Source organism: Bombina bombina, chromosome 2 (assembly GCF_027579735.1).
Source record: "Bombina bombina isolate aBomBom1 chromosome 2, aBomBom1.pri, whole genome shotgun sequence".
In the NCBI taxonomy this organism is placed as follows: Eukaryota; Metazoa; Chordata; class Amphibia; order Anura; family Bombinatoridae; genus Bombina; species Bombina bombina.
In genome coordinates, this window is record NC_069500.1 from 1,408,222,643 (window position 1) to 1,408,294,731 (window position 72,089).

Sequence of the window (72,089 nt, forward strand, 5' to 3'; positions counted from 1 at the left end):
AATTTTAATATAGGTGGCGGCAGTGTAGGGGGATCATATTAGGGGTTAATCATTTTAATATAGGTGGTGGCGGTGTAGGGGGATCATATTAGGGGTTAATCATTTTAATGTAGGTGGCAGCGGTGTAGCGTTATCATATTAGGGGTTAATCATTTTAATATAGGTGGTGGCGGTGTAGGGGGATCATATTAGGGGTTAATCATTTTAATGTAGGTGGCGGCGGTGTAGAGGGATCACATTAGGGGGTTAGACATTTAATGTAGCTGGCGGCGGGGTCCGGGAGTGGCGGTTTAGGGGTTCAACACTTTATTAGGGATGGTGGCGGGGGATTGCGGTTGACAGGTTGATAGACATTGCGCATGCGTTAGGTGTTAGGTTTTATTTTGCCAGTTTATGGAGTTACGGGGCTCCATTACTCAGCGTAAGGCTTACTACGCCTGCAATTTGTGGTGAGGTGAAAATGGAGTAAGATTTCTCCATTTTCGCCACGTAAGTCCTTACGCTGTATATTGGATACCAAACTGCGTGGGTTTGGTATACCTGTCTATGGGCCAAAAAACTACGGCCGAAGGCAGAAATATACGAGCGTAACTTCTATGTTAGTGGAAAGTGGGACTTGTATTACATGAACATGATTAAACATGATGCAAATAGATTTATCCAAAAAAAGGAAGTTGGCTATTTTATGTAATGTATTTATTTAATTTTTATCCCTATATCTACTAGTGCACCAAATTTGGAGCAATAAGATTGTCCCCTAGCTTTGTAATGAGAGAAAAAGATGTAACATAATCCATAAGTAGGGTAACATCTCCCTAATTTACTTTTATTAGCTAACATAACCTTTCTGTGTTTTCAGGCTCCCATTGATTTCTATGGCATTTGTGGCCTCAAGGGTGGCGTTTTGAACAATAGGTACGCTGCGTCGAAATAGACGCGATCGTACCTGTTGAATGTTTGATAAATTGACAAGAGGGTCAAATAGAGTCGAATGTGATGGCGGATGATCAGTATTCTGCTCGAATAACACAAGCATCGATCTGCATCGGATTGATTTGCGGAAGCGTATATTACGTCACATATTTCAACATTTGACGATCTTGACGCTTTGTTAACTACGGTGGCTCAACTTTGCCTCTTATTTGACGCAAGATTCCAGCGTATTATCAGCTGAAGCATTGATAAATAGGCCCCTATGTATATGTTTATATATGTGTATATATTGTATGTCTTTATATGTGTATATACTGTATTTATATACTGTATGTATGTTTGTATGTATATGTGTATATACTGTATGTGTTTATATGTGTATATACTGAATGCATGTATGTATTTGTGTACTGTATGTGTTTATGTATGTATACCTTTATATACAGTATGTGTATATACAGTATCTGATTATATGTGTATAAACTGTATGCATGTATGTATTTATGTATGTGTGTATGTATGTATGTATTTGTTTATATATATGTACACAGCAAATGGTGTGTGTGCACTCACTGACCCACAGATATCTATAGCAGCAAAAGCATTTATTGTGTGACGTTTCGGGACCTAAACCAGTCCCTTACTCTTTATATATATGTATATACTGCATGTCTTTATAGGTGTATATACTGTATTTATATATGTATGTTTGTATGTATACATTTATATATGTGTATATACTGTATGTGTTTATATGTGTATATACTGTTTGCATGTATGTATTTATGTACTGTATGTGTGTATGTATTGTATGTATATACTGTATGTGTTTATATGTGTATATACTGTATGCAAGTATGTATATGTTTATATATATATATATATATATATATATATATATAAATCAGTGTAAATATTTGCATAGGAAATTAGTGCATCTAGGCAAGTATCCCCGCTTGCTTTTCCCCAGAAATTCTTAATATACAATGTTTCCAATGCACAAGAGAATTGTGGGTAAGATATGCAAAATAGATATGCAAATTCTCAGTTTTTTTGCTTCTAAAATACTGTTTTGACACAGCGATCCTTTTAAACAGGATTATGACAGCTAACCAGAAATCACTCACTAGACAAGCCTGTTTCGTTCTTTTTGGAACTCATCAGTAGGAGATAGATTTCTGGTTGCTGCATTGGAAAAGCTATTTTCATGGTTAAACCAAAATTCATTAAAATTATGGGGGGAGATAAAAAACTGAAATTAAAATCCTCCATGTCTCAAAATTAAATCAATGTAAATATTTGCATAGGAAATTAGTACATCTAGGCAAGTTTCCCGCTTGCTTTTCCCCAGAAATTCTTAATATACAATGTTTCCAATGCACAAGAGAATTGTGGGTAAGATATGCAAAATAGATATGAAAATTCTCAGTTTTTTTGCTTCAAAAATACTGTTTTGACACACCGATCCTTTTAAACAGGATTATGACAGCAAACCAGAAATCACTCACTAGACAAGCCTGTTTCGTTCTTTTTAGAACTCATCAGTAGGAGATAGATTTCTGGTTGCTGCATTGGAAAAGCTATTTTCATGGTTAAACCAAAATTCATTAAAATTATGGGGTGAGATAAAAAACTGAAATTAAAATCCTCCATGTCTCAAAATTAAATCAATGTAAATATTTGCATAGGAAATTAGTACATCTAGGCAAGTATCCCCACTTTTTTATCTCCCCCCATAATTTTAATGAATTTTGGTTTAACCTTGAAAATAGCTTTTCCAATGCAGCAACCAGAAATCTATCTCCTACTGATGAGTTCCAAAAAGAACGAAACAGGCTTGTCTAGTGAGTGATTTCTGGTTTGCTGTCATAATCCTGTTTAAAAGGATCGCTGTGTCAAAACAGTATTTTCGAAGCAAAAAACTGAGAATTTGCATATATATTTTGCATATCTTACCCACAATTCTCTTGTGCATTGGAAACATTGTATATTAAGAATTTCTGGGGAAAAGCAAGCGGGGATACTTGCCTAGATGTACTAATTTCCTATGCAAATATTTACATTGATTTAATTTTGAGACATGGAGGATTTTAATTTCAGTTTTTTATCTCCCCCCATAATTTTAATGAATTTTGGTTTAACCATGAAAATAGCTTTTCCAATGCAGCAACCAGAAATCTATCTCCTACTGATGAGTTCAAAAAAGAACGAAACAGGCTTGTCTAGTGAGTGATTTCGGGTTTGCTGTCATAATCCTGTTTAAAAGGATTGCTGTGTCAAAACAGTATTTTTGAAGCAAAAAAACTGAGAATTTGCATATCTATTTTGCATATCTTACCCACAATTCTCTTGTGCATTGGAAACATTGTATATTAAGAATTTCTGGGGAAAAGCAAGCGGGGATACTTGCCTAGATGTACTAATTTCCTATGCAAATATTTACATTGATTTAATTTTGAGACATGGAGGATTTTAATTTCAGTTTTTTATCTCCCCCCATAATTTTAATGAATTTTGGTTTAACCATGAAAATAGCTTTTCCAATGCAGCAACCAGAAATCTATCTCCTACTGATGAGTTCCAAAAAGAACGAAACAGACATGTCTTGTGAGTGATTTCTGGTTTGCTGTCATAATCCTGTTTAAAAGGATTGCTGTGTCAAAACAGTATTTTTGAAGCAAAAAAACTGAGAATTTGCATATCTATTTTGCATATCTTACCAACAATTCTCTTGTGCATTGGAAACATTGTATATTAAGAATTTCTGGGGAAAAGCAAGCAGGGATACTTGCCTAGATGTACTAATTTCCTATGCAAATATTTACATTGATTTAATTTTGAGACATGGAGGATTTTAATTTCAGTTATTTATCTCCCCCCATAATTTTAATATATATATATATATATATATATATATATATATATATATATATATATATATATATGTATATACTGCGTCTTTATATATGTATATACTGTATGTGTTTATATGTGTATATACTGTTTGCATGTATGTATTTATGTACTGTATGTGTGTATGTATTGCATGTATATACTGTATGTCTCTATATATGTATATACTGTATTTATATATGTATGTTTGTATGTATACATTTATATATGTGTATATACAGTATGGGGCCCATTTATCAAGCTCCGTACGGAGCTTGTGGGGCCGTGTTTCTGGCGAGTCTTCAGACTCGCCAGAAACACGTTATGAAGCAGCGGTCTAAAGACCGCTGCTCCATAACTCTGTCCGCCTGCTCTGAGCAGGCGGGCAGGAATCGCCGGAAATCAACCCGATCGAGTACGATCGGTTTGATTGACAGCTCCCTGCTGGCGGCCCATTGGCCGTGAGTCAGCAAGGGGCGGTGTTGCACCAGCAGCTCTTGTGAGCTGCTGGTGCAATGTTAAATGCGGAGAGCGTATTGCTCTCCGCATTCAGCAAGGTCTTGCGGACCTGATCCGTACTGTCGGGTCAGGCTCGCAAGACCTTTAAAGGGACAGTGTACACTCATTTTTATATAACTGCATGTAATAGACACTACTATAAAGAGTAAGATGCACAGATACTGATATAAAAATCCAGTATTAAATGGTTTAAAAACTTACTTAGAAGCTGTCAGTTTGGCTCTGTTGAAAAGGTAGTTGGAAAGCCCACTGCAAGTGGGAAATAAGACACTCCCCCCTCCCCCTTCTTTTGCATATGAAAAGACCCTTTACACAAACAGGAGCAAGCTGGAGAAGGTAGCTGATGGTATTCACATAAAACTTTGGGGCTTGGTTAGGAGTCTGAAAAAGAGCAATGTTATTTAAAAATAAGCAAAACTATACATTTATTTTTTTTAAAAAACTTTATGGGCTATATAAATAGATCATCTACAAAACATTTATGCAAAGAAAAAATGAGTGTATAATGTCCCTTTAATAAATAGGCCCCTATGTGTTTATATGTGTATATACTGTTTGCATGTATGTATTTATGTACTGTATGTGTGTATGTATGTATACCTTTATATATGTGTATATACTGTATGTGTTTATATGTGTATATACTGTTTGCATGTATGTATTTATGTACTGTATGTGTGTATGTATTCTATGTATACCTTTATATATTTGTATATACTGTATGTGTTTATATGTGTATATACTGTATGCATGTATGTATTTATGCATGTGTGTATGTATACATGTATGTACAGTATGTATGAATCTACTCCAAAGGATTTAATCATTTTATGGTTTACAAATGGAAGAAAGATTATAATTAACAATATGCTTAAATCCATATTTAAAATGATGACAACATAGATAAAGAACTTAGTACTTTTTAATTTTATACAAACTTTTATATGGAAAACTAATGATGCATGACTGTGAAACATTATGCTTTATGTTCTCCACAGCTACCAGCAATTACCAAACAATATATCTGTTTAAATATATTCTCATGATATTTCTATACACTTTACGCTTTATAAAAGAAAATCATGTGTCCTAAGATATTGGAAGTTTTTTTTTTAAATATGATAGCTCAATTAGGAAGGTATTGGCAGCTGTAAGACAGGGAACTTAACTGATTTCTGTAAACCAAACGCCTCTTAATATTGTCTTTGCAACTGGAGAAACTAGAAGGTATGAAAACAATGACTTGGAACAGCACTTTACTTTATTTTAAGAAAAAAAAAACATAGGATGTGAATACTAGAGAGAAAAGGAAGATGGAAATTAATATCCCAGTGTGAAACAAGAGGTTTATATTTCATAAGAATTTGCAAATCCAGATGGCAAAGCCAAGATAACCAAGATCCTGAGAGCTTCCCTTGTCTCCACGTTCAACCATTGGGGAAGAGTTTAGGACATTGGTGTCTGTCATTGGCCCATGAAAGTACGTAAAGTGACATTAAACTCACAATTCAATTCCACATAAAACATATCATGATAATTAGAAAATTGTACCTTACCAGTTTCTTTTCATTATCTATTTTTACCTTTTTTTTATTTTACTGTGCAGTTCAATTAATGAATGGTCCGTGCAGAAGCTCCTTTCCATCTGCCCCTAACTGGACACACCAAAGGAGATAAGAATGCTCAACAGACTTTTCAAGGAATATGCTCCTGGGCTGCTAAATGGTTTAAAAACATTTATTTTGTGCATAATACATCTTCTCTCTCCTCCTAAATGCAGCCACCAATCAGCAAGCACTACCCAGGTGCTGAACCAAAAATGAGGAGGCTCTTAAACTTACATTCCTGCTTTTTCAAATAAAGATACCAAGAGAATGAAGAAAAATTGATAATAGGGGGCTGATTTATTAACGGCCAAATGTGCCCTAATGTTTCTGTTTCCGCACGAGCCTTCAGGCTCACCGGAAATAGACCACTGCTTCTTAACTCGTCTCCCAGCTCTGAGGAAGCAGAAAGCAATCCGCCCGATCGTATACGATCAGGTTGATTGACACCCCCTGCTAGCGGCCGATTGACCGCAAATCTACAGGGGGCGGCATTGCACAAATAGTGCACCAGAACTGATTGTCCAATGTTAAATGCCGACAGCGTATGCTGCCAGCATTTAGCAATGCAGGGCGGACGTGATTTGCTATAGCAAATCATGTCTGCACGGGGTATGATAAATCTACCCCTAGGAGTAAATTAGAAAGTTTCTTAAAAGGTAATGCTCTATCTAAATCACGAAAGTTAAATTTTTACTATACTATCCCTTTAAGCAGATAAAAACACGTAAAATCATATTTATCATATTCATATTTAATAAAGTGGTTATGTATTTACTGTAAATATTTCATATTCCAATGTTTTGATGTTTTGCACATAGCAGAAAATGTATTTCTAAACAGATATTCCTATATATATATATATATATATATATATATATATATATATATATATATATATATATATATATATATATATCTGTATATATCTATACCTATATATAATTATCTATATCTATATATATACTGTATATATATATATATATATATATATATATATATATATATATATATATAGGTATAGATATACTGTATTTTGTACCAAAAAACCTACAGATATATATATATTGAGAAATATGTATTTATGAATACGTAGAACATATTCTTCTATGTGAACACTGGAATGTGAAATATTATTTTTATATAGGGTTAGCGCACATAAGAATATTCGTTCGTGTTTGTGCGTGAGAAGGGTATTATTTATTTTTTTACACTTTTTTGTTCCATTGACTTCTATTGGTGAATAGGTTATCGTGCGTGCAATATTCTTAGTTCGTCTTTTTACACGCATCGGGTTAGCAGGCAAGCGTTAAATTTTTACTTTCAACTTGTAATACGAGTGCAACATGACGCTCGCAAAAAGCTTACTTCTAGCGTAGTCAACACTCGAGCGAGACTGTTAAATATCGCTCCACTGTTAATCTGGCCCTTTATGTCCTTGACCACTCAGGACTGCAGTTTGCAATGCCTGCCATAATCTTACTTTATGTGGTGTTGAATGTACAATAGTTTATCTGCAAATATTCCCCTGATGCTTTTCAGGATGCAAGAGGTTAACAAAGTGTGACTGGAATTCTGTGGGTGTGGTCATGTCAGTAGGGGCGGAGTCCTGGGCAGACCATGGAAGGGTAATGGAAAAATAATGGTCATAAGCCAACCATGGGTGTGGTTTGGCTCATACAGTCCCTTAAAAACTGGACAATGAACAAACCGGAACCTGTGACCACCCTGCAGGATGTGGGACAGATGGGAGGTATGAATATGAGCATGTCATACCCTTTAGTCTAAGGACAAATCTAAATAACTATAATCTGAAAGAAATTCAAAGTTTAGTGTTTTAACCTATTTGCTGTCAGAAAGGGATTCAGTGAATTGTAGCAAATGGTTAAAGGGATATGTAATTTTATACAACTGTCCAATTAACTTCTATTATCTACTTTGCTTTGTTCTCTTGGTCTCTTTTGGTTCTCTTGAAAGCATACTTAGGTAGGCTCAAGAGCTGGAAGCTAGCTGCTGATTGGTGGCTGCACATACTGTATATGCCCCCTGTCATTGTCTTACCAATGTGTTCAGCTAGCTCCCAGTATTGCATTGCTACCCCTTTAATAAAGGATATCATGAGAATTAAGCAAAATTGAAAATAGAATTAAATTGAAAAGTTGATTAAAATGACAAGCTCTGTCTGAATCATGAAAGAAAACAATGTGTGTTTCATATCCCTTGAAAGGGACATACAAATCTAAATTAAACTTTCATGGATCAGACAGAGCGTGCAATTTGATTATGCTTTTTAATTTATTTCTGTTATCAAATTTACTTTGTTCTACACGAATCCTTGAAAAGCATATCTAGGTAGAATCTAGAGCAGCAATCCTCTACTAGAAGCAAGCTGCTGATTGGTGGGTACAAACATATGCCTCGTGTCATTTGCTCTGCGGATATTTTCAGCTAGCTACTAGTAGTTGATTGCTGATCAGGAGCTGACTTTGGAGCTGACTTTAACTATGTGTTTAACCCCATTTTAGTTAGGGGTTAACTACAGTAAGAAAATCTGCAATAATAAAACACTTTCAAACTGAGCATTTTCTTTTGCACTTCCTTTAATTTTCTAAATATGATAATGATGTTGGGACAACCAGCTATTGGAACGTGCCAAAATATTCTACTGACCTGTAATTTACCCCTTGTTCACAGCTGCCTAAAATTGTCTCTCCAACAGCAGAGAATAAGCTCTCTATTATTGTGATGTTTGTATAGTTGTCCTGTTATTCTGCCAAACTTCTGTTTGTGTGTAATTATGACCAGAATTCAAACTTCCAGCTCACAATAGGAGCTCTGACATTTTTCTCTGTTCTTTCAATTGTTTTAATATATCATGACATTAGAGATGGAGTTTGGACCTCTAAGGTTCCAGCTCTGTAACATCTGCATGATCTGAGGCAGGTTCAAGTCATGAACATTTTGTGTTAGCCTCACCAATTAATTACTGGGTCAGGACCAGTGACATCTGAGGCTATATAGAGTGGGATTACTACATCTGGCTCAAGTTTGGTTATTAACCCTTCGGCTGCTAGAGATAGTTGCTACATATTGCTTTACCCCATGGTTTTGTATTTGTCTCAGTTCTACCATTGCTTTTTTTGGTTCCATATGAATTTTAAATAGTATATTTCAATAAGCAAAAATTAATTTGCTAGAGCATATTGGTCCAAATAGTAGATGGTAATGTTATTGCCATAACCCAAAATACGTACTGCCTAACATTTGGCCAATGTGCTATCCAGGAATTGGAGCCTCAAGGCGGAGTTTAGGTGATCAGAGGGTGTAACTTATAAGTTTGATGCTAATGCGGGCTGGGTGGCAGTGGTTGAGCATGGAGCTATGCATGCCAGCAGTGAGATCTGGCATGATTGGGCAGGGTGTGGGCTTTCTTGAGAATAATTTGTCTGGTTCCTGGTTTCCTATAGAAGGAGCTGAACCTCAACTTATATAATATAACCAACCTCTACAATTTAAATGTCCTGCACTGGAACACACTGTAGGAAGCAATGGTTATGGGGACGTGACTATTGGAGATTTAGGAACTATTTTACTCACACTGAGCAAAAACCTCTACTGATTTGTTTGATATATTACTGCCAAGTGCTCATTGTCTGAATATGGTGCTGGGCAGACAACTTTGATATCTGTGCATGTTCCTGACTCAAAATGGTCACTGGATACCTTAAAATGCTAAAAACAAATATTGCGCAAACCACATGACATTGGACGCAAATCAGAAGAGTGCTTCAGTTTGTGGGTCATTTGGTGGGTATAGATGGACTAACTGGTGGCACATTAAAACAAAGAAATAAATAAAGTGAGTTAAATAACAGATGCTTTAGTTTATAGGGTAACGCAAGTGGGTGAAGACGGGACCCAAGACAAAAGGATTAGTGACCTAGATTGGAAGAGAATATAAACCCCTAATTCCCACGGGATCTTAAAATGAGAATTATAACAATACTAGTCCTAAAGCCCGTTCACACGGTCCATTTTTTGCAGGGTACAGCAGTCCCAACCCTTGCGTTCTCTCCCTGCCCCTCTCTTTTGCTCTCTCTCCCCCCTCTCTTTTGCGCTTTCTCTCCCCCTCTCTTTTGAGATCTCTCTACCCCCCCTCTCTTTTGCGCTCTCTCTTCCCCCTCTTTTGCGCTCACTCTCCCCCCCTCTTTTGCACTCTCTCTCTCCCCTCTCTTTTCAGCTCTCTCTCTCCCCCCTCTCTTTTGCACTCTCTCTCGCCCTCTCTTTTGCGCGCTCTCTATCCCCCCTCTTTTGCGCTCTCTCTATCCCAACCTCTTTTGCGCACTCTCTCTCCCCCTCTCTTTTGCGCTCTCTCTCTCTCCCCCCCTCTTTTGCGCTCTCTCCCCTCTATCTCTCTCTCTCCCCTCTCTCTCTCTCTCTCTCTCCCCCTCTCTCTCTCTCCCCCCCTCTTTTGCGCTCTCTCTATCCCCCCCTCTTTTGCGCTTTCTCTATCCCACCCTCTTTTGCGCACTCTCTCTCCCCCTCTCTTTTGCGCTCTCTCTCCCCCTCTTTTGTGCTCTCTCCCCTCTATCTCTCTCCCCTCTCTCTCTCTCTCTCTCTCTCTCTCTCTCTCTCTCTCTCTCTCTCCCTCTCTCTCTCTCCCCCCCTCTCTCTCTCCCCCCCTCTCTCTCTCCCCCTCTCTCTCTTTCTCCCCTCTCTCTCTCTTCCCCCTCTCTCTCCCCCCTCCCCTCACTCTCTCCCCCTCCCCTCTCTCTCTCCCTCCCCTCTCTCTCTCACTCTCACTCCCCCTCCCCTCTCTCTCTTACTCCCCCTCCCCTCTCTCTCTCCCTCCCCCTCTCTCTCTCCCTCCCCTCTCTCTCTCCCTCCCCTCTCTCTCTCCCTCCCCCCTCTCTCTCCCCTCTCTCTCTCCTCCCCCCCCTCTCTCTCTCTCCTCCCCTTTCTCTCTCCCCTCTCTCTCTCCCTCTCTATCCCCCCCTCTCTCTCTCACTCCCCCTCCCCTCTCTCTCTCCCTCCCCTCTCTCTCTCTCCCCCTCTCTCTCTCCCCCCCCCTCTCTCTCTCCCCCTCTCTCTCTTTCTCCCTTCTCTCTCTCCCCCTCTCTCTCTCGTCCCCCTCTTTCTCCCCCCTCTCTCTCTCTCTCCCCCTCCCCTCTCTCTCTCCCCCTCCCCTCTCTCTCTCCCTCCCCTCTCTCTCTCACTCTCACTCCCCCTCCCCTTTCTCTCTCACTCCCCCTCCCCTCTCTCTCTCTCTCCCTCCCCCCTCTCTCTCCCCTCTCTCTCTCCTCCTCCCCCCCCTCTCTCTCTCTCCTCCCCTTTCTATCTCCCCTCTCTCTCTCTCACTCCCCCTCCCCTCTCTCTCTCCCTCCCCTCTCTCTCTCTCCCTCCCCTCTCTCTCTCCCTCCCCTCTCTCTCTCACTCTCACTCCCCCTCCCCTCTCTCTCTCACTCCCCCTCCCCTCTCTCTCTCACTCCCCCTCCCCTCTCTCTCTCCCTCCCCCTCTCTCTCTCCCTCCCCTCTCTCTCTCCCTCCCCCCTCTCTCTCCCCTCTCTCTCTCCTCCTCCCCCCCTCTCTCTCTCTCTCTCTCTCTCTCTCTCCTCCCCTCTCTCTCTCCCCCTCCCCCTCTCTTTCTCCCCCCCCCCCCTCTCTTTTGATCTCTCTGTCCCCTTTCTTTTGCTCTCCCTCCCCCTCTCTTTTGCTGTCTCTCCCCCTCTCTTTTGCTCCCTCTCTTGTGCTCCCTTTATCTCCCCTCTTGATCTCTCTCTCCCCTCTTGATCTCTCTCACATTTCTTATCTTTTCCCTACCCCCTCTATCCCTTCTTTTGAGCTGTTTTGAGCTCTCACTACACAGCCTTTCACGGACCGCCTGGCCCCGCCCCTTCACGCTCGGCCACGCCCCCGGCCACGCTCGGTCACGCACACTTCTGCTCGCACTGCAGAGCAGAGACTTAGGGACTCTCAAAGGCCAGGTGTGTTTGTCCTTGTGCTGTGCTGTCTACTGTGCATGACAGCTTCGGACAAACACACTTGGCCTTTTATTATATAGGATGAAGGTTTCTCATGAAGGGGAATGCACTTATATTTGTCTATATGGAGATCGTGTAGTTTAGCTGTTTCTCAAATGGTCTTGGATCTTGAAATCAAATAATTCCAATTTGTTTTTTTTAATTGTGATTTGTCTGGTCTGACATTATGAGGTCGATTTATCAGGCTGCGGTAGACAGGGATGCAAATATGCACCCCTGTCTGCCGCAGCTCGCCTCTGGCAGGCTGAATTCCCCTGGCGGAATTCAGCATTGCACACAAGCGCTATTTTGCACTTGCGTGCAATACCGCCCCCTGCCCACACACAGCCAATCACATGCGGGCAGGAGCTGTCAATCTCCCCGGTCATATGAGACCAGGGAAATTGAAATTCACCACCTAAGAGGTGGCGAAAGGGTAGAGAAGCAGCATTCTGATGATCACTGATTGTTAAATACGGCGTGGGAACCTGCAGTCGTAGGCAGAAGAAAGCCTGCAGAAGAGGTTTATAAATCGACCCCTATGTTGCATCTCACTGCACCTATGGAATATCTATGGCAATGGTTTAATTCTATTTAAAGGACAAGTAAATAAAGTAGATTTACATGATAAAAAGACAATGCACTAACACTTAGGGGCCTATTTAGTAATGTGCGAGCGAACATGATACGATGTAGCCGCACATCGATAAATGCAGACAGCATATGCTGTCTGCATGTATCATTACACAAACAGTTCTTGTGAACTGCTTGTGCAATGCCGCCCCCTGCAGGGGGTGTCAATCAGCTGATCTTATAGGATCAGGCTGGTTGACGTCCGCAGCCTCAGAGCAGGCGGACAAGTTATGGAGCAGCGGTCTTTTGACCGCTGCTACATAACTACTGTTTCCGGCGAGCCTAAAGGCTCGTGCGGAAAAAGGGGCATCAAGCTCCTTTCGGCCCTTTAGTCTGAACTTCACATGAGTAGTAAATTATTTACTGACAAATTTCAAAGTTCTGTCTACTTCCACTCCCCCTGTGCCATGTGACAGCCATCAGCCAATCACTAATGCACATACGTATATTTTCTGAATTCTTGCACATGCTCAGTAGGAGCTGGCGACTCAAAAAGTGTAATTATAAAAAGACTGTGCACATTTTGTTACTAGAAGTAAATTAGAAAGTTGTTGCTCTATCTGAATCATGATAATTTTGACTTGATTGTCCCTTTAAATTAAATAAATAACTGTTTAAATGGATGATATTTAGTAGCTAATATGATTGCATTTGCATATACAGTATGGGACTTTCTCCTAACAACCAGAACATCAATGAACAAAATTTGCTGCCGGTTCAGGAATTTAAAATACCATTCGATACGTAATGCAGAAGATATGAAACTAAAGCTGTTTTTCCACCTGTTTAAGAGTTTTGCCACAAATGACACAACGGCATCTACTTATCAAGCCGTCAACCGCAAATACGCTGGAATTCCTCAGCGTATTTGTAGCGAGCCTGATTCCCCTTAGTTATCAAACCCTACAGACTGGCAAAAGTAGAATTTTGTGATGTAACATACGATCCACCGGGCTAAGTCCGACACAGATCGATGCTTACGTCATTACAGATGTTCCGAATGCAAATTCGCCCCCTACACCGCTGCCACCTATATTATACTTATTAACCCCTAATCTGCCGCCCCTACACCGCCGCCACCTACATTATACTTATTAACCTCGGATCTGCCGCCCCCTACACCGCCGCTACCTACATTATACTTATTAACCCTAATCTGCCACCCCTACACAGCCGCCACCTACATTATATTTATTAACCCCTAATCTGCCCCCCTACACCGCCGCCACTTTATTTAAATTTATTAACCCCTAAACCTAAGTCTAACCCTAACACCCCCTAACTTAAATATAATTTAAATAAATCTAAATAAATATTCCTATCATTAAATAAATTATTCCTATTTAAAACTAAATACTTACCTATAAAATAAACCCTAAGCTAGCTACAATATAACTAATAGTTTCATTGTAGCTAGCTTAGGGTTTATTTTTATTTTACAGGCAAGTTTGTATTTATTTTAACTAGATAGAATAGTTATTAAATAGTTATTAACTATTTAATAACTACCTAGTTAAAATAAATACAAATTTACCAGTAAAATAAAACCTAACCTGAGTTATACTAACACCTAACACTACACTATAATTAAATTAATTCTAATTCTAATTTGCATTGGTATTTACACAATTTGGAGGAATGGGCTTGTAAATGGCAAATGAGATTTAATATTAGTAAATGTAAGGTTCTATATTTTGGAAGTTAAAAAAACAGGCTATATATTAATTAAATAGGAGACGTACCTAAAGATTACAAGCTAACGGCTAGATTACGAGTTTTGCGGTATGAGGGGTGCGGTAATAACTTGCACGTTATTGTCACCGCTCACTTTCCTACAGCACTGGTATTACAGATTTTCATAAGCCCGGCGTTAACAGGCAAGAAGTGAGCGTAGAGCAAAATTGAGCTCCATGCCGCACTCCAATACCAGCACTGTTGAAAGCCGCGGTGAGCTGGTTTTACGTGCTCGTGCACATTTTCCCCATAGACATCAATGAGGAGAGCCGGCTGAAAAAAAGTCTAGCACCTGCAAAAAAGCAGCGTACAGCTCCGTAACGCAGCCCCATTGATTCCTATGGGGAAACAAATTTTATGTTTACACCTAACACCCTAATATGAAACCCCGAGTCTAAACACAGCTAATCTTACACTTATTAACCCCTAATCTGCCACCCCCGACATCGCCGACACCTACATTATACTTATTAACCCCTAATCTGCCGCTCTAGACATCGCTGCCACTATAATAAACATGTTAACCCCTAAACCACTGCACTCCCGCCTCGCAAACACTAGTTAAATATTATTAAACCCTAATCTGCCACCCCTAACATCGCCACCACCTATCTTCATTTATTAACCCCTAATCTGCCGCTCCCAACGTCGCCGCCACTATACTAAATTTATTAACCCCTAAACCTAAGTCTAACCCTAACCTTAACACCCCCTAACTTTAATATAATTATTTTTTATAGATATAATTATATTTTAACTAGGTAGAATAGTTACTAAATAGTTATTAACTATTTACTAACTACTTAGTTAAAATAAATACAAATTTACCTGTAAAATAAAACCTAACCTGAGTTACACTAACACCTAACACTACACTACAATTAAATAAATTAAATTAATTAAATACAATTACCTAAATTACAACCCCCCCACTAAATTACACAAAATAAAAAAGACATTATCAGATATTTAAATGAATTTCACCTAATCTAATAGCCCTATCAAAATAACCCCCCCCACACAATTAAAAAAACCCTAGCCTAAACTAAAATACCAATAGCCCTCAAAAGGGCCTTTTGTGGGGCATTGCCCCAAAGAAATCAGCTCTTTTACCTGTAAAAAAAAATAAAAACCACACCCCAACAGTAAAACCCACGACCCACACAACCAACCCCCCAAATAAAATCCTAACTAAAAAAACCTAAGCACCCCATTGAAAAAGTCCTGAAAAAAGCATTTGGATGGGCATTACCCTTAAAAGGGCATTTAGCTCTTTTTCAACCCTAAAGCCCTAATCTAAAAATAAAACCCACCCAAAAAACCCTTAAAAAAACCTAACACTAACCCCCGAAGATCCACTTACAGTTTTGAAGACCGGACATCCATCCTCAAGGAAGCCGGGAGAAGTCTTCATCCAAGTGGCAAGAAGTCCTCAAAGAAGCCGGGAGAAGTCTTCATCCAAGCTGGCAGAAGTGGTCCTCCAGACGGGCAGAAGTCTTCATCCAGACGGCATCTTCTATCTTCATCCATCCGGCGCGGAACGGCTCCATCTTCAAGACATCCGGCACGGAGCATCCTCTTCTTCCAACGACTAACAACGAATGAAGGTTCCTTTAAATAACGTCATCCAAGATGGCGTCCCTTTAATTCTGATTCAAAAACGTGCTCGTGCACGATTCCCCCATAGGAAACAATGGGGCAGTTTGGGCTGAAAAAAAACCTAACACCTGAAAAAAAGCAGCTTTCAGCTCCTAATGCAGCCCCATTGTTTCCTATGGGGAAACACTTCCTAAGTCTGCACCTAACACCCTAACATGAACCCCGAGTCTAAACACCCCTAATCTTACACTTATTAACCCCTAATCTAAGGCCCCCGCTATCGCTGACACCTGCATTATATTATTAACTCCTAATCTGCCGCTCCGTACACCGCCGCAACCTACATTATCCCTATGTACCCCTAATCTGCTGCCCCTAACATCGCCGACCCCTATATTATATTTATTAACCCCTAATCTGCCCCCCCAAAGTCGCCGCTACCTTACCTACACTTATTGACCCCTAATCTGCCGACTGGACCTCGCCGCCACTATAATAAATGTATTAACCCCTAAACCGCCTCACTCCCGCCTCAAAAACCCTATAATAAATAGTATTAACCCCTAATCTGCCCTCCCTTACATCGCTGACACCTAACTTCAAGTATTAACCCCTAATCTGCTGACCGGACCTCGCCGCTACTATAATAAATGTATTAACCCCTAAAGCTAACCCTAACCCTAACACCCCCCTAAATTAAATATAATTTTAATCTAACGAAATAAAATAAATCTTATTAAATAAATTATTCCTATTTAAAGCTAAATACTTACCTGTAAAATAAACCCTAATATAGCTACAATATAAATAATAATTACATTGTAGCTATTTTAGGATTAATATTTATTTTACAGGCAACTTTGTATTTATTTTAACCAAGTACAATAGCTATTAAATAGTTAATAACTATTTAATAGCTACCTAGTTAAAATAATTACAAAATTACCAGTAAAATAAATCCTAACCTAAGTTACAATTAAACCTAACACTACACTATCAATAAATTAATTAAATAAACTACCTACAATTATCTACAATTAAATCAACTAAACTAAATTACAAAAAACAAACACTAAATTACAAAAAAACAAACACTAAATTACAAAAAATAAAAAAAGATTACAAGTTTTTTAAACTAATTACACCTACTCTAAGCCCCCTAAAAAAATAACAAAGTTCCCCAAAATAAAAAAATGCCCTACCCTATTCTAAAATAAAAAGTTTACAGCCCTTTTACCTTACCAGCCCTTAAAAGGGCCTTTTGCGGGGCATGCCCCAAAGAAAACAGCTCTTTTGCCTGTAAAAAAACATACAATACCCCCCCAACATTACAACCCACCACCCACATACCCCTAATCTAACCCAAACCCCCCTTAAAAAACCTAACACCAGGCCCTACCTTATCTTCACCACGCCGGGTATCCCCGATCCGTCCAGAAGAGGGTCCGAAGTCTTCATCCTATCCGGCAAAAAGAGGTCCAGAAGAGTCTCCGAAGTCTTCATTCTATTCGGCAAGAAGAGGACATCCAGACCGGCAAACATCTTCATCCAAGCGGCATTTTCTATCTTTATCCATCCGACGAGGAGCGGCTCCATCTTCAAGACCTCCGGCGTGGAACATCCTCTTCTCCTGACGACTAGACGACGAATGAAGGTCCCTTTAAGGGACATCATCCAATATGTTGTCCCTCGAATTCCGATTGGCTGATAGGATTCTTATCCAATCAGCCAATCAGATTGAGCTTGCATTCTATTGGCTGTTCCGATCAGCCAATAGAATGCAAGCTCAATCTGATTGGCTGATCCAATCAGCCAATCAGATTGAACTTGAATCTGATTGGCTGATTGAATCAGCCAATCAGATTTTTCCTACCTTAATTCCGATTGGCTGATAGAATCCTATCAGCCAATCGGAATTCGAGGGACGCCATCTTGGATGACGTCCCTTAAAGGAACCTTCATTCGTCTAGTCATTGGGAGAAGAGGATGTTCCGCGTCGGAGGTCTTGAAGATGGAGCCGCTCCTCGTCGGATGGATGAAGATAGAAGATGCCGCTTGGATGAAGATGTTTGCCGGTCCAGATGTCCTATTCTTGCCGAATAGGATGAAGACTTCGGAGCCTCTTCTGGACCTCTTCTTGCCGGATAGGATGAAGACTTCGGAGCCTCTTCTGGACGCATCGGTGATACCTGGCGTGGTGAAGATAAGGTAGGGAGATCTTCAGGGGCTTAGTGTTAGGTTTTTTAATAGGGGTTTGGGTTAGATTAGGGGTATGTGGGTGGTGGGTTGTAATGTTGGGGGGGTATTGTATGTCTTTTAACAGGCAAAAGAGCTGTTTTCTTTGGGGCATGCCCCGCAAAAGGCCCTTTTAAGGGCTGGTAAGGTAAAAGAGCTGTAAACTTTTTATTTTAGAATAGGGTAGGGCATTTTTAATTTTGGGGGGCTTTGTTATTTTTTAGGGGGCTTAGAGTAGGTATATTTAGTTTAAAATTATTGTAATCTTTATTTATTTTTTGTAATTTAGTGGGGGGGGGTTTGTAATTTAGTGTTTGTTTTTTTGTAATTTAGTTTAGTTGATTTAATTGTAGATCATTGTAGGTAGTTTATTTAATTAATTTATTGATAGTGTAGTGTTAGGTTTAATTGTAACTTAGGTTAGGATTTATTTTACTGGTAATTTTGTAATTATTTTAACTAGGTAGCTATTAAATAGTTATTAACTATTTAATAGCTATTATACCTGGTTAAAATAAATACAAAGTTGCCTGTAAAATAAATATTAATCCTAAAATAGCTACAATGTAATTATTATTTATATTGTAGCTATATTAGGGTTTATTTTACAGGTAAGTATTTAGATTTAAATAGGAATAATTTATTTAATAAGATTTATTTTATTTCGTTAGATTAAAATTATATTTAACTTAGGGGGGTGTTAGGGTTAGACTTAGCTTTAGGGGTTAATACATTTATTATAGTAGCGGCGAGGTCCGGTCGGCAGATTAGGGGTTAATACTTGAAGATAGGTGTCAGCGATGTTAGGGAGGGCAAATTAGGGGTTAATACTATTTATTATAGGTTTTTTGAGGCAGGAGTGAGGCGGTTTAGGGGTTAATACATTTATTATAGTGGCGGCGAGGTCCGGTCGGCAGATTAGGGGTTAATAAGTGTAGGTAAGGTAGCGGCGACTTTGGGGGGGCAGATTAGGGGTTAATAAATATAATATAGGGGTCGGTGGTGTTAGGGGCAGCAGATTAGGTGTACATAGGGATAATGTAGGTTGCGGCGGTGTCCGGTCGGCAGATTAGGGGTTAAAAAATGTAATTATAGTGGCGGCGATGTGGGGGACCTCGGTTTAGGGGTACATAGGTAGTTTATGGGTGTTAGTATACTTTAGAGCACAGTAGTTAAGAGCTTTATGAACCGGCATTAGCCCAGAAAGCTCTTAACTCCTGACTTTTTTCTGCGGCTGGAGTCTTGTCATTAGAGGGTGTACTTCTCACTTCAGCCAAGACTCTAAATACCAGCGTTAGAAAGATCCCACTGAAAAGATAGGATACGCAATTGACTTAAGGGAATCTGTGGTATGGAAAAGTCGCGGCTGGAAAGTGAGCGTTAGACCCTTACCTACAAGACTCTAAATACCAGCGGGCGGCCAAAACCAGCGTTTAGCGCAAAACTCGTAATCAAGGTGTATGTTAGCATTGAACATAACTGTGATATACCTTTAAGGTATATCCCGCCTTGTATAGGTACCACCCTATTTATAGCAGCTCTAGGACAATCATACCTTGCCTGGAAATTGAACTTGCTAGATGGTTATTCCTTTTAACTTTTATCTACTCAGTCTTGCATATCTTATTTACCTTGAGATATCTCTCCTCCAATTTGTTTGTTTCTTATTCTCAACAACATCCGTTTTACCTATGACAAAGATTATCTGGATCATTTACCTGTTTCTTCGCTGCCATTTCTAACAGTCACAGAAGACTTCTATTTGATCAAGGAGCCGCTGGATCTACATCTCAGTGTTCCGGAAGCCGCACTCACACTACCGACAACGACCGGAGCGATCTATCAGGTACAGCTCTCCTCAAACTTTTGTCTCAGCTCTTGTCATGTCAGCCTGATATATTGAGCTTATAACTTTCACGGACCCAGTGACAAATCTGTTTTGAGTTTCTTATTGTAACCTACATTCTATATAATCCGTAATGATTACTTTTGTGAGAGATTTTGGATAAGTGGAGATGTACATATTTTATGAATGAGTGTGTGAGTGCGTGAAGAGGATTCAAATAATCTATTCTGTGATTCAGAACTCTTTATGAAATTGCGGCTTCAGGATTAATCTTATTATAAGAGTTAACTTTATCTCAATCTGGACTTGAGTTTCATATCATAAATTTGTTAAGTTTCTATCAAGATTCTACGCTGCTACTAATCTAAACATACATTTTAGATTAAGTTTTTGGTTATTATTTCTATGACAGTAAATTCTCACTACTGATTATTCAGGAGATACAAAGTCAATATTTCCTGTGTTTTTAGTCAAGAGATACAAAACCTTAATTATAACACTGCAAAGTTTATCTGCTGAGGCATAACATCACATAATTTCCAGGCCTGGTGATTTAAGGTTTTTGTGTTACTGTTATAGAGATTAATAACTATGGATCCAATTGAAATAAAAAATGAGTTCAGTAATATCCATCAAAAACTGGACTATCTTGCACGTGGGTTAACAGAGGTTCAAGCTGAGAATTCAGCACTGAAAGCTATAGTAAAAGATTACTTCTGCAAAAAGTTCTGAAATTCCAGAACCTCACATACAATATCCACAACCATTTACAGGCAAGAGACATGAATTCAGAGATTTTAAAAATGCTTGCCATCTCCTCTTTTCATTACGTCCACTACTTATCATAATGACAGTATTAAGGCTTGTACCACTATTTCATTCCTTCAAGGGGAACCTAGAACGTGGGCAAACAGATATTATGAAAACAATGATCCTATAATGGATTCTTTATGGGATTTTTTCCAAGCTATGTCAAACCTTTATGTAGACGCAGACACACAAATAATTGCAGAATCTAAATTACGCTCACTTAAACAAGGGAAGCATATAGTAGAGGAGTACACTACTGATTTTCAAATGTGGGCAGTGGACTCACAATGGAACCAGGTTAGCCTTAAAAATCAGTATAGACTGGGGCTATCAGAAACACTAAAAGATGAGCTCTCACGCCAAGAGTTACCCGACAGTCTACCAGCTTTAATAAAATTAAGCACTTCAATCGATAGAAGGCTCAGAGAAAGGCGTGCAGAAAAGGTTACATATGATGCTGCATCAAGGAGATCATTCAATTATACCTCTGCTTCAGAAAGACCACATACAAGCTCCACACCAATGTAAATTGGAGTAATTAAGGGACCTCTCACACCTGAAGAGAAGACAAGAAGGAGACTTGAAAACTTATGTTTGTACTGTGCAAACAAAGAGCACTGTGTGTCAGGTTGCCCTTTGCTTCAAAAACAAAAGAAGGGTAAGCAAAATAACCATAACTACATTTTTCATATCCCAGATGATAAACAATTGACTTTGCTTCTCTCTTTGCAGTGGGATCAGGAAAATATCCAAACCAGGGCATTGATTGATTCCGGCGCATCAGGAAATTACATAGATTCTGTATATGTTGATAAAAATAAAATACCCCTAGTGTGCAAGCAAACCCCTGTGTATGTCAAGTCTATAGATGGTACTCTGATAAAAAAAGGACCTATTACACATCACACCATACCTCTATTAATCACAACTAACAAAGGTCACACAGAATATATCATCTTTGATGTAATTCCAATTTCTTTACATAACTTAATTTTAGGGTATACATGGCTACAACAACACAACCCAATAATAGATTGGCAACACTCTGAACTCACACTTAACTCTCCATATTGTGTTAAAACTTGTTACCCTCTTAGTGTTATAGCGTCACTTGAGACAGGGATACCAGGGTTATATCGGGATTTGGCAGAGGTTTTTAATCTGAAAGAAGCAGAAAATCTCCCACCCCATAGGAAATTCGATTGTCCCATTGATCTAATTCCAGGGTCACAGATACCACATGGAAAGATTTATCCTTTATCACAAGAGGAATTAAAATTCTTAAGGACATATTTGGACGATAACTTGAGAAAGGGACTCATATCCCACTCAACTTCCCCAGCAGCAGCAGGCATGTTTCTAGTCAAAAATAAAGATAAAACTTTAAGGCCAATAATTGACTACAGGGCTCTTAACGCCATAACAATAAAAAATAGATATCCACTACCATTAATATCAGAATTAATAGAACGTTTAAAAGGAGCAAACATTTACACAAAGTTAGATTTGAAAGGTGCTTATAACTTATCAGGATAAAAAAAGGAGATGAGTGGAAGACCGCATTTAGGACCAGATATGGTTTATACCAGTATAACGTCATGCCTTTTGGTTTAAGTAACGCCCCAGCTACCTTCCAGCATTTCATAAACGAAATATTCTATGATTTACTGGATATCTGTGTCATTATATATCTCGACGATATTCTCATTTATTCAAAGACACCACAAGAACATGAAAAACATGTGCGATGGGTTTTAACAAGATTGAAGGAGCATAAACTATATGCCAAACAAGAAAAATGTATTTTTCATGTGAACAGAATAAAGTTTCTCGGATACATTATACCACCTAATAGGATCCAAATGGACCCTGAAAAAGTTTCAGCTGTAGTACAATGGCCAATACCGAGATCAATACGTGCTTTACAAAGATTTATAGGATTCGCGAACTATTATAGAAAATGTATTAATAATTTTTCCAATATTATGAAGCCATTGACTGAACTAACCAGCAGGAAACAAAGGTATAAGTGGACTGATCAGGCACAAACTGCTTTTGATTATCTAAAAGAACAGTTCTCTAAAGCTCCACTGCTACATATACCAGACAACAATCTACAATATGTGCTAGAAGTAGACGCTTCCAGTTCAGGGATTGGAGCCATTCTGTCACAATATAATAAAGAACAGACAGAGATGTACCCAGTTGGTTATTATTCCAGAAGATTCACTCCTGCCGAAACTAATTATAGTATAGGAGACAAGGAGTTACTGGCCATAAAAACATCTCTTGAACAATGGAGACACCTATTAGAAGGAACCGAGAAACCTTTTAAAGTATTCACTGATCATAAGAATTTAGAATACTTAAAGAAAAGTAAGACCTTGTCTGCTCGACAAGTAAGATGGTCTTTATTCCTGGACAGATTTAACTTCATAATCACATACAAACCAGGGCACTTAAACACCAAGGTATATGCGCTCTCAAGAATACAGGAATTATCACAACAAGAATCAATAACTCCTATCATACCAGTTGGAAAATGCATTGGAGTACTTACTCCTTTGGAAGTGGATATCAAAAAGGCAATAAAGAAAGAAGACACACTACCTAAGAATTGTAATGAAAACCCAGAAACAGGTCTTTACTATCACAAAGACCAGTTATACGTACCTAAACCATTAAGAAGTCACATCTTAAAATACACGCACGATGACCCATTATCGGGTCATACTGGTATACGAAAGACCATAGAGAAAACAAGAAGAAACTTCTGGTGGCCACAAATGGATCAATATATGCAAGAATATGTTTCTTCTTGTGACATCTGCGCTAGAAATAAAATAGATCCTAGAGGACCTATAGGATTATTGACCCCCCTGCCTGTTCCTGATAGGCCCTGGTCCACGATCTCGATGGACTTCATTGTAGATTTGCCCACGTCACATCAGTGCAACACTATACTAGTTGTGATAGATCACTTAACGAAAATGGGACATTTTATACCATTGAAAAGCCTACCAAACGCTTATACTACAGCTAATGTTTTCCTTAAACACATAGTAAAGTTACATGGTCTTCCGGCAAAAATTATCACAGACAGGGGTACGCAATTTACCTCATTCTGGAGGTCTTTATGTAAATTGTTAAAAATAAACTCTAGGTTATATATCACATTTAGAGGATGATTGGATTGACTATTTACCCATGGCTGAGTTTTCATATAACAACTCGATATCTACGTCAACAAAAATGACCCCTTTCTTTGTTACATATGGTTATCATCGGACCAACATACTGATATCCAAAACAGAGGTGAACTCACCTGGTGCGAAAGATTACTCACTTAAATTACAGGAAAGGTTATCATTGGTTAAGGCTCATCTCTTAGAAGCCAATAACTATCAGAAGCATTACTATGATTTACACCATAGACCCAGTCCTCAATACAAGGTTGGTGACAAAGTTCTACTCTCAATTAAAAACCTAAAGGTACACGTACCCTCTAAAAAATTAGCAAACCAGTTCATTGGACCATTTGAAATTGATAAGATTGTGAATTCATCTACTGTCAGATTGGTGCTTCCCTCTTCATATAAAATTCACCCCACATTTCATGTTTCGCTGATTAAACCTTACAAAGCTATAAGCTGAGATATTATTCAGACTCCTCCTGCACTAATGATTGATGACCAGGAGGAATATGTGGTTGAGAGGATCTTGGATTCCAGAATCCGGGGTCGTCATTTGGAATACCTTTTGAAGTGGAAGGGTTTTGGACCTGAAGACAACTCCTGGCATCGCCATTCCGAAGTGCATGCCCCACGTCTGGTACGGATGTTTCACAGAAGGTATCCATTGAAACCCTCTCTTGACGGTGTGAGACACCCTTGATGGGGAGAGTATGTGATATACCTTTAAGGTATATCCCGCCTTGTATAGGTACCACCCTATTTATAGCAGCTCTAGGACAATCATACCTTGCCTGGAAATTGAACTTGCTAGATGTTTATTCCATTTAACCTTTATCTAGTCAGTCTTGCATATCTTATTTACCTTGAGATATCTCTCCTCTAATTTGTTTGTTTCTTATTCTCAACAACATCCGTTTTACCTATGACAAAGATTATCTGGATCATTTACCTGTTTCTTCGCTGCCGTTTCTAACAGTCACAGAAGACTTCTATCGGATCAAGGAGCCGCCGGATCTACATCTCAGCGTTCCGGAAGCCGCACTCACACTACCGACGACGACCGGAGCGGTCTATCAGGTACAGCTCTCCTCAAACTTTTGTCTCAGCTCTTGTCATGTCAGCCTGATATATTGAGCTTATAACTTTCACGGACCCAGTGACAAATCTGTTCTGAGTTTCTTATTGTAACCTACATTCTATATAATCCGTAGTGATTACTTTTGTGAGAGATTTTGGATAAGTGGAGATGTACATATTTTATGAATGAGTGTGTGAGTGTATGTAGAGGATTCAAATAATCTATTCTGTGATTCGGAATTCTTTATGAAATTGCGGCTTCAGGATTAATCTTATTATAAGAGTTAACTTTATCTCAATCTGGACTTGAGTTTCATATTATAAATCTGTTAAGTTTCTATCAAGATTCTACGCTGCTACTAATCTAAACATACATTTTAGATTAAGTTTTTGGTTATTATTTCTATGACAGTAAATTCTCACTACTGATTATTCAGGAGATACAAAGTCAATATTTCCTGTGTTTTCAGTCAAGAGATACAAAACCTTAATTATAACACTGTAAAGTTTATCTGCTGAGGCAGAACATCACAATAACAAAGCAGAAGCAGACAAGTTTAGTTCTGGTACATTTATCCTATACGTATCTGACCTATGCACACAATTTAAATGGTGATGTTATGTAGTAATATAACTACCAGAATTTCCTGGCTAGCTTCTGGGATCTGAGACATAATTAGAGCACCTCATGGGAGGAGTTACACGAGCACAATGGCAGAGTCAGGGTGGACTACTGGGGAAGAATTAGAATGTGCAATGGTAGAGATTTGGTTTAGCATGGGTAAATTAAAGCAAAACAGTCCAGGTATGAAAAGGTGGTTCCTGGCACCATCCCACAAAGCTTATGTTGGTTAGAAGTGTTGTATTAAGTAAAACCCAAAAAATGTATTTCATGATTCATATAGATCATACAATTTTTAACTTTCCAATTTACTTCTATGATCTAATTTGCTTCATTCTCTTGGCATCCTTTGCTGAAGAAACAGCAATGCACATGGGTGGGCCAATAACAAAAGGCATATATGTGCAGCCACCAATCAACAGCTCTTGAGCCTACCTAGGTATGCATTTCAACCAAGGAATCCAAGAGAGCGAAAAAAAATTAGATAATAGAAGTAAATTAAAAAGTTGTTTAAAATAGTATGTTCTATCTGAATCATGAAAGAAGAATTTGGTGCTTGATGTCCTTTTAAGTTTGGAAGAGAAGATTGGGTGAGTAGAAATGTCCTTGGGGCAGAAAGGAAGGAGACGGGAACAAGGAGGGAAACATAGAAGGTAAGGAAGTACATGGCAGTGTGTTGCTACACTCAAATTATGTTACAACAACTTAAGTCTTTCTTTAAATTATGCACAATATATATCAGAGATTAGGTAGTGTGATAAACAAATATCTGCATCCAAAGCAAATTTCTAAAGCATTAAATAATGAGTCACACTCCTTGAAAAGACTCTTGAGCGGTGTAAGAACAGCTCATGTATAAGCCTGTCGGACAATAATGTGGTAGTGTATGACTCTCTGGATGTTTGCTCTACCCCCAAGGATTCCTATCTATATTCCCAGGACCCAACTCCAGTTAAAGCTCACTACCTCAGGTGGAAGCCCCACTATGGGATAGATTAGAAGTGGATCACTATTTAGCACCCCCGCTCGTTCGATAACTTTGCTTAAGGTAAACTTTTTGCCCGTTTCAGGTTACACCCGTATTACAAGTTGAAAGTAAAACATTTGAGAGCAAATGAAAACCCAACTCGTGCCAAGAGTTGGACTTAGTATATCACAACTGCGTTAAAGTTTTCTCTCGTAGACTTCAATGGAGCATGCAAACTGAAAAAAAACAACTAACACCCGTACTCGCACGCTAACTGATCGCTTTTATTCAAGAATGCTAAACCCTAGATGAATTATGAATACTTCCCATTCCAATGTTCTTCACATAGACAAATAAGTTCTATTTATTCTTAAATATTTCTATATGTATCTGATGATTTTTGTGTAAAATATATATCTATACCTATATATTTAAATGATTATAAATACGGTAGGTATAGATATATACATATTTATAAGAATATCTTTTTTTAAATACTTAGAACATATTCCCTTATGTGAAGAACATTGGAATGTTAAATATTTACATCACTAACACAGATAAAACATAAAATATTGATATTAAATAAATATGCTTTTTCATGTTTTCAGGTATTTTCTGGTATCTATCTATCTATCTATCTATCTATCTATCTATCTATCTATCTATCTATCTATCTATCTATCTATCTATCTATCTATCTATCTATCTATATATATATATATATATATATATATATATATATATATATATATATATTCATACATATGTATTTGTGTTAATGTGTATACAGTTGCAATCAGAATAATTAAACCCCCATTGCAAATCAGGTGTATTGTAAAAATTTACAGACTTTCTGCTGTTTGCAATGAACAAATCAAACAAAAGCAATTGAAATAGCTCAGCACAACAAATTCTTCAAGTGCTTTCCCAAAATTCAACTGAAAATGCAACTTTTAATGAATTCTGCAGTCTCAAAATGATTCAACCCCTTCACGGCAAGCATCTTTAATACTTAATAGAGCACCCTTTTGCTGTTATGACCTGCTCCAAACGAGATGCATAGCCAGACACCAGTGTAACTGTACTTTTAAATCTATTTTTGCTGTGTTTTGTGTCACTTTTTTGTTTTGGGCAATAGTTCAACAGAGGTTTGAGGTTGTGGTAATTATTCTATAGTAAATCGCAACTGCGTTCACGTGTTCGTATTTACTCCTTTCGACGAGTGGAAATAGCTGCGATAAATCTGATAAGAGGCGGCCTTCACGAGTTTAAAAATCTGCGTATGCGCCTACCTAGTTTTAGCTTTCAACAAAGAATACCAAGAGAATAAAAGCAAATTTAATGATAAAAGTAAGTAAAGCTTAATTTTGACTAGACTGTATCTTTCAGATCTAGAACTTTAAATGTTTAGAGGCTGACAAGCATTGCCTTAAAGGGACACTGAACCCAAATGTTTTCTTTCAGGATTCAGATAGAGCATGACATTTTTCTTTGTTCTCTTGCTATCTTTATTTTAAAAGCAGTTTTTTTCTTGTTTTTTTTTATGTAGTTTTATTTGAGGTATAACAAGGCATACATGGAACATATAATAAAATAGCACAGCATGAATTTTGGAATACAAATAATATAAGACATAGCGTTGTACATTGATGATATGTATTCCAGAAAGATGTAAAAAAAAAGAAGAAGGTGCAATAAGTAGATAGTATACCAAATATGCTATATACCTCCGAACTGATATATGAGGCCACTTTTGGACCTCAAAACTATATAAACATGTTATTGGAGGTAAATACCAACTAAGGAGACCACTTTTGGATCTCATCTTAATAACCTTATGTTCTGTCAATATAATAAGATAAATATAACCAGATATAAATATAATAACATATAAAGAGCAACAATAGGGAGCCTTCCACTTTAGTCAAGTATAACTTCTGGTTAGCGCTAGTCTGTACTTTGTTGGAGGCAGCCATCTTGTTAACCTTGCTAAACAACCTAATCATATTGGGTGCTATATAATGTAGAAGTGACTCCTAAAAAAGGAGTAATGTAGTCTTTAGGGCATATAAAACATATCTACCAAACAATCGGGTACTTAAATATGCACAGTAGGCCTCCCCTCTGGGAACTGGTTACATTCTCTGCTGAAATGGCATAGTCTTAATATAATGTGAGATTGACAATATATTTATTTTGTACCTGCATATTAGCCCAAGTTATATATATATATATATTAGCATTGTGATACACAATAAGGCCTAGCAATCTAACTAAGGCACTATCCACCTATAGTATCAGCACAAGATTTAAGTCATAGGTACTAGGATCTTAACCCTGAACGAAATTAATTTGATGGCCAACAATTGCAGTCTATTTAGAAATGTACATAGAAAGTTGACTTTGCCACCTAGCAAGAATAGCAGTTTTGGAACTACAATGTTCTAGCGGTTTATATGAGTGCACATATTTATAGTCCCCACAGTTACAGTAGTTTGTAAATGCTATAGACAGTTTTCAGATTGTCACTGAAGCTTAAAAACGTTGACCTCATGGCATCAGTAATCTAACGGTCTGTCTCAATTCCCCAAGGCACTGAAAGCACCTGAACTAAGAAGCCACCTTTTCCATTAATTTCTGTGGTGGGAGTACTCGCTAGCTTGGGTTTAGTAATAAGTAAGAAAAAAAAAAAAGGAAATAATAAAAAGCAACAATACCAATAATAACAATAATTGTACTTAGGTCAAACGTGGCTGTGTTAGTTTGAATAAAACAGTCACACAAATTAACCCACACAGTGTCCATCGGCTTATGATATGCCTAGTTATGGGCATAAATTCATACCGGTCCCAGTATGTACAGCTTACCCAATTCCAATCTTTACCAGAGTCAAATGATATGAAATGGGAGAGTTGCAGTAATAATGATGGTTCCTTTGGGCAACGGCAGAGCCCTCAGATCGGTGATCTTTACTAGGGTGTGGTACTAGTATTTCGACTTCTCTCCATATAGCAATCCATGCGATGGGAATCCAGGGATCCTTCTTACCAGCGGTTGTGGTCTTAACTGGAGTCCTTTGATATTTAGTGAAGTTACTCCGATGCCGCTGAGTGTTCCTTTGAGCAGGTAAAGTGTTCTCGGCCAAAGTCTGTTCCTGCACTTGCAATGTTTGTGCCGTAGCTTCAGCGCTCCACACTACAGAGTACTCAGCCGATAAATCCAGGGCTTGCTTGTTGGGCATACTTGTAAGACCATCTCCTCTTCCCTCTGTCCTACCTTGCTCGATTTGGATAGGATTTGCTAGGAGGTAGATATGCCACTGGTCGCAGCCGGAACTCTGTCTTGGTATGAGGGCACCACTTGATCGGAAAAGCGCTCACGTGTGCTATCTCCTCTGATTGTTTCCCCACTTTCCACTGTGGGCATAGAATGCTTGATATCACTTCGCACTGTAACTGCTCGTAGGTCCTCCCATGCAGTGGACCATTTATGGAGAATATTCGCAAAGTGCTCATTAGGTGCCATCTGGTCTGCTTACTAAGTGAATGTGATAGAGCTGTGATTTAAGTATGTCTAGTGTACAACTCGCCTGGTGTCATCCCATTTAAGAGTCTTTTGAAGCAGTGTTAAACTCTTGCCTTGTAACCCAGTTTCCCGGTGGAGGTATAATGCGCAGCCTTTGTCACGCAGATGGTCGGCCTTGCAAAAGGTAGCGATCACTTTGTGGCACAACTGAAGAGCATAGGCGATCAGCAATCTCGATGTGGATTTGAACTTCCAATTATCCCAGACTGTTGCAGAGCCTAAATTTGCTCTGTTTTAAACAGCAATCATGCAATTAAGGCTTTAAAAGATAATTAGTGTCAGGAGCTCCACAGAAATGCGTCCTGCCGCTTCGGCTATAGGCTCCGCCCCCCGTTTTTTTCTTGTTGAATATATAATAATATAGGTAGTTAATTTTTATTTTCTGTGGTATTTTCTTCCCCTCCCACGGTTTTCTGACCATCTTTTTGTTAGTGCATTTTTAAAATATTATTTATGTGTTACATTCCCCCTCCATCTCCCCACCTCTGCCCTCTAAGCGATCATTTGTTTTCTCTAGTGTAGGGACCCACCTTACCTTCCAACCTATATTTTTTCTGTAGCGTAGGGCCCCATCCCTCCCTAACCCTTCCAAACCTTTTTTTTTCTTAGTGTAGGGGACATCGCTCCTCCCCCCCTTCACTAGGCCGCCCACCCCCCTGCCTCCTTCCCTCCAACATCTCCCACCGCCTCCAACTAATGATCATTGCAGACAGTGACACAAACAGTTTCACTGTCTGTAATGAACGGGCAATCAGGCTTCATATTGTAAGTGAGCACGATTAGTGCACTATTACCATATGAAGACAGATGCCCACAGCCCACAAACAGCAAGTCTCGATTGTCACTTGACAACTGAGACTGCAAGGGCTGCAAACAGATCTGACGTAGATTGGACTTGCACCGCATGATGTAGATCTATGTCAGATTGGGCAAAGGGGTTAAAGGGACATAAAACCCAACATTTTTCTTTCATGATTCTTTCAGGTACATGACTAAGGGCTATTGCAGGCTTGAAACGTTCTTTCTGTTTTGGACCCAACAAATGCAACAATAAAGGTCTTTTAAAAGAGATTTGGAGGCTGGAGTCTACATGTATGAGAAATATTATTAAGGACTTGGTAAGTCTGTGACATTTTTGGATTAAATAATGTGCAGTTAGCTCTCAGTAGTGCATTGCTGCTCCTAAACCTACTTAGATATGCTTTTCAACAAAGGATACCAAGACAACAAAGCAAATGAAATAATAGATAATAATCACATGATCTATGTGAATTGTGAAAGTTTAATTTTTACTGTTCCTTTAATGGCAAAATTTTAAATTCTCCTATAATTTTTTTTTATATTATAAATTAATCTGAATGGTGTGTGGGAAAGGTTATAATTATTTCTCAAACAAAAATAAAAAACTGTTAGATTAAATTTGATACTTTTGATGTGTTTCAATCATATTTGGCAGCAAAATATGCAGAAAATGTATTAAAAGACACTTGCACATATTATCTGCTAACTAACAATGAACGGCTTTGAGTTGAGTTCTTTAAAAAAACAAAATAGCTCGGTCTGCCAAATTCTATACGTCACAAAAACAAACTAAATACAGTTGTTATCTTCCCAAGAACACCATTAAGTTAAAAACAGATGGGACGGACTGGCTGTAAGGTCATTTTTCCCAGTGGTGATACAAAAAGCTGGCATTTTTTTATTTTTTTTTTATAAAGTCCCAGGATATCCTGTTGAGTCATCGATGATACTAAATTCTCACATGTGTTAAGACGTTATTAGTGCTTGTCATCTATGTTTCCCTATAAAATGACTGTACCACTTGACCTGACCAGTGCATCACACAACAAAAGTAAGAATTCTGCTAAACAATTTAAGTTTTTTGAATGAAGTGAGGGATGGATGAATGAATAAGGAACTAGTTTAATAAGACACATTTAAATGGTCTTTAAAGAGACAGTACAGTCAAAATTAAACTTTCATTATTCACAAAGAGCGTGCAATTTTAAACAACTTTCCAATTAACCAAAGTTATCTTGGTATCTTTTGTTGAAGAGTAAAACTATGTAGGCTCATAAGAGCTCAGGAGTGTGCACGTGTCTTTAGTAAGCTATAGCAGCAGTGTTTTGTAACATTATGTGTAGCTTTGTTATACTAGGTTGCAAAAAACTTCTGCCATAGAGTACTAAAGACACGTGCACACTCCTGAGCTCTAATGAGCCTACCTAGTTTTGCTCTTCAATAAAACATACCAAGAGAACAAAGCAAATTTGATAACAGAAGTAATTTGGAAAGTTGTTTAAAATGGCATGCTCTATCCGAATCATAAAAGTTTAATTTTGACGTTACTGTCCCCTTTAAATATAGTAGAACTGAAAAATCAACAAATGTGTAATAAACAGGCAATGCACACTCCTGGCTGAGGGCTGTCACTCTGTCATGTGACAGCCCTCAGCCAATCACAGACTCATATATGTATACACTGTGAACACTTGCGCAAGCTCAGTAGTAGCAGGTGCTTCAGAAAGTGTGCAAGAAAAAAAAAAGACACCGCACAATTTGATAATAGAAGTAAATTTGAAATATGTTTCAAATTGAATGCGCTACCTGAATCAGGAAGGTTTAATTTTGACTTTAGTGTCCTTTTAAAGGCATATAAAACATTGTCTGTGTCATTGTAATAAAAAAGCACTAAGCAGTGGGTTATACTTAATAGAAATCATGACAATATGTATTCTTCAGCACTTTAAAATTATTTTACTTTTTAGCATTTTTATACCTTAATTTGTGCAGTGTCCATTACTGTCTGTCACAGACTGTGGTCACAATGGAATTATTTTCTTTCAACTTTATCTACTACGTTACTATATTACTATATTACTATGGTACTATATTACTATATTATTATGCTACTATATTACTATATTACTATGGTACTATATTACTATGTTACTATATTACTATGGTACTATATTACTATATTACTATGGTACTATATTACTATATTACTATATTACTATGGTACTATATTACTATATTACTATATTACTATGGTACTATATTACTATATTACTATGGTACTATATTACTATATTACTATGGTACTATATTACTATATTACTATGGTACTATATTACTTTATTACTATGGTACTATATTACTATATTACTATGGTACTATATTACTATGGTACTATAATACTATATTACTATATTACTATGGTATTATATTACTATATTACTATGGTACTATATTACTATATTACTATATTACTATAGTACTATATTACTATGGTACTATATTACTATATTACTATATTACTATGGTACTATATTACTATATTACTATGGTACTATATTACTATATTACTATATTACTATGTTACTATATTACTATATTACTATGGTACTATATTACTTTATTACTATGGTACTATATTACTATATTACTATGGTACTATATTACTATGGTACTATAATACTATATTACTATATTACTATGGTACTATATTACTATATTACTATGGTACTATATTACTATATTACTATATTACTATAGTACTATATTACTATGGTACTATTTTACTATGGTACTATATTACTCTATTACTATATTACTATGGTACTATATTACTATGGTACTATTTTAGTATGGTACTATATTACTCTATTACTATATTACTATGGTACTATATTACTATATTACTATATTACTATGGTACTATGTAGACAGCTGGAAAGTAGGAGTATTTGTATTTAAGCTCATCTCTGGCTCAGCTACCTTCAACAGGGAACATTTGACACAATGGCAATGTTTCCATTAGATTTGTGCATTCGTTTTGTGTCGAAAATTACATTTTTGTTTTTGTTTTAACAAAAGGCATATACTAATGAATACATTTATTTGTGCACACTCTGGAACTCTTTTGAGCCTACCTAGTTTTGCTCTTCAATAAAAGATACCAAGAAAACTAAACAAATTTAATAACAGAAGTAAATTGGAAAGTTTAATTTTGACTTTACTGTCCCTTTAATGTCCCTTTAAAATAAGAGAACAAATCTGAAGAGAGCTGCAGGCTCTGGAGAAAACACAAGAGCATAGCAAGTAGTACCCTGTAACTTGCAGATGTGCCCAGCTGTTTAAAGGGATTCTAGGTTAGGTTCAGCACTCTGGATAGCGCTTGCTTTTTGGTGGCTTTATTTAGCCACTAATAAGCAAGCGCTACCCAGGTTCTGAAACTAAAATAGGCCGGCTCCTAATATTTACATTCCTGCTTTTTAAATAAAGATAGCAAGAGAACGAAGAAAAATTGGTAATAGGAGTAAATTAAACGAATACCAAATAGTGCAGCTGCAAATCTCTAGTTTCTCTATGGTAGCATCTTGTTCCTTTCACTGCTGAAAGGGCCTACGTGCTGTGTCTCCCGGGTTAAATATCTGATCTGATGTAGGCATGCAGCTCACAGAGGGGCGCAGGGCTAGTGTTCTGATCTAAAGTAGTCATGTGATTTACAAAGGCTTCAGGGCTAGTGGTTTGATCTGATTGGTCATGTGACTTGTAGAGGGGCTGCAGGGCTAGTGGTCTGATCTAATGTTGGCATGGGGTTTAAAGATAGGCTTTAGGGCTAGTGTTCTGACCTAATGTAGGCATGTGGATCACAGAGAGGTTTCAGGGCTAGTGGTCTGATCTAATGTAGGCATGTGGGTCACAGAGGGGCTGCAGGGCTAGTGATCTGATCTAATGTAGGCATGTGGGTCACAGAGGGGCTGCAGGGCTAGTGATCTGATATAATGTAGGCATGTAGATCACAGAGAGGCTTCAAGGCTAGAGATGTAATCTGATGTGGGCATGTGATTCACAGAGGGCTGCAGGGCTAGTAGTCTGATCTAATTAAGGCATGTGGGTCACAGAGGGACTGCAGGGCTGGTGGTCTGAACTAATGTAGGCATGTTGATTATGGAGAGGCTTCAGGGCTAAAGATGTAATCTGATGTGGGCATATGATTCACAGAGGGGCACAGGGCTAGTAGTCTAATCTAATGAAAGCATGTGGCTCTGATCTAATGTAGGCATGTGGGTCACAGAGGGGCTGCAGGGCTGGTGGTCTGAACTAATGTAGGCATGTGGGTCACAGAGAGGCTTTAGGGCTAGAGATGTAGTCTGATGTGGGTATGTGATTCACAGAGGGGTCGCAGGGCTAGTGGTCTGATCTAATGAAAGCATGTGGCTCTTATCTAATGTAGGCATGTGGTTTACAAAGGAGCTGCAGGGCTAGTGATCGGATCTAATGTAGGCATGTGGCTCACAGAGAGGCTTCAGGGCTAGAGATGTAATCTGATGTGGGCATGTGATTCACAGAGTGGTGCAGGGCTAGTGGTCTGTTCTAATGAAAGCATGTGGCTCACAGTGGGGCTACAGGGCTAGTGGTCTGATCTAATGTAGGCATGTGGCTCACAGAGAGGTTTCAGGGCTAGTGGTCTGATCTAATGTAGGCATGTGGATCACGGAGAGACTGCAGGGCTAGTGGTCTGATCTAATGTAGCCATGTGGATCACTGAGAGGTTTCAGGGCTAGTGGTCTGATCTAATGTAGGCATGTGACTCACAGAGAGGCTGCAAGGCGAGTGGTCTGATCTAATGTAGGCATGTGGATCACAGAGAGGTTTCAGGGCTAGTGGTCTGATCTAATGTAGGCATGTGACTCACAGAGGGGCTGCAGGGCTAGTGTCTGATCTAATGTAAGCATGTGGATCACTGAGAGACTGCAGGGCTTGAGCCATGATCTGAAGTGGCTATGTGGCTGACTTAAGGGACAGTGGTCATGAGAAAAGTACACTGAACAATCAAGCAGATAGAAAAAGACTGATTTAAGTGTACTTCCCATCTGTAGACCTAATAAGATTAAGGCCTATGTTGAAAAGGTATCCGCATTGCAGTCAAAAGTGCAGATGGCATTTTCTAAAGGGTTCTAATCATTGTTTGAAGGTAGTCTCACAAAGAAGAGCTTTAGTACACTTTATTAGCCTCTATTTGTCAAGCTGTCAACCGCAAATATGCTGGAATTCCGCAGCGTATTTGTGGCGAGCCTGATTCGCTGTAGTTATCAAACCCTACAGACCGGCAAAAGTAGAATATAGTGACGTAACATACGATCCGCCGCACTCAATCCGACACAGATCAATGGTTACGACACTACAGATGTTCCGAACACAAGTTCGGCACAATCTGACTACTTTTGGAAGTTATCAAAGAACAAGCAGGTACGCTCTGCACTTTTCCGGCCCAGCGTACCTGGTTTTCAATAAGATTGAGCTTGCATTCTATTGGCTGATCGGAACAGCCAATAGAATGCGAGCTCAATCTGATTGGCTGATTGGATCAGCCAATACGATTGAACTTGAATCTGATTGGCTGATTCAATCAGCCAATCAGATTTTTCCTACCTTAATTCCGATTGGCTGATAGAATCCTATCAGCCAATCGGAATTCGAGGGACGCCATCTTGGATGACGTCATTTAAAGGAACCTTCATTCGGCGAGTAGGTGTCAGGGAAGAAGGATGGATCTGCGTTGTCTTGAAGAAGATGGCTCCGCTCCGGATGGATGAAGATAGAAGATGCCGCTTGGATGAAGATGTCTGCCGGTCCGGATGTCCTCTTCTGCCCGGATAGGATGAAGACTTCTGCCACTCCGGATGTCCTCTTTTGGTCTATCGGTGCCTGGCTGGGTGAACACGACTCAAGGTAGGGAGATCTTCAGGGGGGTAGTGTTAGGTTTATTTAAAGGGGGTTTGGGTTAGAGTAGGGGTATGTGGGTGGTGGGTTATAATGTTTGGGGGTGGTATTGTTTGTTTTTTTTACAGGCAAAAGAGCTGATTTCTTTGGAGCATGCCCCACAAAAAGCCCTTTTAAGGGCTGGTAATAGAGATGTTAACTTTTTTAATTTAGATTAGGGTAGGGACATTTTTTTTATTTTGGAGGGCTTTGTTATTTTATTAGGGGGCTTAGAGTAGGTGTAATTAGCTTAAAATTCTTGTAATCTTTTTTTATTTTTTGTAATTTAGTGTTTGTTTTTTTGTAATTTAGTTTAGTTTTTTTAATTGTAGTTAATTGTAGGTACTTGTAGTTAATTTATTTAATTAATTTATTGATAGTGTAGTGTTAGGTTTAATTGTAACTTAGGTTAGGATTTATTTTACAGGTAATTTGGTAATTATTTAAACTAGGTAGCTATTAAATAGTTAATAACTATTTAATATCTATTGTACCTAGTTAAAATAAATACAAAGTTGCCTGTTAAATAAATATAAATCCTTAAATAGATACAATATAATTATTCGTTATATTGTATCTATATTAGGGTTTATTTTACAGGTAAGTATTTAGTTTTAAATAGCAAGACTTTAGTTAATAATATTTAATTTAATTCGTTAGATTAAAATTATATTTAATTTAGGGGGTTGTTAGGGTTAGGGTTAGACTTAGCTTTAGGGGTTAATACATTTATTATAGTAGCAGTGAGGTCCGGTCGGCAGAATAGGGGTTAATAAGTGTAGGTAGGTAGCGGCGACGTTGGGGGGGGCAGATTAGGGGTTAAAAAATATTATGTAGGCTTTGGCGATGTTAGGGCCAGCAGATTAGGGCTTCATAGGGATAATGTAGGTGGCAGCGGTGTGCGGTCGGCAGATTAGGGGTTAAAAAATTTATTATAGTGGTGGCGATGTGGGGGGACCTCGGTTTAGGGGTACATAGGTAGTTTATGGGTGTTAGCGTTCTTTAGAGCACAGTAGTTAAGAGGTTTTTAAACCAGCGTTAGCCCATAAAGCTCTTAACTACTGACTTTTTTCTGCTGCTGGAGTCTTGTCGGTAGAGGGTCTACCTCTCACTTCAACCAAGACTCTAAATACCGGCGTTAGGAAGATCCCATTGAAAAGATAGGATACGCAATTGGCGTAAGGGGATCTGCGGTATGGAAAAGTCGCAGCTTGAAAGTGAGCGTTAGACCCTTTCCTGCCTGACTCTAAACACCAGCGGGTGGCCAAAAGCAGCATTAGGAGCCCTTAACGCTGCTTTTGACGGCTACCGCAGAACTCTAAATCTAGGCGTTAGGGTTTATTTTTATTTTACAGGCAACTTTGTATTTATTTTAACTAGGTACAATAGCTATTAAATAGTTAATAACTATTTAATAACTACCTAGCTAAAATAAATCCAAAAGTACCTGTAAAATAAAACCTAACCTAAGTTACAATTACACCTAACACTACACTATAATTAAAATAATTAAATAAATTAACTACAATTAAATAAAATTAACTACAATTAAATAAAATTAACTAAAGTACAAAAAACAAACACTAAATTACAGAAAATAAAAAAATAATTACAAGAATTTTAAACTAATTACACTTAATCTAATCCCCCTAATATAATAAAAAAAGCCCCCCAAAATAAAAAAAGCCCTACCCTATACTCAATTACAAATAGCACTTAAAAGGGATTTTTGCAGGGCATTGCCCCAAAGTAATCAGCTCTTCTCGTTTCTAATTGTTAGAGTGATGGCACCACTAACGGACACGCTCCCCAATAATAACACAGTGGTAAATTTAAATTGCTAACAGCTAGGTGCTGTATTGGTATATACGGGGAGGGCTGCTTTGCACAAAAATGACTAGATACAATTTGTGGAAATACAAGAGAGATTTCCACTAAAGAATGCGAGTATAGCACTCACTGTCCTGACTATGAGGCGGGTAAGAATGGCCTAAATTAAAACATAACTTTTAATATGATAAATAAAAAAGGGATGAACTTTAAAACCAATGGAAGAAGTAGTTATAGGTAAATAACCTTAATATAAAATAATCATAGATAAAGGCCTCTGAGGTATGATAGCCTTGGTAGATAATAAGGCAATATAATTAACTTGAATAAATAATATTCTATCAGTGTTGCAATGAATATGGGTTGCATACATAGCTAGATATCAAGTTTATGTTACATATGTAGCTAAGTGTTTGAGTCAACAGACTAGGGTACAGATAGGTAACCCCCTGTTTGTAATTCCAGTACCGGGTATACAGTCAATATTGCAGGTATACTGCTACGATCACAGCAAGGGCGAATCGCTATAATACATAGACTTAAAGGTCTGGCATCTAAATAGATAATATGATCTCTCATTAAAACTTCCTATTGGCTGATGCAATCAGCCAATAGGATTGAAGTTCAATCCTATTGGCTGATCCAATCAGCCAATAGGATTGAGCTCGCATTCTATTGGCTGTTCCAATAAGCCAATAGAATGCATGCTCAATCCTATTGGCTGATTGCATCAGCCAATAGGATGTTTCCTACATTAATTCCTATTGGCTGATAGAATTCTATCAGCCAATCGGAATTCAAGGGACGTCATCTTGGATGACGTCATTTAAAGGAATATTCATTCGTCGGCTAGTCGTCGGTCTGGATGGATGCTCCGCGTCGGATGTCTTCAAGATGGAGCCGCTCCTCGTCGGATGGATGAAGATAGAAGATGCCGTCTGGATGAAGACTTCTGCCCATCTGGAGGACCTCTTCTGCCCGGTTGGATGAAGACTTCACCCGGCTTCATTGAGGACTTAGGCCCGGTTGGGTGATGACGTCTCAAGGTAGGGTGATCTTCAAGGGGTTAGTGTTAGGTTTTTTAAGGGGGGTTTGGGTGGGTTTTAGAGTAGGGTTGGGTGTGTGGGTGGTGGGTTGTAATGTTGGGGGGGGTATTGTAATTTTTTTTACAGGTAAAAGAGCTGATTACTTTGGGGCAATGCCCCGCAAAAAAGCCCTTTTAAGGGCTATTTGTAATTTAGTATAGGGTAGGGCTTTTTTTATTTTGGGGGGCTTTTTTATTTTATTAGGGGGATTAGATTAGGTGTAATTAGTTTAAAATTCTTGTAATTATTTTATTATTTTCTGTAATTTAGTGGGGGGGGTTTTGTACTTTAGTTAATTTTATTTAATTGTATTTAATTTTATTTAATTGTAGTTAATTTATTTAATTAATTTAATTATAGTGTAGTGTTAGGTGTAATTAGGTGTAATTGTGTAATTGTAACTTAGGTTAGGTTTTATTTTACAGGTAAATTTGTCTTTATTTTAGCTAGGTAGCTATTAAATAGTTAATAACTATTTAATAACTATTGTACATAGTTAAAATAAATACAAAGTTGCCTGTAAAATAAAAATAAACCCTAAGCTAGCTACAATGTAACTATTAGTTATATTGTAGCTAGGTTAGGGTTTATTTTATAGGTAAGTATTTAGTTTTAAATAGAAATAATTTAGTTAATTATAGGAATATTTATTTAGAGTTATTTAAATTATATTTAAGTTAATGGGTGTTAGGTGTAGGGTTAGACTTAGGTTTAGGGGTTAATAACTTTATTATAGTGGCGGCGGTGTAGGGGGGGCAGATTAGGGGTTAATAAATATAATGTAGGTTGCGGTGGGCTAAGGGAGCGGCAGTTTAGGGGTTAAACAATTTATTTAGTTGCGACGGGGTCCGGGATCAGCAGGATAGGGGTTAATAACTTTATGTAGGTGGCAGTGGTATAGGGGCGGCAGATTAGGGGTTAATAGGTATAATGTAGGTGGCGGCGTGGTCCGGGAGCAGCGGTTTAGAAGTTAATAACTTTATTTAGTTGCGGGGGGCTCCGGGAGAGGCGGTTTAGGGGGTAAAACAGTTAAGTTTAGTGTGGGTGCTTAGTGACAGTATAGCAAGAAAGCTGTGAAAAAGCTGAATCATCGCTCCGTACTTGGTGAGCAGCTTTTTGACAGCTTTTTTGATAATTTTGGAGAACGTATTCAGGTCCGCCGCGGCGATGTTAGGCAATCTTAGGCGAGCATATTGGTGCCGTCGAATGCAAGAAAGTCGACGGCTTGATAAATAGAGGCCATTGTGTGGTGTGAGGGTTCTCTGCCAGTGGTGTGGGGTGGTGTTTGTTAATGCAATCACCTTTTTATGTAGTGCAGCGATGACTGACCTCTTAATGCATAGGAGGGGGCACAGATCAGTATTTTAGAATCCTTAATGGCAGCATCTAAATGTATGGCTTTTAAACACACAAGTAATGATATTATATTTACAAAAAAAGAAAGTTGTAGGGTAGGGTCTGCTGTTCTTCCCTCTAAAGGGCTTTTTTTAATTATGCCCCCTTGGTTGCCCATCACCATATGTACCCAAAACAGACATTATTAGTTCAGCTTTTACACGTGTAAACAACAGGTGTGGCACAAATTCACAGTTTTTCTTTTCCAGGGGACTCAAAACTAGTATAGCGGGATGCATGTGTCATATGGGCAAGCAGTTGGCCACCTCTGATATAGTGAAACCATTTAATTTCTATTGGTAGTTAAAAAATATGATCTGATACTCTAATTATGAGTGTTCTGCATTGTAGGTAGATCAGGCAATGTTTCCATTTTCTTAACATTTGTAGACATTCTCTAGTTCAGCATCAAACTCTAAAAGGTCCATACGCCCTTCTAAGTCTTACAGTTTGCATAAGGAAAAGTAGATGTGCAGTGCATTAGTCAGCCATGGAAGACCTTCATGGAAATTGCTCTGAATTCTCTTGAGTAACATTATGCTTATGAATCACAAACACAAGTGCAGTCATACTAATGGTACATACAACGAGGACCAAAGTAAACATGTTCTAAGCCACCAAATGTGACTGCTTTAGTATCAATATCTTAAAAATATATGTATTTTCCTTTTGAACGTGTCTAGAGGCTGCCAACAGTGCAAACGCAAATCCTCTGTCATTTGCTAATTGGTAATGGTAACAAATATTTGGACAATGAGGTACAAGACATTTTATACCCTCCCTTGGATCATGAAAGAGCAGGTGCTAGCTCAGAGTGTCCAAAATCATAAATACGGGGATATTAAAATGTAGTTCCTTTTAAAGAGATACCAATATACAGTATGATATCCAAAATGATGTGTGAATAAGTCAAGGTGATATTTTGATATTTGTTTTATATCTTGTTTTCAAATCATCTGTGTTTTAATAATAAAATATACTATACGTGTTATTTAAAGGGACATAGAAATAAAAAACAAAAAACGGTAATGTGTTTAGAGCATTTTGTTATTGCACTGATGCTTGCATATAACTATGGGTTAACCCCTGCAGACGGGTTAAATACATACAGCTACATTTAAAAAGATAGTCCTCAAATTTTCATGCATATCTGGTTTTAATTCACATGAAAAAGCTTCAATCCATCTCCCTTTTTGTCATGATTATTCAAAAGAAACGCAAAACAGTATAAGTCGTTTAATTCAAGTGAATTGATGCAAATGGTTATACAGTATCTCATAAAAGTGAGTACACCCCTCACATTTTTGTAAATATTTTATTATATCTTTTTATGTGACAACACTGAAGAAATGACACTTTGCTACAATGTAAAGTAGTGAGTGTACAACCTGTATAACAGTGTAAATTTGCTGTTCCCTCAAAACAACTGAACACACAGCCAATAATGTCTAAACCATTGGCAACAAAAGTGAGTACACCCATAAGTGGAAATGTCCAAATTGGACCCAATTAGCCATTTTCCCTCCCTGGTGTCATGTGACTCATTAGTATTACAAGGTCTCAGGTGTGAATGGGGAGCAGGTGTGTTAAATTTGGTGTTATCGCTCTCTCACTCTCTCATACTGGTCACTGGAAGTTCAACATAGCACCTCATGGCAAAGAACTCTCTGAGGATCTGAAAAAAAAGAATTGTTGCTCAACATAAAGATGGCCTAGGCTATAAGAAGAGTGCAAAGACCTTGAAACTGAGCTGCAGCACAGTGGGCAAGTTTCACAGGTCAGGTTCCACTCCGAACAGGCCTCGCCATGGTTGACCAAAGACGCTGAGTGCTCATGCTCAGCGTCACATCCAGAGGTTGCCTTTGGGAAATAGACTATGAGTGCTGCCAGCATTGCTGCAGAGGTTGAAGAGGTGGGGGGTCAGCATACATCACACACTGCATCAAATTGGTCTGCATGGCTGTTGTCCCAGAAGGAAGCCTCTTCTAAGGATGATGCACAAGAAAGTCCCCAAACAGTTTGCTGAAGACAAGCAGACTAAGGGTATGGATTACTGGAATCATGTCCAATGAGACCAAGAAAAACTTATTTGGTTCAGATGGTGTCAAGCGTGTGTGGCGGCATCCAGATGAGGAGTACAAAGACAAGTGTGTCTTGCCTACAGTCAAGCATGGTGGGGGCAGTGTCATGGTCTGGGCCTGCATTAGTGCTGCTGGCACTGGGGAGCTACAGTTCATTGAGGGAACCATGAATGCCAACATGTACTGTGACATACTGTAGCAGAGACTGGGCCGCAGGGCAGTATTCCAACATGATAATGACCCCAAAAACACCTCCAAGATTACCACTGCCTTGCTAAAGAAGCTGAGGGTAAAGGTGATGGACTGGCCAAGCATGTCTCCAGACCTAAACCCTATTGGGCATCTGTGGGGCATTTTCAAATGGAAGTTGGGCACAAGGTCTCTAACATCTACCAGCTCCATGATGTCGTCATGGAGGAGTGGAAGAGGACTTCAGTGGCAACCTGTGAAGCTCTGGTGAACTCCATGCCCAAGAGGGTTAAGGCAGTGCTGGAAAATAATGGTGGCCACACAAAATATTGACACTTTAGGCCCAATTTGGACATTTTCACTTAGGGGTGTAAATTTACACTGTTATACAGGCTGTACACTTACTACTAATTACATTGAAGCAAAGTGTCATCACATGAAAATATATAATAAAATATTTACAAAAATGTGAGAGTAGTACTCACTTTTGTGAGATACTGAATAACCATTTGCATCAATTTACTTGAATTAAACGACATACTGTTTTGCGTTTCTTTTGAATAATCATGACAAAAAGGGAGATGGATTGAAGCTTTTTCATGTGAATTAAAAGCAGATATGCATGAAAATTTGAGGACTATCTTTTTAAATGTAGCTGTATGTATTTAACCCATCTGCAGGGGTTAACCCATAGTTATATGCAAGCATCAGTGCAATAATTTTGTGAGATACTGTATATATGCTTGTAACCCACATGCATGTTTGTATTTTGCCAGTTAGATTTATTATAAAAAGATGTTTAATAAAAAAGATGCAGAATTACTCCTTTTTAGAGATGTGTATTCGGGATTCTAACAAGTGCAAATTTGTCAAAATTTTGCTGATTCGTTGAGTCTAATACACGATCAGATGAATACATTATTGGAAGAAACAGACAAAAATGAATGATTGTTTGACAAAATCAGTTTATTCATTCGTTTATGCCGCTTGGTGCCAAAAAGATGCAGGAATGAGGGGAAGGAGTTATATTGTTTGGTTAATAAGCTATTTTGTTTGTAATAATGTACAGGGGGTCTGACCATTCATTTGTCCATTGTCCCCTGTCCAATCCTGCTAAAGTATTACTAATGACCGATGTTAGGGACAGACGGTCAGATATAGTGAGTCCATGGCTTGAGTAAATACTGTTGGGAATATCACTCCTTGCCAGCAGGAGGAGGCAACCTTACCCACAACCCCCAGTCATTCTCTTTGCCTTTGGTGCATGGAGGAGATGAAGTTTAGGTGTCTGAAGAAAATGATTGATTTCATCTACAAGCAAGTTTTGGTGTATAGCTGTATTCCACGTCATACCTTGCAGTCGGGTAGTGGTGGCTTTAAAGCAGTTAGGAACTTGTAAAGAGGTACTTACTGCATTTTCCTAACAATTGCTGCCCTAGTTTAGAAAGCCAGAGTTGGCTACTTTGTTCTTTCTTTCTCAAAGGTCTCTGTGAGGAACTGTGTCCTCTTATACCTTGTAACTGTCTACATGTCGGACAGCGGAGCAGGTAAGTGCTTTTTTTTTCCAGTTGTGGAGACCATGCACTTAACAAATTAAAAACACTGCTTTTTTATTGGGACATAGATAATCCTGGTGTATGGGTTACACTGGGGCATGAAGCAGGCACTGTAGCATGTGTGAAACTAATATTTAAACTCTTTTAAAAAGAAAGGGTACAATGATTTTATTAGGCTTTATTTTCTGACACATATTTACTTGATAAAACAATACAAGTTTAAACTGAAAGTAAGGCTGAATTTTCTATTTCAGCAGCTTATTCATTTCCCCTTTGCTTTAAAATAAAACAATGCAACATTTTAAACTGTCAGGTTTGAAAAAACGGTTATTTTTAGTACTCAATGTACCAGGAAGTAGTGCCTCTCTGTCTCGCAGCAGTAATTTGTGCTCGGCAGTTGCGGTCACATGACTGGCTTTACTTCATGACGTTTCTGAGGGAAAAGTAGTTTTTCTCAATTTCTGGGTGATCCGGTCTTAATGGGTAGCGGTAAGGTAACTCAGTAACACCTAGATTACAAGTTTTGTGCTATAGAGGGTGCGAAATGAACACAACCAAAGTTGCGCTATTTCACCCTCCATAGCGTTGCCATTACGAGTTTTTGAAAAGCCGCCTGCGTGTGATATGGTTGCGTTGAACTCCATACCGCACAAAATGCAAGCGCTGATTTGAAGTGCTCGTGCACACTTTCCCCATAGACTTCAATGGGGAGAGCATGTTAGAAAAAAACCTAACACCTGCGATCTCGGAATGAAAAGCTCCGTAACGCAGCCCCATTGATGTCTATAGGGAATAAAAAGTTATGTTTAAAACTATCACCCTAACATAAACCCCAAGTCTAAACAGCCCTAATCGCCGCCACCTACATAATGTTATTAACCCCTAATCTGTTGTTACGATATCGCTGCTACCAAAATAAATCTATTAACCCCTAATCTGCCTCTCCCAATAATGCTGTCACTATAATAAAGTTAATAACCCCTATTCCCCCGCACCCCAACATCGCCCATACTATAATAAAGATATTAACTCCTATTCTGCTGCAACTAAATAAAGTTGTTAACCCCTAAACCTCTGGTCTACCACATCACTACCACTAAATAAACCTATTAACCCCTGAATTGCCAGCCCTCCACATCGCAACAACCTAAATTAAACTATATTAACCCCTAAACCTAACCCTAACCGTAACCATAAACCTAACCGTAACCCTAACCTTAAACCTAACACCCGCCAATTTTAACATAATTTAAATAGACCTAAATTAAAGTTACAATTATTAACTAAATAATACCTATTTAAAACTAAAAATGAACTTAGCTGTGAAATAAAAATAAAACCTAAGCTAGCTACAATATAACTAAGATTTATATTGTAGCTAGCTTAGGTTTTTATTTCACAGGTAAGTTTGTATTTATTTTAACTAGGTAGACTAGTTAGTTAATAGTTATTAACTATTTACTAGCTACTTAGTTAAAATACATACAAACTTACCTGTGAAATAAAAGTAAAACCTAAGCTGCCTTACACTAAAACCTAACATTACAAAAACAACTAAGATTACAAAAAATAAAAAACAAAATTATCCAGAACAATAACAATTATTCCTATTCTAATACCCTGTTTTTTTTAAAAAAAACACCCCAAAATAAAAAACCCTAATCTATAATAAACTACCAAGGGCCCTTAAAAGTGCCCTTTGTAGGGCATTGCCCTAAAGAAATCAGCTCTTTTGCTACAAAAGAAAAACAAACACCCTCTAACCGTATACAAACCCCCACCCCCCAAACCCACAAAATAAAAATAAAGTTAAACCTAATCTACCCATTGCCTTAAAAAGAGTATTTGTATGGGCATTGCCCTTAAAATGGCATTCAGCTCTTTTGCTGTCCATTAAAAAAAAAAAAATGGCTATTCTAAAAAAAAATCACCTTAAAAAGAAAAAAAAATTACACAAAATAACAAACAAAGTATTCAAAATAATAAAAATTATTCCTATTCTAATACCCTGTTTTAAAAAAACCAACCCCAAAATAAAAGTACCCTAATCTATACTAAACTACCAATAGCCCATAAAAGGACCTTTTGTAGGGCATTATCCTAAAGAAATCAGCTCTTTTTCTAAAAAATAAAAACAAACCCCCCTAACATTACAAACCCCCTCCAAACCCATAAAATAAAAAAAAACTAATCTACCCATTGCCCTGAAAATGGTATTTGTATGGGCATTCAGCCCAAACTCTAATCTAAAAAAAAAACACCCAAAAAAAACCTTAAAGAAACCATTCATCTTCTTCATCCCTGCGGAGGCGGAGCGGTCCATGCGCGGAGGCGGAGGTCCAGGCGAAGGTCCAACGTGGAGGTCCTGACGGAGGTCTATCGATTCGATGTGGAGGTCCTCTTCATGCAATCGTCTGCCATACACTGAGGATTCAAATGCAAGGTACCCGTTTTATACTGGGGGTACTGCATTCCTATTGGCTGAAAAATTTAAATCAGCAAATAGGAAAATTTAAATCAGCCACTAGGAATTAGGTCTGCTAAAATCCTATTGGCTGTTCAAATCAGCCAATAGGATTTAAGCAGCTCTCATTCCTATTGGCTGATTCAAATCAGCAATTAGGAATGAGAGCTACTTAAATCCTATTGGCTGATTTGAACAACCAATAGAATTTTAGCAGCTCTAATTCCTATTGGCTGATTTAAAATGTTCAGCCAATAGGAATGCAATGTTATCCCATTATAAAAGGGGTACCTTGCATTTGAATCCTCAGTGTGCGGCGGACGATCGCATGAAGAAAAGTCCACGTTGGATTGATGGACCTCCGCCTGGACCTCTGCCTCCATGCATCGACCACTCCGCCTCCGCAGGGATGAAGAAGATGCCGGTCCCTCGATGGATGAAAATGGAGCCGCCTGGATAAAGATGGAGCTGCGTGGATGAAGATGGAGGCGCTAGGATAAAGATTGTTCAAGCCGGACTTCAGCAACTGTGAGTTCCTAAAGAGGGGTTAGTGTTAGGTTTTTTTAAGGTTTTTTTTTTTTTAATATTAGGGAGCTTAATGCCCTTTTAAGGACAAGAAAAAGAGCTGAATGCCCATACAAATGCCCTTTTCATGGCAATGGGTAGATTTGTTTTTAGGTTTTTACTTTAGGAGTTAGGTTTTTTATTTTGGGGGGTTGGTTGGGTGGTGGGTTTTACTGTTTGGGGGGTCTTTGTTGTTTTTTGTTTTTTTACAGGTAAAATGCCTTATAAGGGCTATTGGTAGTTTATTGTAGGCTAGGTTTTTTTTCAATTTGGGGGGGGGGGATTTTTTTTATTTTTATAGGGCTATTAGATTAGGTGTAATTGTTTTTATTTTGGATAATTTTTTTGTTTTTTTGTAATGCATATTTTTATATTTTGTAATTTAGTATTTTTAATTTTTTTATAACTGTAGATTTAATTTTTTAGTAGTGTTATGTTTTTTAATGAGTAATTTAATTTATTTAATTGATTGTTATTTTAATTTTAGTCTAATAGTAATGTTAGTTTAATTTAAAGTTTAAACTTAGTTTTTTTTTATTTCACAGGTTTCTATTTATTTTAAGAAAGGGATCTTGTAATTTTAATTTAAAGGGACACTGAACCCAATTTTTTTCTTTCGTGATTCAGATAGAGCATGCAATTTTAAGCAACTTTCTAATTTACTCCTATTATTAAATTTTCTTCGTTCTCTTGCTATCTTTATTTTGAAAAGAAGGCATCTAAGCTATTATTTTGGTTCAGACCATGGAAAGCACTTGTTTATTGGTGGGTGAATTTATCCACCAATCAGCAAGGACAACCCAGGTTGCTCACCAAAAATGCGCCGGCATCTAAACTTACATTCTGGCATTTCAAATAAAGATACCAAGAGAATGAAGACAATTTGATAATATGAGTAAATTAGAAAGTTGCTTGAAATTGCATGCTCTATCTGAATCATGAAAGAAAAAAATTGGGTTCAGTGTCCCTTTAACGCCTTCGTGACCAGAGCACTTTTCCATTTGTTGACCGTCTGGGACCAAGGCTTTTTTTACATTTTTGCAGTGTTTGTGTTTAGCTGTAATTTTCCTCTTACTCATTTACTGTACCCACACATATTATATACCGTTTTTCTCGTCATTAAATGTACTTTCTAAAGATACCATTATTTTCATAATATCTTATAATTTACTATAAAAAATATATAATATGAAGAAAAAATGGAAAAAAACACACTTTTTCTAACTTTGACCCCCAAAATCTGTTACACATCTACAACTAACAAAAAAACTCCTATGCTAAATAGTTTCTTAATTTTGTCCTGAGTTTAGAAATACCCAATGTTTACATGTTCTTTGCTTTTTTTGTAAGTTATAGGGCAATAAATACAAGTAGCACTTTGCTATTTCCAAACCATTTTTTTTTTTCAAAATTATTGGAACACTGATATCTGTCAGGAATCCATGAATATCCCTTGACATGTATATATATTTTTTTAGTAGACAACCCAAAGTATTGATCTAGGCCCATTTTGGTATATTTCATGCCACCATTTCACTGCCAAATGCAATCAAATAAAAAAAAAAATGTTCACTTTTTCACAAACTTTTTCACAAACTTTAGGTTTCTCACTGAACTTATTTACAAATAGCTTGTGCAATTATGGCATACATGGTTGTAAATGCTTCTATGTGATCCCCTTTGTTCAGAAATAGCAGACATATATGGCTTTGGCATTGCTTTTTGGTAATTAGAAAGCCGCTAAATGCAGCTGCGCACCACACTTGTATTATGCTCAGCAGTGAAGGGGTTAATTAGGGAGCTTGTAGGGAGCATGTAGGGCTAATTTTAGCTTTAGTGTAGTGTACTAGACACCCCCAACTATTGATCTAGGCCCATTTTGGTATATTTCATGCCACCATTTCACATTTTTAAGTTTCTCACTGAAATTATTTACAAACAGCTTGTGCAATTATGGCACAAATTGTTGTAAATGCTTTTCTGGGATCCCCTTTATTCAGAAATAGCAGACATATATGGCTTTGGCGTTGCTTTTTGGCAATTAGAAGGCTGCTAAATTCCGCTGCGCACCACACTTGTATTATGCCCAGCAGTGAAGGGGTTAATTAGGTAGCTTGTATGGAGCTTGAAGAGTTAATTTTAGCTTTAGTGTAGAGATCACCCTCCCACCTGAACATCACAGCCCCTTATCCCTCCCAAACAGCTCTCTTCCCTCCCCCACCCCACAATTGTCCCCACCATCTTAAGTACTGGCAGAAAGTATGCCAGTACTAAAATAAAAGGCTCTTTTTTTTTTTAATAATAATTATGTAGCTCTGATGGACCCCCCCTAAGCCCCCAACCTACCTGATCTCTCCCAAACAGCTCTCTAACCCTCCCCCCGCTACCTATGTGCCGTCATCTTGGGTACTGGCGGCTGTCTGCCAGTACCTATTTTGCTCCAAAAAAAAAAGTTTATTTATTTTTTCTTCAATAAATTCAAATTTTCTGTAGTGTAGCAGCCCCCCCTCAAAACCCCCTCCCTCTCCCCCTCCTAGATCCTCGAATCCTTATTTCCCCCCCCCCTCCCTCCTAACCATTCACTTTTATTGATGGCAGTGGTTTACTGCGTGCGCGTGTGTGCCCCCTGCATGCTCCCGGCACCTGGCGTGCACATTGCACATAGAGGAACCGAATGCTGGGTAGCGATGGGCCGCCCACCCGCCAACGTCCTTGGTTGTTAAGGGGTTAAAGTTAGGGGGTTTTTAGGTTTAGGGTTAATAGTTTAATTTAGTTGTTGGCGATGTGGTGGGCTGGCAGTTTAGGGGTTAATAGGTTTATTTAGTGGTAGTGATGCGGGAGGCTGAAAGTTTAAGGGTTAATAACTTTATTTAGTGGCGGCGATGTCGGGAAGTGGCAGAATAGGGGTTAATATATTTTAGTATAGTGGCGACGATGTTGGGAAGTGGCAGAATAGGGGTTAATATATTTTAGTATAGTGGCGACGATGTCGGGAATCGGGGGAATAGGGGTTAATACATTTTATTAGTTGTGGCGATGTCGGGAGTGGCAGATTAGAGGTTAATAACTGTAATATAGTATTTGCAATGTGGGAGGGCCTCGGTTTAGGGGTTAATAGGTAGTTTATAGGTGTTAGTTTACTTTGTAACAGTTTAGTTATGAGTTTTGTGTAACAGTTTTGTTGGGTAAAACTCATAACTACTGGTCTCAAATGGCGGTACGGATCTTGTCATTATAGGGTGTAACGCAAGCTTTTTAGCCTCACCGCAAAACTTGTAATGGCAGCGCTATGGGAATCCCATGAAAAAACTTTTTTTTTTAATGCGGGACTGACGTTGCGTTACAAGCTAAAAGGCTTGCGGTAGAGCTATACTGACAAGACACGTAATGGTTGCGTTGCTCTTTTAACGCTGAAATTACCATTTTTTCAGAGTTAAAACACAAATGCAAAACTCATAATCTAGGCGTAATTGAGGTGTGGGGTTGCCTGAGGGGTATTTTAGAAGTTTATTTGAATTCATGAATTCATGCTTATTATGTTTAGCAGCACAAATTGCAGCTCCTATACAATTTTGTTCCTTATGTGTCAAGAAAACCTTGCAAAATAAAGGTAACATTTTTGAGCTTAATGTATCTCAGGATGATGCTGTTAAAATAATACCTCAGCTTTCTCCTGCTACGTCCCAAGCCTCAATGGCGTCACATGCAGTGCCCAGCGTTTACTCTTTAACTCCAAGTGGAGTTTATTTAAAAGCAGAAATTGCTGCCCAGGTATCTTCCGCTGTACCTGTGGCATTAGCTGCTATCCCCAGATTACAGGGAAAACGCAGGAGGAAATCTAGAAATTCACAAATTAAGGTGCCTGTCCTCAGGTCTGCTTCCCAAGTTGCCCTTTTCTCATATATCTGATAAAGAAGATACATCTATATATAGCAAAGGAAAGAGGCGCCGCATGTGTGAATCAGTATAACAAACTGGATGAAAGCACACAGAAGACACAGGGTACTCACATGGTATAAAGGCACCCTCTTGTGCCAATAGAAGTAGGCCAGCTAGCTGAACCAGGGCAATGTACTGGATGCAATGGTGCAGTCACCCCCAGATGGATGGCTGGGCTCAGATGGTGTTTCACTCCCACAAATAGAGAGGTAGCAACAAAGGATGCACAGGGGAGGCTATACCAAAACCTCACAAGGTAGCGTAGTAAAAGATGCACACAGCAATTATCCTGCATAGGGTTTTAATGACACCTCCTGTTAGTTAATCTCACATCCCCCCTTAAAAAAACACTAACCCCTTGAAGATCACCCTACCATGAGACGTCTTCACCCAACCGGGCAGAAGTGGACCTCCAGACGGGCAGAAGACTTCACCCAAGCGGGCAGAAGACTTCACCCAACCGGGCAGAAGTGGACCTCCAGACGGGCAGAAGTCTTCACCCAACTGGGCAGAAGTGGTCCTCCAGACGGGCAGAAGTCTTCATCCAGACGGCGTCTTCTATCTTCATCCATCCAGCGCGGAGCGGGTCCATTTTCAAGACATCAGACATGGAGCATCCTCTTCTAACGATGGCCAACGACTGAATGAAGGTTCCTTTAAATGAAGTCATCCAAGATGGCGTCCCTTCAATTCCGATTGGCTGATAGAATACTATCAGCCAATCGGAATTAAGGTAGAAAAAATCCAATTGGCTGATGCTATCAGCCAATAGGATTGAAGTTCAATCCTATTTAACTAGTGTTTGCGATGCGGGAGTGCAGCGGTTTAGGGGTTAATAGGGGATAATATATTTATTATAGTGGCGCCAATGTCCGGTTTGGCAGATTAGGGGTTAAAATATTTATGGTTTGCGATGTGGGGAGGCCTCGGTTTAGGGGTTAATAGGTAGTTTATGGGTGTTAGTGTACTTTTTAGCACTTTAGTTAAGAGTTTTATGCTACGGCGTTGTAGTGTAAAACTCTTAACTACTGACTTTAAAATGCGGTATCAGTCTTGACAGGAGAGGCTGTACTGCTCACTTTTGGTCAGACTCGTAATACCGGCGGTATGCAAGTCCCATTGAAAATATAGGATACGCAAGTGGATTTGCGGTATTTCCGAGTCTGGCCAAAAAAGTGAGCGGTACGCCTGTCCCTGCAAGACTCGTAATACCAGCAGGGCGTTAAAAAGCAGCGTTAGGACCTCTTAACGCTGCTTTTTAACCCTAACGCACAACTCGTAATCTAGCCAATAGTATTTTGTGTTGTTTGGCTTATTAGGTGGTCCTAGGTTTATGGTAATAATATTAACAAGAGCTTGTGTATTGTTTACTAGGATTATCTTATCTGTTTTGTGTTAATATTAGTTAGAGTTATTGCATTTCTTTGGACACTTTGTCACTGCTTTTAGCGCCTCCTATAGGGAATTTAGATCCCTTTTGCTTTGTTAAAGAAGATACATCAGGACTTTCTGAGGTTAAAATCTCAAATTTGGACAGTATAATTCCTTCTTCTGAGACTGAGGTGGTATATTTCAAATTTAAGCTTGAACACCTTTGTGTATTGTTAATTAGGTTTTAGCTATTTTAGATGACTCTGATACCCTTTTCATTGTCACTCCTAAGAAATCTAGTAAACTTAATAGTTTCTTTGATGAACCTTCCACTTCTGAGGTTTTTCCTGTGCCAGACCGTGATAGGGAGATTATCTCACAGGAATGGAAGAAACCAGGGGTGTCTTTTCCCCATCTCCCATTTTTAAGAAAATGTTACCTGTCGAGGACTCCATTAAAGACCCTTGGTATACTGTACCCGAAGTTGAAGGGGCCATTTCCACTCTGGCTTAGAGAACCACTATTCCTATTGAGAATAGCTGCTCTTTTAAGGATACGATGGACAAGAAGCTGGAGGCTTATTTGAAAAAGATTTATGTTCATCCAGGTCTCCAATGGCAACCTGCAGTTTGTATTGCCACCGTGACTAGTGCAGCATCTTATTGGTTTGACGCCTTGTCTGATTCTCAAGAAATCTTGAAATTCAAGATAGGATTAAAGCTCTTAAGTTGGCCATTATACAGAATGTTAGACTAGGAGCTAAAACTTCTAGTTTCACTGTCCTAGCCCACTGGGCGTTATGGTTGAAATCCTGGACTGCAGACGTTTCCTGTAAAGTCAAGCTTCTGCCGATTCCTAACAAGGGCAAAGCCTTGTTTGAACCCAGTTTGGCAGAAATTATCTCTGATATATTACGGGTGGAAAAGGTAAAGAGGAATAGGCCTAAAGGACATCAGAGTAATTTTCGTTCCTTTTGTATCTTCAGAGGAAAGCCTTCCCCTTCTTCTTCCAAGCAGGAACAATCCAAGTCTTCTTGGAAACCCAATCAGTCTTGGAACAAGGGAAAACAATCAAAGAAACCCGCAGCTGATTCCAAATCAGCATGAAGGGTTTGTCCGTGATCCGGGATCGGATCAGGTGGGGGGCAGACTTTCTCAGTTCTCTCAAGCCTGAATACGAGATGCCCCAGATCCCTGGACTGTGGACATAGTATCCAAGGGTTACAAATTGGAATTCAAGACTTTTCCTTCCAGAGGCAAATTCCATCTCTCAAGATTATTTGCAGACCAGATAAAGAGAGAGGCGTTCTTGAAATGTATACAACATCTTTCCTCCCTGGAAGTGATAGTTCCAGTTCCAGTGCAGGAACAGGGTCTCGGGTTCTACTCCAACCTATTTGTGGTTCCCTAAAAATAGGGAACTTTCCATCCCATGCTAGACTTGAAGTGTCTAAACAAGTTTCTCAAAGTTCTATCCTTCAAGATGGAGACTATATGCTCCATTCTTCCTTTAGTACAAGAGGGCCAGTTCATGGCAACCATAGACCTAAATGATGCGTATATTCATGTTCCTATTCACAGGGACCATCACTGATTCCTGAGATTTGCCTTTCTGGACAAATATTTCCAGTTAATGGTCCTTCCATTTGGTCTAGCCACGGCTCCCAGAATTTTTTCAAAGGTTCTGGGTGCTCTTTTGGCAGTGATCCATTCTTGTGGAATTGCTGTGGCACCCTACCTGGACAACATATTAATTCAGGCACCATCTTTTCAACAAGCAAAATCTCACACAAAGATATTGTTGTCTTTTCTTCGTTCCCACAGATGGAATGTGAATCAGGGAAAAAGCTCCCTTTCTCCTGCTACAAGAGTAGTGTTCTTAGGGACCATAATAGATTCTCTATTGATGAAGATTTTTCTGACAGAGATCAGGAAAAACAAAATCATTTCCTCTTGCCTCTCTCTCTTCAGGCTACTGCTTATCCTTCAGTGGCTCAATGTATGGAGGTAATCGGTCTGATGGTGGCTTCAATGGACATCATTCCTTTTGCTCGATTCCATCTGAGAGCTCTCCAGTTGCTCAGACAATGGAATGGTGACCATGCGGATCTATCACAGAGAATAGAGTTAGATCAGTCATCAAGGGACTCTCTCCCATGGTGGATTTCTCAGGAACATCTGTCTCAGGGCACATGCTTTTGGAGACCTTCCTTGGTGATCATGACCACGGATGCCAGCCTGCTGGGCTGGGGAACAGTCTGGAACTCGTTAAAAGCTCAGGGCCTTTGGACTCGGGAGGAGTCTGCTCTTCCCATCAACATCTTGGAGTTGAGGGTGATTTACAATGCTCTATTGGCTTGGCCTCTGTTGTCCTTAGGTTCCAGTCAGACAACATAAACTCTGTGGCTTACACCAATCACCAGGGAGGAACTCGGAGTTCCTTAGTCATGAAGGAGGTTACTGTTACTCGGATTCTTCAGTGGGCAGAGACCCACAATTGCTGTCTATCTGCCATCCACATTCCAGGAGTAGACAACTGGGAAGCAGATTTTCTGAGCAGACAGACTTTTCATCCCAGGGAGTGGGAGGTGTTTTCCAGCTTAGTCCTCAAATGTGGGGGTGCCGGAGTTAGATCTGATGGCGTCCCTTCAGAACGGCAAGCTTCCAAGGTATGGTTCAAGGTCAATAGATCCCTGTTTCCTCTGTTTGCTCTCCTTCCACGAGTCATTGCTCGTATCAAACAGAAGAGGGCATCAGTGATTCTAATAGCCCCTGTGTGGCCTCGCAGGATCTGGTTTGCAGACCTAGTGGAGATGTTATCTCTCCCACCTTGGAGACTACCTCTGAGGACGGACCTTGTGATTCAGGGTCCCTTCCTTCATCCAAATCTTGTTTCTCTGAAGCTGACTGCTTAGAGATTGAACTCTTAATTCTGTCTAAGTGTGGTTTTTCTGAGTCGGTCATTGAGAACATGATTCAGGCTCGCAAGCCTGTTACTAGAAAGATTTACCATAAGATATGGCGTAAATATCTTTATTGGTGTGAATCCAAGGGCTACTCTTGGAGTAGAATTAGAATTCCTAGAATTTTATCTTTTCTTCAGGAAGGCCTGGAAAAGGGATAGTCAGTCAGTACCCTGAAGGGTCAGATTTCTGCTTTATCAGTTTTACTACATAAACGTTTGGGGGGGATGTGCCAGATGTGCAATCTTTTTGTTTTGGCCTTGGTCAAAATCAGGCCTGTCTTTAAGTTGTTAGTCCTCCTTGGAGCCTTAACCTTGTTCTTAAAGTTTTACAGCTGGCTACGTTTGAGCCATTGAATTCCATAGACATTAAGTTGTTATCTTGGAAGGTTTTGTTTCTTGTTGCTATCTTTTCTGCTCGAAGAGTCTTGGAACTCTCAGCTCTGCAGTGTGATTCCCATTATCTTACTTTTCATGCCGATAAGGCGGTTCTTCATACTAATTTAGTTTTCTTTCCTAAGGTTGTTTCTAATAGAAATATCAATTAGGAAATTGTTGTTCCCTCTCTGTGTCCTAATCCTTCTTCTTCCAAAGAACGTTTGTTATACAATTTGGATGTTGTAGGTGCTCTTAAATTCTACTTACAGGCGACTAAGGATTTTCACCAGTCCTCTGCCCTCCTTGTCTGTTTCTCTGGGAAATGTAAAGGTCATAAAGCTACTGCTTCTACTCTTTCTTTTTGGTTACAAAGTATAATTCGTTTGGCTTATGAGACTGCTGAACAGCAGCCTCCTGAGAGAATTACAGATCATTCCACAAGAGCTGTTTCCTCTTCTTGGGCTTTCAAAAATGAAGCTTCTGTGGAAGAACTTTGCAAGTTTGCAACTTGGGGCGCGATCAGATAAAGATCGTAGTTTGCGGCGCAAGCGAGGGAACCCCCGCCGCACGCAGTTTCAGCTCGCAACTCGAGCTATCCTATATACGGCGCCGTCAGAGGCTAAAGTGCCGTAAGTCTGACAAACCAGCGATGTCCAGAAATCTGCATAAGTACAAATTTCTGGAGTCGCCAGTGACTTACGGCACTTTAGAAACTGCCGGCGCCTACAAAACCTGACTAAAGTTATAAAATCACCCGTATTGTCTAACACGCCTCCCTAACATAGCCCGACACGTCTAACCCTCTATCCGCAATCCCCCCTCACTATCATAACAATAGAAAATGTATTAACCCCTAAACCGCCTCTCCCGGACCCCGCCGCCACCTAATAAAGTTATTAACTCCTAAACCGCCACTCCCGGACCCCGCCGCCAGCTATATTAAATCTTTAATCCCCTAATGTGAGCCCCTACCCCGCCACCATCTACCTTACCTACCTCCTAAAGTGAGCCCCTACCCCGCCGCCATCTACCTTACCTACCCCCTAAAGTGAGCCCCTACCCCGCCACCATCTACCTTACCTACCCCCTAAAGTGAGCCCCTTACACCGTCGCCATCTACCTTACCTAAACCCTAATGTGAGCCCCTACCCCGGCGCCATCTACCTTACCTACCCCCTAAAGTGAGCCCCTACCCCGCCGCCATCTATCTTACCTACCCCCTAAAGTGAGCCCCTTACACTGCCGCCATCTATTTTAAAAATATTAAACCCTAATTTAATCCCCCTATACCGCCGCCAGCTATATTAACTATATTAACCCTAATTATATTAGGGTTAATATAGTTAATATAGTTATTATATTATATATATTAACTATATTAACCCTAATTATATTAGGGTTAATATAGTTAATATCGTTATTATATTATATATATATTAAGTATAATAACCCTATCTAACTCTAACATCCCTAAAAAAATTCTTATTAAAATAGACCTAATTAATATTAATATTATTAATTAAAATTACTTACCTATAAAATAAACCCTAAGATAGCTACAATGTAATTAATAATTACATTGTAGCTATTTTAGGGTTTATATTTATTTTACAGGTAACTTGGTATTTATTTTAACTAGGTACAATAGCTATTATATAGTTAATAACTAGCTACCTAGTTAAAATAATTACCAATTTACCTGTAAAATAAAACCTAACCTAAGTTACAAATACACCTACACTATCAATAAATTAAATAAACTACAAATATCTAAACTAAAATACAATAAAATAATCTAAACTAAATTACAAAAAAATAAAAAAATTATTACAAGATTTTTAAGCTAATTACACCTATTCTAAGCCCCCTAATAAAATAATAAAGCCCCCCAAAATAAAAAAAAATTCCCTACCCTATTCTAAATTAAAAAAGTTCACAGTTCTTTTACCTTACCAGTCCTTAAAAGGGCCTTTTGCGGGGCATGCCCCAAAGAAAACAGCTCTTTTGCCTGTAAAAAAAAACACAATACCACCCCCCAACCAATCAGCCACTCGGATTGAACTTGAATCTGATTGGCTGATTCAATCAGCCAATCAGATTTTTCTACCTTAATTCCGATTGGCTAATAGAATCCTATCAGCCAATCGGAATTCAACGGACTCCATCTTGGATGACGTCATTTAAAGGTACCTCATTCCTAGTTCAGTCTTCGTGCAGGATGGATGCTCCGCGGCGGAGGAGCAAAGAAAGAAGATTGAAGATGCCGCTTTGCTTGAAGACATCGCCGGGTGGAAGAAGACTTCACTGCCGCTTGATTGAAGACATCGCCCGGATGGAAGAAGACTTCACTTCCGCTTGATTGAAGACATCGCCGGATGGAAGAAGACTTCACTGCCGCTTGATTGAAGACATCACCCGGATGGAAGAAGACTTCTCTGCCGCTTGATTGGACATCGCCCGGATCAGATGGGTGAATCGGCCCGGCTGGGTGAAGACAAGGTAGGGAGATCTTCAGGGGGGTAGTGTTTTTTTAAGGGGGGTTTGGGTGGGTTTAGAATAGGGGTATGTGGGTGGTGGGTTGTAATGTTGGGGGTGGTATTGTGTGTTTTTTTTACAGGCAAAATAGCTGTTTTCTTTGGGGCATGCCCCGCAAAAGGCCCTTTTAAGGGCTGGTAAGGTAAAAGAACTGTGAACTTTTTTAATTTAGAATAGGGTAGGGAATTTTTTTATTTTGGGGGGCTTTATTATTTTATTAGGGGGCTTAGAATAGGTGTAATTAGCTTAAAAATCTTGTAATATTTTTTTATTTTTTGTAATTTAGTGTTTGTTTTTTGTAATTTAGTTTAGATTATTTTATTGTATTTTAGTTTAGATATTTGTAGTTTATTTAATTTATTGATAGTGTAAGTGTATTTGTAACTTAGGTTAGGATTTATTTTACAGGTAAATTGGTAATTATTTTAACTAGGTAGCTATTAAATAGTTATTAACTATTTAATAGCTATTGTACCTAGTTAAAATAAATACCAAGTTACCTGTAAAATAAATATAAACCCTAAAATAGCTACAATGTAATTATTAATTACATTGTAGCTATCTTAGGGTTTATTTTATAGGTAAGTATTTAGATTTAAATAGAAATATTTTGATTAATAATATTAATATTAATTAGATCTATTATAATAAGAATTTAGTTAGGGATGTTAGAGTTAGATAGGGTTATTATACTTAATATATATATAATATAATAACGATATTAACTATATTAACCCTAATATAATTAGGGTTAATATAGTTAATATATATAATATAATAATTATATTAACTATATTAACCCTAATATAATTAGGGTTAATATAGCTGGCGGAGGTGTAGGGGGATTAAATTAGGGGTTAATATTTTTAAAATAGATTGCGGCGGTGTAAGGGGCTCACTTTAGGGGGTAGGTAAGGTAGATGGTGGCAGGGTAGGAGCTCACTTTAGGGGGTAGGTAAGGTAGATGGCGGCGGGGTAGGGGCTCACTTTAGGGGGTAGGTAAGGTAGATGGCGGCGGGGTAGGGGCTTACTTTAGGGGGTAGGTAAGGTAGATGGCGGCGGTGTAAGCGGCTCACTTTAGGGGTAGGTAAATTAGATGGCGGTGGGGTAGGGGCTCACTTTAGGGGGTAGGTAAGGTAGATGGCGGCGGTGTAAGGGGCTCACATTAGGGGATAGGTAAGGTAGCTGGCGGCGGGGTAGGAGCTCACTTTAGGGGGTAGGTAAGGTAGATGGCGGCGGGGTAGGGGCTCACTTTAGGGGGTAGGTAAGGTAGATGGCGGCGGTGTAAGGGGCTCACATTAGGGGATAGGTAAGGTAGCTGGCGACGGTGTAGGGGGATCACATTAGGGGGTTATACTTTTATTGTAGGTGGCTGCGGGGTCCGGGAGCTGCGGTTTAGGGGTTAAATACTTTATTAGGGATTGCGGCGGAGGATCGCGGTTGACAGGTAGATAGACATTGCGCATGCGTTATATGTAAGGTTTATTTTGCAGCTAGTTCAGGGAGTTACGGGGCTCCAAAAGACAGCGTAAGGCTTACTACGGCTGCATTTTGTGGTGAGGTGAAAATGGAGTAAGATTTCTCCATTTTCGCCACGTAAGTCCTTACGCTGTATATTGGATACCAAACTGCGCTGGTTTGGTATTCCTGCCTATGGCCCAAGAAACTACGGGCGAAGGCAGAAATATACGAGCGTAACTTCTAGGTTACGCCGTATATGTGATACCAAACCAGCGCAAATTTCGGCGTCGCCGGCTTCTGCGGGCGACGCTGCATATCGGATCGGGCCCTTGGTCTTCTCTGCATACTTTTTACAAATTTTACAAATTTTATATTTTTACCTTGACTGAGGCTTCTTTTGGGAGAAAGGTTCTTTAAGTGGTGGTGCCTTCTGTTTAGGACTGCTTAACTGCCTATTTATCCGTGTCCTCTAGCTTGGGTATTGGTTCCCAACAGTAATTACTTAAGCCGTGGACCCACCATATCTTAGGAAAGAAAAACAAAATTTATGCTTACCTGATAAATGTATTTATTTCCGGATATGGTGAGTCCATGGACCCACCCTTTATTTTAAGACAGTTGTTCTTTTGACTATAACCTCAGGCACCTCTACACCTTTGTTACTCCTTTTTCTCCATTTCCCTTCGGTCGAATGACTGGGGGTTGTGGGTAAGGGAGTAATACTTAGCAGTTTAACTGTGGTGCTCTTTGCCTCCTCCTGCTGGCCAGGAGTGATATTCCCAACAGTTATTACTCAAGCCATGGATTCACCATATCCGGAAAATAATAAATTTATCAGGTAAGCATAAATTTTGTTTTTTTAGTCATATAGGAGCTGTATGTTCTTTTCATAGTGAAAAATATGTTCTTTTAATTGTTCAAATCCTATAATGTAAGATGTTTGTTAATATTAATTGTCTGTTAGCTGATCCCTTTGGAAATAACAATAACAAATCTGAATTCAATATTCATCCACACCACATGTCTGCATGGACGGAATTTGACCGAATCAAATGTTTAAAAAAAAGTGAAACAAATCTTTTGGACAAAATTAATTTTTCGCTTGTGCACATCTACTCCTTTTTAAACTTCAGTTATATGTAACTGTTGTTATAGAGCACTTTACCAGCAGGCGGATGGGGAACTTTTGTAGCATGTTTTGATGCAAATTAGCCTGAGCGGTTTTATTTATTTATTTGTAAAAAACAGTTTCATACAATTCACTTAAACAATGCAGCGCCTTTTTATGCAGAGAACCATGCAGCTGGCAAAGGTTTGTGTACTTTACAAGAAACACTTGAGAATTTTGTTACTTGATTTTTAATACAGGCTTCTAAATTTCAAGTGTGTTATTGATGTGAATTAAAGTGTTAAAGAGATAGTAGGTAGGCATCTGGACCAAGACATGGCAGGAAATAGTGCTGCCATCTAGTGCTCTTGCAAATGGATAACATTCTTGCAAAACTGCTGCCATAAAGTGATCCAGAAATGGGCCAGCTCCTAAGCATATGTCCCTGCTTTTTCAACAAAAGATACCTAGAAAAGGAAGAACAATTGGTAATAGAATGCTCTGAATCATGAAAAAAAAAATTGGGGTTTCATATCCCTTTAATATATATATATATTTATTTATTTTTTAATCTAGTTTATTGCAGATCCCAAACCGCCTCAAATTTTCAGTCATGCCAACCAACATATACCCCAGGCTGGGAGGCTTGCAGAAAAAGGATTCCCCAAAAAGCTTTTAAAAAATATGTTGGATTAAATAAATGTTTCTCTATCTTTATGTAGCATGTTTGTCCCAAGTGCCCCAACTGAAACACATAAATATTATTAGGTTAAAAAAGAGGCACTCGTAAAAAAATGACAAAATGGTATCAGCTATAGTTTTCTGTTTTCAGGAATTCATTTTAAAATTCAGTTTTGCAAAATGCAATTGCAGCAAATCTTTGTAAATATTAGAATAACAAAACAACAAACAGACAAACACACACACACAACACACATATAGGCCCAGATTCCGAGTGGAGCGCTTGAGTGCAATCGCGATTTTCACGAGAATGATTTCAGAGCCCTCAGAGCTCTGGTTAACTGTTTCTCAAAACAAAAAAGTGTTAAAAAACACATCAAAAACACATTACGAATTATAGTTACATTTATAGTAACACTGTCTAATAAAAAATATTTCAAGAAAATATTGCACACTAAAGTTATATATATGAGGTCTCAGGTGTTAGAGGAAAAAAAGCAGGCAAAGGGCTTTAACATTGAGATACATGCCTATACATCTCTAAACATGTACAGTATCTCACAAAAGTGAGTACACCTCTCACATTTCTGTAAATATTTTATTATATCTTTCCATGTGACAACACTGAAGAAATGACACTTTGCCACAATGTAAAGTAGTGAGTGTACAGCCTGTATAACAGTGTAAATTTGCTGTCTTAACTTCAGCTTTTTGAGCTCATCGTGTTAGCATGCGAGCGAAAACAGTTTACTTTAAGCTCATAATATGAGCGCAGGAAAAAATTACAGAATAGGAGCGCCAAAGGCTAAAGTAATCTATCAGGGCTATAGAAGAAACCTGCAACAGATAATGTTGCAGTGGGCCACTAAAAGATAAAAGATACAAAGGATGGTGACATATCTAACAAATAGATGGTGAATTATCTAACAAATAGATAATTGTAGCAAATATAAAAAAACAGAACATTTATTGTACAGTATACTCAATCTGGCAAAGCATAAACAGATAAATTAGGAGCTGTGCTAAGTGTGTGCCACATAAAGGTGCAAATTGGGTGCCTAATATAGTGAGTTACAAATGAATAACAGACATTGGCATATATACAATGTACAATAATACAATCAAGTGGGTACCCAAGTGAATAGACTCCCCTCCTGGGGCAAAAAAATGATTAAATGAAAAATGATTGGAAAAAAAATAAAAATAAAAATAGTGTACACGTGTACAAAAAGTGTCTCTAATGGGTGTCTCTAATAATCACAGTGACAGTTTGTTCTTAAAACATATAGGTGAAAGGATCCTGAATGTTGTCCTTTAGAATATCCTGAGATAATATCCTAAAAAGGTGTCCTTAATGGTGCTGCAATTGCCTTGGTGGTGCGGAACAGCTGAGTATAACAACCAGTGGTCACGGGACCTGGATGTGCTCAGCCTGTAAAAATAAAAATAAAAACAAATGCTAAAATAATCTAACAAAGTGAGTATAATAGGGAATTAACTCACCAGGGAAGAATACAAGCCTCCTTATGTGATAGCCGACGTGTTTCAGCCCAAAAAGGGCCTTTCTCAAGACATAAGGAGGTTTGTGGGAACAAGGCAATATATATGTATCACCTACCAATCATAATGTGATGAATAGAGGGAGGATTGCCACCAAAACCGTTATGTGCAAGTGTGTACCTCGTGTGTGATGCTATGATCATTTCCGGTTTACGGACTTCCGGTTTAGGTGTGATCGCGTCATTTCCGGTTTACGTACTTTCGGTTTGGTGCAATAATACTACTTCCAGTTACGGAAGTGTGAGGAATTCCATGTTTAATGAGGGCAAGGAATGCCCATACAATAACAGTAATTTGTATAGGTATTAGGGGTGTTATAATATGAATACTAGATAATAGATTAAAAAGTCAAACTTTTAAGCTCAACATGACAGGTGTTACCTAAAGTAATGTTTACCATAGAATCTTAACACTATACCAAATATCCCTAATAGAGGGAATATAGACTTCAATTTAAACATAGGAAACCTATATAAAAGAAACCCATTAAAAAATGGAAATCTGAAAAACTGATAAAAAAACATTAGAAAAAATGACCATCTTAAAACTATTATTAAAGGCAATTATTAAAAAGACCAAATTAAAAAATACAAAAAACAAATTAAAAGAAATAGAGGCCTGTATTATTCCCAATTTCACTTATATACAATTAAGTGACACTAGAGTATGCTCAAGGATGGCATAGTCTGTGATATTGTAACTTTAAAAAATTGAGTTTATACCTTGAACTCATCTTAGCAGTTATACAAATATATGTATACTCAAACATAGATACTGAATGACTTATAACATAATCAGTACCATAATTTACAAATTAGACATATAAGTCAGTGTTGTCTGGGAATGGGACCAGTCTCAATGGTAATATATGACAATAAGATTAGTGGTCTACAATCAACACTAAATTACAATATGTGGACTACTTGCATTATGAGTTACTACTGTTAAGAGGTCTTCAATCTAATGTATCAATGGTGTAATCAACACAATGATAACAAAAATTAGACAAAAGTTGATGGATAGATATCAATATGCTATTGTGGTTGGCAGAGAATTGGGCTGAGTAATATCTCTATATTATAACAGGAACTAAAACAATACAATACAAGCTAGTACGAACATACATACAAGTAATATGTTTAGCCTAATATCACTTGAAGATATAACTATGACTCGTCCTAATGATGTATTATACAATATGTGATATGTATGATATTATAAGTTCTAAATACCAGCCTTAAAACTAAATATTAAAGTCAGATATCCAAATTAATGGAAAGGGTATGAGGACTTACACAGATAGAACCAATATTGTGTGTAGTGGTGATGTCATTAATTAAAACAGATGTACCACTTCAAAATTGGCATTCAGACCTTTAGGGTAAATAAATGCAGTCAAGGTTAAAAATCCATTTAGATTCTATCCTGAGCATTTTTTGTTCGATGTCACCCCCTCTCCAGTATTTTGATATCTTACAAATACCCATATATTTGAAAGTGGCATTATTCCCTTGATGTTTGTCTTTGAAGTGTCTGTAAATAGGTAAGTCAATTTTCCCCCATTTAATCTGGAGGAGATGCTCCCTAATTCTGTCCTTCAAATGACGTGTTGTCTGTCTTACATATTGCAGTCCACAACCGCATTATATCAATTATATGACAAACTTATCTATACATCTGATAGTATCTTTTACTTTAAATGTCTCTTGGTTAGTATGAGACTTGAAGGTGACAGTTTTTTTGCCATGAGTACAGGTTTTGCAAGAATGACAGGGAAAGAAACCCCTAAGTTTATTACCCATTATATCTCAGTTGTTCTAGCTTATCTTAGCTAGTACACAAGGGGCTAGAATCGTTTTAAGATTCTTGGCTTTACGATATATGAATAAAGTGTGGATAAGGTCCTCTAGACTTCCCCTCCAAATCATTAATATATCATCAATATATCTTTTGTATAGGACCAGGTCCACGCTAGCCGGGCAGGAATACCAAAAAATTGATTAACATTTGCCCATGTATAAATTGGCATAGCTAGGCGCGAACCTGGTCCCCATTGTGGTGCCACATAGTTGTCTATAGAATTTGCCTTCATTGTTAAAATAATTATGGTTTGGAATATACTCTATGCCGTTCAAGATAAAATCTTTCTGTTCTTGAAGCATAGCTAGATCTTTGTCTAGATAGTACTCCACTGAGTTCAAACCCTCTTTATGGGGGATGCATGTGTAAAGTGAGATCACGTCACATGTTACCCATGTGTAATTTCCTTCCCATTCTACATTATTTAGAATGTTAAGAACTTCAGAGTCACGCAAGTGACGCACTTGGATTATGCAATCCCTTAATCTCAAGGAGAGATTCCTTGAAAGAGGAGATAATGAAGAACTAATAGATAAGACCATCAAAGAAGTTGGTGAGATGGATAGAAAGTCCTTGCTAAGTTATAAAACCAAGAATACTCTAATACAAAAAAGTGAACTAGATATACAATTTATCACCCAATACGATGAGAAAAGGGGCACTTTGGAAAACATCATCAAAAGACACTGGCACTTACTAAAAGATGATGATGTGATAGGGGAACATCTGTCCAACCAACCCCAATTCATATATTGTAAAGCCAAGAATCTTAAAACAATTCTAGCCCCTAGTATACTAACTAAGATAAGCCAGAACAACCGAGATATAATGGGTAATAAACTTAGGTTTTTTTAACTGTGATTCTTGCAAAGCCTGTACTCATGGCAAAAAACTGACACCTTCAAGTCTCAAACTAACCAAGAGACATTTAAAGTAAAAGATACTATCAGATGTATAGATACGTTTGTGTCAGCATTTGGTTGCTCAATATGCCTTTAAGACAAGTACTCCTCCCCTAACCTAACCCTATTTAAACACCACCTTATCTTAGAATCATTGCTTGATTATTAAAGAGAAATAGAGGACAGTCAATTGTCTCTCTAGTAACTTCTGTTTATTAAGCCTTTTTACAGTCCTTATCTAAAGCTTCATATATTGTGGAATTAACCTCAAGATCTAAATATCTTTGGGACCTTCTGTGTATTTTTATTAACTTAACTCCTTGACAATTAGGAGTGAACTTTTTCTTTGTTTAGTGAAAGCAGTGTGAAACAACCGCTCCCACTGAATCAGCCTGCTCACAGACGCTTGGGCTGCTGGTGACGTCATCACCGCTTCAGCTGTTTCACCGCGCTGTTCACTCTGATCAGCCATGCTGTTCGCATCAGACGCTGCTCTCCTGCTTCCGCATTAGACGCTGGGGATCTCTCTGTCAAGTAAGACAAGCTGCCTCTCATATTCTGTTTTCAAATTCAGTTAAAGGTATGTGCACCAACGGTTATCTTAATAGCATGCTAGGAATTCATAAGTTAGTAATGCATTACTGAAGAACGTTTATGGGAAATAATAACTTCATTGCGTACATTTGAATCATTATTCACTGGATTACAAATACCTTTCTCACATCATTTCAAATCATTTATCATATCAAAAGTTTATTGAACATTTCTCAACTTCACTTTATTATCATTCTGTCATCATTTTTTGCTTGTAATCTCTGAACCACCAATTCAGTTTTCTCATTTCTGGATAACAATATATAGTATGTTTTCATTGCTATTTCTTTATCTGTTATATCACCATATAAAAAGAGTCAGTCACATCTACAGAGTCATGTAAGATGAGACTATTCACACAAATCTTTATTAACATTGTATTCATACAGGTGCCTGATACCTAAGCTGTGGTATTATTGGTGATAATGAATACAAACAATTACCTTTTAATTAATTATTCAGTCCTTCAAGTTATATGTTAAAGATATACAGACCTGTATTCTCACAGAATAATCAAGCCATAAAAAGAAATAAAATTAATTTATTCCAGGTACAAAATGGATCCTATAGAAATGGCCAACCAAATCTCCTCTCTAAATCAAAAGGTGGAAATTTTGGCTCAAGGGTTAACCGAATTAAAAAATGAGAACAGTGCTTTAAAACAAATAATGAATGAAATTGTGACCCATAAAACTAATGAGACACCAGAACCACAGGTTAATCCTCCAACCCCATTCACTGGTGAACGCACGAAATTTCGTGAATACAAGAATGCATGTACTCTTTTATTCACACTGAAACCACGGACATATCGAACTGAAAAGATCAAAGTTTTTACAGCCATCTCCTACCTCACTGGAGAGCCCAGAGCATGGGCAGACAGATTTCTAGAGACAGAAGATCCAATTCTAAACTCTCTTGAAAACTTTTTTCAAACTATGGCCATACTCTATGATGACATAAATAAACAGCAAACCGCTGAACATAGATTAAGATCCCTTAAACAGGGAAAAAGACCAGTGGAAGATTACATAGCAGACTTCCAGCTGTGGGCCACGGATTCAGAATGGAATTCAATTAGCCTAAAAATCAGTTCCGCCTAGGTTTATCTGAGCATTTAAAAGATGAACTGTCTAGAGTGGATTTCCCAGAAACCTTAGATGCATTAATTAAATTATGCATATCAATGGACAGAAGGTATCGTGAAAGGAAGACTGAAAAACAAACTTATGAAACAACGCCCAAAAGATCTTATCATACATACCAAGAGAAAACCTATACCGTACCAACACCAATGGACTCTAAGTATGGAAGAAAAACAAAGAAGGAGATCAGCTAATCTCTGTCTTTATTGCGCAAATAAAGATCACGACGTAGCAACATGTCCAATCCTTTCTCGTCAAAAGAAGGGTAAGTTGTTGCTTAATTGTGCTTTTAAAAAATTTAAACAACCATTACATTTGTCACTAACATTATCTTTACAGTGGGACAATCTTCAACTTCAGAACGAAGCCATTATTGATTCCGGAGCTGATGGTATATTCCTAGTTGAATCAATAGTAAAACAAAATAAAATTCCTATTCTGCAGAAATCCTCTCCTGTCTTTGTTAGGGTAATAGATGGTACCCAGATCTTAAAGGGACCTATCACTCACCACACAATTCCTTTGTTAACCATTTCACCAGACGGACATAAAGAGTATCTGTCATATGATATTATACCTAGTTCAATACATCCCATAGTACTTGGTTTACCTTGGTTACAAAAACATAATCCATCCATAGATTGGTCCCAAAATAAAATTACCTTCAGTTCACAATATTGTCAAAAGACATGCTACCCTTATGTTAACATTGCACATATAGAATCTGCTTTACCACATGAATATCATGATTTCAATGATGTTTTTAATTTAAAAAATGCTGAATCACTTCCTCCACATAGGCATTTTGATTGTCCGATTGACACAAAACCAGGGGTAGAGATACCATCAGGAAAAATATTTCCTCTCTCACAAAAAGAATTACAACATCTACGGGAATATTTAGATGAAAACCTTAGAAAGGGTTTTATCTCCCCATCCTCTTCACCAGTAGCCTCTGCTATTTTTTTTGTTACAAATAAGGATGGCACACTGAGACCAATAATAGATTACAGAGCACTTAACGCTGTCACCATAAAAAATAGATACCCATTACCACTCATCCCGGAGATAATTGAACGTCTTACTGGTGCAACCATATTCACCAAGTTAGACCTTAAGGGTGCATACAATTTAATACGTATGAGATCCGGAGATGAGTGGAAGACAGCTTTCAAAACTAGATATGGGTTATTCCAATATAATGTTATGCCCTTTGGTCTGACGAACGCCCCCGCCACATTCCAGTTCTTCATAAATGAAATCTTCAAAGAACTTATGGATGTGTGCGTAATTGTCTATTTAGATGATATTCTTATTTATTCTAAAACTCTTGAGGACCATAGAAAACATGTCAGATGGGTACTCTCTACTCTTCGTGATCATCAGTTATTCGCTAAGATGGAAAAGTGTCAATTCCACAAAGACACCATTAAATTTTTGGGATACATTATTTCACCGAATGGCATTCAAATGGATCAAGAAAAGGTAACAGCCATTATTAATTGGCAAACACCCACAACATTGAAATCCTTACAAAGATTTCTAGGATTCTCAAACTTTTACAGAAAATTCATTAATCATTATTCCACTATAGTTCAACCTTTAACCCGTCTTACTGGAAAACAAAAATTTGTTTGGGACTCCAAGGCTGAACAAGCTTTTCACAATTTAAAGGAGAAATTTATAACAGCTCCGATTTTGAGAATACCTGATCCAGATTTGCCATACACTTTAGAGGTCGATGCCTCAAATGTTGGAATTGGCGCAATACTTTTACAACCTGGAAAACACGATAACCAGCTTCATCCTATCGCCTACTATTCTCGAAGATTAACTCCAGCCGAGACTAATTATTCGATAGGCGATAAAGAATTACTAGCCATGAAGTCAGCAATGGAACATTGGCGACATCTATTAGAGGGAACTACAATCCCTTTCCAGGTTTTTACAGATCATAAAAATCTTCAATATTTGAAGAAGAATAAAACTCTGTCCTCAAGACAGGTACGGTGGGCTTTATTCTTAGATAGGTTTAATTTCATACTTACTCATATACCAGGAACAAATAACACCAAAGCTGATGCTTTATCACGGTCTTTTGAAAATACTGAAGACATTCAAAACCTTACATATATCATTCCACCAACTAAAATCATTGCTGCAATTGATTTAGTTACGTCTGACATTTACCAAGCACAAAATAATGATCCGGATATACCACCAATTTGTACTCCAGATTCTGAATCTGGGTTATACATGAATAATGGTCTCATATATGTTCCTTTAACACTAAGAAACCAAATAATTCAACAACATCATGATTCCCCTTTAGCTGGACACCCAGGTATTGAAAAAACTACTGAACTTGTCAGTAGGGATTATTGGTGGCCCCAGATGAAAACAACAATTCAAACCTATGTTCTAAATTGTCAGACTTGTGCAAAGAAAAAGAAAGAACATCATAAACCCTATGGTCTTTTAACACCTCTACCTATACCCATGAGGCCATGGGATATGATAGCTATTGATTTTATTGTAGACCTACCTATCTCAAACGGTCACAACACTATAATGGTAGTAGTAGACCATCTAACCAAAATGGCACATTTTATTCCATTAAAGAGAACACCATCTGCATTCACTACTGCAAAATACTTTCATAGTCATGTAGTTAGACTACATGGTTTACCAGCATCTATAGTAACAGATCGTGGAAGTCAATTCACTTCGAAATTTTGGAAATTTTTATGTAAGACCTTACACATCTCTCTCAGACTAACAACTGCTTTTCATCCGCAGTCAAATGGTCAAACGGAACGCCTGAACCAAATTCTAGAACAGTATTTGAGATGTTTTATTTCATCTCAACAAGATGATTGGTATGATTGGCTGCCAAGCGCTGAATTCGCGTACAACAATTCAAGTAATGCTTCAACTAAAGTCACCCCTTTTTATGCCACCTATGGCTTTCATCCACGGTCTTATCCAAATACACTTACATCTTCTCAGTCTCCCTCAGTTTCCAATTATACTGAGTCTATAAAAGACATTATGGAATCTTTACAGAACCATTTGGTTACTGCCAAAGAAACACAGAAAAAATATTACGACAAAAAGAGAATGCCTTCACCCAACTATAAACCCCAAGATATGGTTTGGTTATCCACGAAAAATATCAAATTATCTGTGCCTAGCAAAAAACTAGCAGATCAATACATTGGACCTTTTCCAATACTTAAGGTAATAAATGAGAATGCTGTGACATTAAAATTACCTCCCACTATGAGAATCCACCCTTCTTTCCATGTGTCTTTATTAAAACCATATGTGGGAACCACGGTTCCATCTGCTTGCGCTCCTGATCTCACTTTACCTGATCCTCAGGA